The 67,845-nt window shown below is 55.0% G+C and overlaps 6 protein-coding genes across 6 annotated transcripts in view; 2 read left to right on the plus strand and 4 right to left on the minus strand.

Annotated features, from left to right (window-relative positions):
- Positions 1-1,002: 1,002 nt before the first annotated feature.
- IFI30 (IFI30 lysosomal thiol reductase) lies at positions 1,003-4,476 on the plus strand. Its single transcript, XM_060092171.1, has 7 exons — positions 1,003-1,204; positions 2,231-2,413; positions 2,500-2,574; positions 2,813-2,905; positions 3,720-3,872; positions 4,053-4,106; positions 4,191-4,476. The coding sequence occupies exons 1-7, from the start codon at positions 1,088-1,090 to the stop codon at positions 4,251-4,253; spliced, it is 738 nt and encodes a 245-aa protein (XP_059948154.1). The 5' UTR covers positions 1,003-1,087; the 3' UTR covers positions 4,254-4,476.
- Positions 4,477-13,587: 9,111 nt separating this feature from the next.
- Positions 13,588-16,498, plus strand: MPV17L2 (MPV17 mitochondrial inner membrane protein like 2). Its single transcript, XM_060093870.1, has 5 exons — positions 13,588-13,829; positions 14,465-14,635; positions 15,297-15,373; positions 15,544-15,672; positions 15,991-16,498. Exons 1-5 carry the CDS (start codon positions 13,643-13,645, stop codon positions 16,087-16,089), a joined length of 663 nt encoding a protein of 220 aa, XP_059949853.1. The 5' UTR covers positions 13,588-13,642; the 3' UTR covers positions 16,090-16,498.
- A 53-nt stretch (positions 16,499-16,551) lies between these two features.
- On the minus strand, positions 16,552-22,156 carry RAB3A (RAB3A, member RAS oncogene family). The gene is made up of 5 exons (XM_060093871.1): positions 22,014-22,156; positions 20,641-20,868; positions 19,392-19,510; positions 18,641-18,765; positions 16,552-17,389 (listed from the first exon to the last, which is right to left on the minus strand). The coding sequence occupies exons 2-5, from the start codon at positions 20,866-20,868 to the stop codon at positions 17,199-17,201; spliced, it is 663 nt and encodes a 220-aa protein (XP_059949854.1). The 5' UTR covers positions 22,014-22,156; the 3' UTR covers positions 16,552-17,198.
- A 5,788-nt stretch (positions 22,157-27,944) lies between these two features.
- PDE4C (phosphodiesterase 4C) lies at positions 27,945-38,738 on the minus strand. The gene is made up of 15 exons (XM_060092172.1): positions 38,578-38,738; positions 35,390-35,581; positions 34,654-34,690; positions 34,494-34,567; positions 34,209-34,261; positions 33,802-33,914; positions 33,628-33,721; positions 32,927-33,090; positions 32,629-32,727; positions 32,033-32,197; positions 31,847-31,946; positions 31,059-31,213; positions 29,300-29,422; positions 28,861-29,043; positions 27,945-28,334 (listed from the first exon to the last, which is right to left on the minus strand). Exons 1-15 carry the CDS (start codon positions 38,721-38,723, stop codon positions 27,945-27,947), a joined length of 2,088 nt encoding a protein of 695 aa, XP_059948155.1. The 5' UTR covers positions 38,724-38,738.
- Positions 38,739-54,355: 15,617 nt separating this feature from the next.
- CIST1 (colon, intestine and stomach enriched 1) lies at positions 54,356-58,276 on the minus strand. Its single transcript, XM_060094458.1, has 4 exons — positions 58,177-58,276; positions 55,730-55,909; positions 54,472-54,628; positions 54,356-54,365 (listed from the first exon to the last, which is right to left on the minus strand). The coding sequence occupies exons 1-4, from the start codon at positions 58,274-58,276 to the stop codon at positions 54,356-54,358; spliced, it is 447 nt and encodes a 148-aa protein (XP_059950441.1).
- A 957-nt stretch (positions 58,277-59,233) lies between these two features.
- IQCN (IQ motif containing N) overlaps positions 59,234-67,845 on the minus strand; it is a 24,505-nt gene continuing 15,893 nt past the window's right edge. The window contains exons 4-6 of the mRNA XM_060094459.1: positions 66,914-67,732; positions 65,708-66,781; positions 59,234-60,121 (exon numbers count right to left, since the gene is read on the minus strand). Of these exons, the coding sequence (XP_059950442.1) occupies positions 59,234-60,121; positions 65,708-66,781; positions 66,914-67,732 (2,781 nt within the window). The remainder of the gene's footprint in view (positions 60,122-65,707; positions 66,782-66,913; positions 67,733-67,845) is intronic.

The raw sequence follows: 67,845 nt of genomic DNA on the forward strand, positions 1-67,845 counted from the left end.
CTCCCCAGGCTCACCTGTGTCACCTCCACACCCAGCCTGGGGCGACTGTCCCTCTGCTCTGAGCCCTCTATGGTAGCTTTATGCCCCAAACCTCACTTCTCCCGTTTTACAGAATGAGTTGAGGCTTCATCTCTTGAGATCCCCACACTGTCCCAGAGCAAACGTGGGTTTGGCTGATTCCTGTGGGTTTGGGTCCTATGGGGCCAATCCCCCACCCCTGATCCATGTACAGAGTACAGGCTTCAGGTAATGACTGCTCCAACCCGGGCCTCTCTTCTGACAAGGGCGCTGGCTGAGGACAGGGATGCCCCCCTCCTCAAGCCTTTGGATGGTGGAAAGAAGGAACACCAGCTTTTTTCTCTCCCCACCCCCCAGCCAGGGGTGAGGGAGCCAAGAGAAGTGAGCCCCTCCCTGCTCTGGCTTCTGCTTTCTGGCCCAGCTGTGGCCAAGCCTGAGTCAGCCCCACGGGACCACGCTGGTGGATCTGGAGCGTCTGGGCTCTGGAGCCTGAGAGGAGGAGGTTGAGAATGAGGGGGGTCCGGGCCAGGCTAGGGGAAAGGGCCCGGCCTGCTCAGCTGCTGCCTGCCCCCAGGCCGGGGATCACCTCTCATCGGAGCATGGGGTGGGGAGGCGGGGTCCCCGGGCTAGGACCAGGGGCCTGGAGCACCCTGGCGGCACCCAGAGGGATCCGTGGACCCATAGAGATCCTCCTATCTCTTGGTCTCTCCGTGTCTCTGTCTCTAAGCCCCCGCTTATCCTCCGCTCAAGGTGCTCAAGCCCCAGCCTCACAGGACTGGACGGGGCTGATTACGGGGAAGTGTCGGGGAAGATCGAAAGGCAGCCCGTTGTCCAGGTGATTGGGGGCCCAGCACCTGGCGGGCGGTGGGATGCGGGTGGGGTCGGTGTGGAAAGAAAGACCCAGAGAGAGAGAGAAAAAAGTAGAGATCTCTGGAGACGTCAGCCCCGGCCCCCGAGAGGCGTGTGCACCGGGAGGCGGGTCCGACCTGGGGGCTGGGCCACCGCCTGGTTAAAGGCGGCTTCTTCCCCGGGAGGCTGCTCCCGCCGTCGCACTTTCGCGCCCACTGTGATGGCCTCGTCGCCTCTCCTGCCGTTCCTGCCTCTCCTGCTTCTGCTGCTGGAGGTCGCCGCTGCGGCGCGGGCGTCCCCGCTGGAAATACTCCCCGAGGGGGCGGCCCCCTGCGAGGTAGAGAAGGCGACGCGGCGGGCGGGCCGGCGGGGACCAGCGCCCAGGCGAGGTGCGCGCGGCTCCTTCCGCACCCCAGACTTCGACGGGGACGACCGGGGTCCGGAGGGGACGCTGCCCGGGTCGGTGCCGGCCGCCGCCCCGCCCCCACCCCCGCTTCAATCCTGACACTTTGGCCATACTTTCCTCTCCCTTTCGCTTTCCTAACTGGAGTCTGAGTCGCTCAGCTGTCCCCCCCACCCCATCCCCCCGCAACTCCCCCCGCCCCCCCAGGGTGCATTGAGCACCTACTGTGTACATCTGGAGCAGGAATCAGAGTCTCCGCTTTTAGGCCAAGGGAAGCCCAGACTAGCTAAGCGGCCTGCGCGTGGCCACCGCATTCATTAGGGGCTCCTTATCGGGTGCATTTCGGCCGGGGAAGAGCTCGCGTGCTCCTGGTGCGGAGTAAGCAGATGCCCTGGAGGCTGAACGACTCGCTCACAGACGCGACCGCCCGCCGCCCCTCAGCTGTAGTCGGAAGTCAACACCTATTAGGCGCCGCCTCTGCAGTGCCTTGGGAGGGGTTCAGTAGGCCCGTTGAGAGGAAGAATAAATGAGTCAAGCGGCTATGTAGGGCCTTGCTCAGCTCAGGGCCAAGGCTCTAGGGATGAAGTGGAAACGAATGAGCCTCCCTTAGTGGTGTGCCTCACGAGAAGGCAGGATTGGCAGCAGATACCAGAAATGTGCATGCCTTGAATTCTTACTGCATGGCGTCCCCCTGGGTGAGGAGTTTCACCTCACCTGGAGGAAGAAAGCAAGACTTGTGCATTCATTAACTGCCTACTGTTTGCAAATCTTTGTCACATCCATTCTGCAGACAGACTGATATTTAGGAATATTTAGGAATGCTGTAAAGCCTCAGAGTCAGGATTCCACCTGGCAAGGTCTGGAAGGAGTGTGAGATGGAGCACCTACTGTTTGCAGCTCCCTTCCTGCAAGAGAACCAAGCAGAGCTGCATTTGAATCACATCCCTTACTTCCATGCAGGCCGGTGAGCTGTGCCGGCAGGCGCCCCTCCGGAAGTCTGACCCTCCGCCCATCAACGTGATCCTCTACTATGAGTCACTGTGCCCCGGCTGCCGGTACTTCTTGATCCGAGAGCTCTTCCCGACGTGGCTGATGGTCCAGGAAATCCTCAATGTCACGCTGGTGCCCTACGGAAACGCTCAGGTGCGTGGGTACAGGTGAAACTGAGGCCCGTGGCCAGGGTAAGGGGGTCGGGGGGGGCAGCCAGCACTCACCCCACTGCTTTTCAGGAACAGAACATCAGCGGCAGGTGGGAGTTCACGTGCCAGCACGGCGAGCAGGAGTGCAAGCTTAACAAGGTGGAGGTGAGCAGCACCCAGAGTTCCCGAGTAGGGGGCACGAGGCTGGGGAAACTGCCCGCCATAAGGAAAATGAAATCAAGGTTCACAAAGGATGGACTGTAACCAGCTCCGTCCCTTGCCTGTGTGCCTCCATTTAATCACGTCTTCATTCTCCGCTTTATTAGTGGACACTCGTGGTTATTCCCGGAGTGGTCTTGGGGTGCTCTGGGCCACCCTCACATCCTTGCCTGCTCCCCCCCAGGCCTGCCTGTTGGACCAGCTAGAGAGGAGCGCGGCCTTCCTGACCATTGTCTGCCTAGAGGAAATGGATGACATGGAGAAAAATCTGAAGCCGGTGAGCAATGCCCCTCACTCAGCCTGGGTTGGAGGGCCCTGGCCTTCCTGCATCCAGACAGACCCAGGTTCAAGTGCTGGCCATGACTACCACTCTCCGTGCAGCCCCAGGAAAACAGCCTCCCCTCTCGAAGCCTCGATCTCTGAATCGAGAGAACGAAGATCTTCTGGGGAAGTGGGTAGATCAGGGAGGGCTTCCTGGACAAGATGCCTCCGAGCTGGGCTCGGACGAACAGGAATGTGCAGGGACACAGATGGTGATCCTTCTCTGGGGTAAGGAGATGACAGGACAGGCCCACTTAACTCCCTGGGGGGTTATGAAAAAGAACTAAAGGAGTGACTCATCTGCCCTGATTGTTTATTCATTCATCAAACATCTGGGCCACCCAAGAGACCTGAGCCACCCTGAGACACCTCCAGGCCCTGCAGAGTCGTAGTATGGAGTGCAAAGGATGAGGGGAGACTCAGGAGACTCAGGGGAAGGGGAAGGAAAAGTGCTCCTGGCAGAGGGAAGAGCGAGTACGGATGCTCTCAGGAAGGTAAAACACTATAGGGGTCGGGCTGCGGGTCTGGTCTTATGGGAGACAGGAGCAGCCTGAGCCCCTGCCTTGGGGGCCTCCACTCAGGCATGTATTAAGCACCCGTTGTTTATGGGCATTGCTGCATCTCTGTGAACCCAACTGTCTCCTGTTGCTAGTGAGGAAACAGAAGCTTGGCTTGGGTTGGGGCTGGTGCTAGCGGGAGGACCGTTGGGGAGATAACAGGGAGGAAGCTGAGACAACACCCCAGCTGGCCAGCTCCCCCTCTGCCCTCAGTGCCTGCAGATCTATGCTCCAAAGGTGTCCCCTGACTCCATCATGGAGTGTGCCACAGGAGACCGTGGCATGCAGCTCTTACACATCAATGCCCAGCTCACGGACGCTCTGCAGCCACCCCACCAGTATGTGCCCTGGGTCGTCGTCAATGGGGTAAGAACTCATGCAGCCCTCGGGTCATCCCCCAGGCAGGGACCGGGTTGATGGATGTGACCACTGGGCTGGGAGGCAGGAGGCAGGGGCCAGACTTGGGGCCATCTGCAGCCCCTTCTGGGCCGAGCACGGGTTGGTTGGGGCAGGTGGGACTTATGACCTCCTGTCTTGCTTGTGCAGAAACCCATGAAAGAGGAGGACCAGCTCTTACGCCTCGTCTGCCAGTTGTACCAGGTAAGCTAGACAGGGAACAGAGGGACTCAGCTGGTGGGGGCAGGGTCTCCTTTCAGGACCCCAACTCGTGGCCATCTCCTCCAGGGCAAGAAGCCGGATGTCTGCCAACTCATAGCCAGTTCCCACAAGGAAGTCTGCTTCAAGTGATGGCCGGTGCCCTGGGAGGGAACTGATACAGGAAGAACAAGATCCCACCTGCCCTCATTTTTTGATCCCTGACTCAGCAGCCACTACTTATCATCCAGATAACTTCTACACATTCCACGAAGCCGAGACTCAAAATTCTGCCCTGAGATCAAGAATCTTGCCCCACTGAGAACGGTGCTACACTGAAACTAGTTCAATAAACGCTTCTGCATGTTGTGATTCATTTGATAAGTCAGCAAATCCCCTTTTCCTGGATCTGCACAATGTTGGAACCCCTGAGAAGCCCCCTGTCCAGGAGATGCAGAGCCAGACAGACATTCCTAGTCCCATGGGGGCAGGGCTGGGCTAGAGGGGGAGGCACCAGCACTAGAGAACCCAGAGGAAGAGTGAACGTTCTGCATAGGGAGGAGGGACATTGGGACTGGGGTTTTGAAGGGTGACTAGGAGTTCATTGGGCAGAAAATATATTTATTAATTCAACAAACATCCCTAGCTACCCCTTTTTGTTGCCTCACATTGGGTGTTATGGGTCAAGCCAGAGAATGGTAACTGGAGCCAGGCAAGGCCAGAGGATGGGGCAGGGACCTTGTCTGGGGAGTTTGAAAGAATATGTTCACTGGGGGGAAATCATGGCGTTTCAGGGAAGGGGAACCAGTGTAAAAAGGCCCAGACAGCAGCAAAATCAGGATTTAGAATGGCAGGCTGAGGCACTTCCCTGGTGGCACAGTGGGAATCTGCCTGCCAATGCAGGGGACAAAGGTTCGATCCCTGGTCCGGGAAGATCCCACATGCCGCGGAGCAACTAAGCCCGTGCGCCACAACTACTGAGCCTGCGCTCTAGAGCTTGCGAGCCACAACTACTGAGCCCTCAGGCCACAACTACTGAAGCCTACATGCCCTAGAGCCTGTGATCCTCAACAAGAGAAGCCACCACAATGAGAAGGTGGCGTACCGCAGCGAAGAGTAGCCCCCGCTCTCCACAACTAGAGAAACCCCACGCGCAGCAACAAAGACCCAACTCAGCCAAAAAAATAAAAATAAATAAATAAATAAAATCTCAAAGAAAGTCCTTCCTTGACAGGTCTCATGGGATTTGCCCTGATTATTTTACACAGGTGCAGCAGGAGTTCAGTTTGCTTTACTGGAAGTTTCTGTAAGGAATCTCAGGGTGGACTTCTAGAAGCCTCTATCATTTGTTAACTGGAGATGACAACTCGAGTTTCACCTGCAGTTTCATCTGTGCCTTTTGGTGAATTTCTTTCTTCTTTGATGTCCCCAAAGTATGGCAAGGATCTTGGTTGGCCAGGCTGGACCTGTAGGGCTGACCCTCAAGCCAGGGACAAGCCAGGTTTCCTGTGAGGGTTTTGTAAGCACTGGCTCCCAAAAGTTCAACTTAGTTTCTTGAAACTGGCTGGTGAAATTGTATCTGGAAACAGTCTGTCTTCCAGGAGGTGGAGCTTAATTCCACCACCACCACCCCACTCTAGCCCTGAGAGTGGACTGGATTTGGGAACTCAATTCCAAAGAGTAGGGAAAGGGAGAAATTGTAACCTGACAGTGGAGTAGAAACACCTGGCAGACGTCCCTTAATCACGTGATGCTGGTTAACATCATGTGATCCGAGTTAGCGTCACTGGGGTAAATCATGCGATATCACACGCACCATCTGACACAAGGAGGACACCACCTCTGTGGGATTCTCCCCAAAGACCCAGAACCCCAGCCTAACCACAAGAAAACAGCACCCGAACCAAGATAGAGGGACATTCTACAAAATGTCCCACCTGTCCTCTTCAAAAGTGTCAAGGTCATGAAAAACAAGAAAAAACCCAGAATCACAGACCAGAGGAGCCTAAAGAAAGGGGATGACTAAATGCAATGTGGTGGGATCGTGGCCAAGTTCACATCTGAACGAATAACTGGAATTAGGATTGATAATGCTGTCCTGTGGTTCCCTAACATCAGCCAATGCACCTTCAGGAATCTGCCAAATAGAATTGTATCACAGGGACTTCCCTGGTGGTCCAGTGCTTAAGAATCTGCCTTCCAGTTCAGGGGATGGGCGTTGGATCCCTGGTCAGGGAACTGAGATCCCACATGCTGCAGGGCAACTAAGCCCGCACGCCACAACTACTGAGCCCACGCCCTCTGGAGCCCACACACCACAACGAAAGATCCCACGAGTTGCAACTAAGACCCAAACGCAGCCAAAAGTAAAATAAATAAATAAATAAATACTTAAAAAAAATTTTTTTTAAAGAAAATGTATCACAGAGCTAAACAATACAACCAACTAGTGAATGTAACAAAAAAGAAGCAGAGTGGCATGGACATATATACACTACCAAATGTAAAATAGATAGCTAGTGGGAAGCAGCCGCATAGCACAGGGAGATCAGCTCGGTGCTTTGTGACCACCTAGAGGGGTGGGATAGGGAGGGTCGGAGGGAGACGCAAGAGGGAGGAGATATGGGGATATATGTATATGTATAACTGATTCACCTTGTTATGAAGCAGAAACTGACATACAATTGTAAAGCAATTATTCTCCAATAAAGATGTTAAAAAAAAAAAAAGAAGCAGACCTCACAGATATAGAGAAGAAGCTAGTGTTTCCAGTGGGGAGGGGGAGGGGAGAGGGGCAATATAGGGGTAGGGGATTAAGAGGTAGAGACTATTAGGTATAAAATAAGCTACAAGGATATATTCTACAACACGGGGACTATAGCCAATATTCTTTTAAATTTAATTTTATTTATTTTATTTTTGGCTGCGTTGGGTCTTTGTTGCTGCACGTGGGCTTTTCTCTGGTTGTGGCGAGCGGGGGCTACTCTTCGTTGCGGTGCGCGGGCTTCTCATTGCGGTGGCTTCCCTTGTTGCAGAGCACGGGCTCTAGGCGCATGGGCTTCAGTAGTTGTGGCATGCAGGCTCAGTAGTTGTGGCTCACGGGCTCTAGAGCACAGGCTCAGTAGTTGTGGCGCATCGGCTTAGCTGTTTCGTGGCATGTGGGATCTTCTCGGACCAGGGCTCAAACTCGTGTCACCTGCATTGGCAGGCGGATTCTTAACCACTGTGCCACCAGGGAAGCCCAATCTTTTTAAAAAATATTTATTTATATATTTGGTTGCACCAGGTCTTAGTTGTGGCAGGCGGGCTCCTTAGTTGTGGCACACAAACTCTTAGTTGTGGCATGCATGTGGGATCTAGTTCCCTGACCAAGGATCGAACCCAGGCCCCCTGCATTGTGAGCGGGGAGTCTTATCCACTGAGCTGCCAGGGAAGTCCCACCAACATTGTATAATAACTACAAATGGAGTATAACCTTTAATTAAAAGTTGTGAATCACTATATTGTATACCTATAACCTATATAATATTATACAACTATACTACAATTAAAAAAAAAGAAATGTATCACGGTGAGGGCACTAACCAAGCTCCTTTCCTCTCCCGTTGCGGAGCACAGGCTCCAGACGCGCAGGCTCAGCGGCCGTGGCTCACGGGCCCAGCCGCTCCGCGGCATGTGGGATCCTCCCGGACCAGGGCACAAACCCATGTCCCCTGCATCGGCAGGCAGACTCTCAACCACTGCGCCACCAGGGGAGCCCCCAAGCTCCTTTTTAATTAACGGACTAGGGTACTTATGCCTACAAAATCCCTTCTAAAAATTAACACAACACTGTAAATCAACTATACTTCAGTAAAATAAGTTTTTAAAAAATCCCTTCTAAAATACAACATAATGTCATATTTGCATTTTATCATATTCACAAGTTCTACCTACACTTGAGGAGGATGTACTGATGTACAACTGAGGCAGAAATCTTGGGGCCATATCTTAGAATTCTGCCTCTCACACCTCTTGGTGTAGAAAAATACAACATACATAATGAGAAGTAAAGGCCTCTCTGAATTACAGACCAATAGGTGTGCAGACAGAGTTTAGTGGCTCCAATTCTAAAATGTCAACCATGGTTCAAGAGGAAACACAGTGTAGGGGAAATAAAATTTAGAATTTGATTTTGGGAAGTTTGTCCAAAATGTCAAAGATTTGAACACTAGGTTAAATAAGCTCACAAATTATTATGAAACAATACTTAGTTACCTATTTAACCAAAGTGGCAACAGAAGATTTTATAGGCAAATACAGTAACATAATAAAAGAAAAAGCTCCAGCTCTTTTAATTTTGAGACGACTCAGTTTTCCTAATTAGAGACTTGATAAAGACAACATTTTGATAAAACAGAATCTTTGTTTTCTATATGAATTACTTAACAGGTAAAGAAAAATCTTTTACAATAATCCAAGAAAATGTTATTCTTTTAACAGAGAAAGAAAGTCAAATTCTAGTTTTGCATAGTCACATTATTGATATTAAAGCTCATTGTTGATAACCAACAAGGACCTACTGTATAGCACAGGGAACTATACTCAATATCTTGTAATAACCTATAATGAAAAAGAATCTAAAAAAGAATAGATAGGTATATATGTATGCATAACTGAATCACTTTGCTGTGCACCTGCAACTAAGGCAACATTGTAAATCAACTATATTTCAATAAAAAAAATTTTTAAAACAAAGCTCATTTTAAAAATTCTTATAATAATCCATTTAATTTTCGACAACTTGACCACACAAGATAAGATTTCCTCTTTCTCCCTCTCCAACTTTCTAAATCCATTTAGGTTTTTCTCCTTTATTTTCCTCTTTTGTATTTTGAAACAATCACTAAATACCCTTAAACAAGGACAAAATTACTCTTCTTTTTCCTTCCTAAGAACGCATCCTTGGACTTCCCTGGTGGCTCAGTGGTTAAGAATCTGCCTGCCAATGCAGGGGACAAGGGCTCAATCACTGGTCCAGGAAGATATCACATGCCGTGGAGCAACTAAGCCAGAGTGCCACAACTACTGAGCCTGTGTGCCACAGCTACTGAAGCCCACGCGCCTAGAGCCTGTGCTCCACAACGAGAAGCCACCGCAATGCGAAGCCCGCGCACCGCAACGAAGAGTAGTCCCCGCTCACCGCAACTAGAGAAAGCCCATGCACAGCAACGAAGACCCAACGCAGCCAAAAATAAATAAATTACATTAAATACTTGCTAATTAAAAAAAAAAACACATCTTATTTTCCTTGCACACTTCACATACAGTTTTTTTTCTGTACCTTTATTATTCCTAGCAGTTTCATTTACTTACATTGATTATAATTCATAACCCTAAGTTCCAGTGAAAACTAGGAAGCAAGCAATTGTAAACTGCCTATGGCCATACCAACATTCTATAGTAGATTAGCAAATTTATGAATACATCATTTCATAATTTCTAGAGGCATATGCTTTCTTATAATACAATTTTTTGATGTGGCAAAGGACGTGTTTACTAATGGAAACATCACTAGTCCCTTTGTAAAAATTAAGAAGCCAACGAGATAAACTTATATTTAGTGATTAATATTTTAGTATTTTCTCATATTTGAAAATTATTTACATATTCAATGAATATCCACCATTTCACTTAACTTAGTATAAGGTTTCAAGTTTCCAAAATGATTCTGGAAACTATTTTTAAGGAGACATTATAAAACAAAATTATTGTTGAGACGTTCACTTATAAACTTTTATCCCATTTACGTTTATTACTTAACTTGTTTTTAACAATTATGCTTAAATTATTCATGAAAATTTCATGAATCATTAAATAGCTAGCCATAATCTTGTTATTTTTCTTGTTGATAAATCAAGCAAGTATCAAAAATCACAGAAGCAAAGAATGTAAAAAGTTAAATATATGACCTCCTTTATTTTAAAATTTACTGTTGTGCAATTCACTTTTATTGTCTGTTTTGTTCTTAGTTTGAATTTACAGTTTTATGATCTAAGCATCTAGTAGAGACAATTAGTTTGTTTGACTAATCAACTTACATAAGCACTTTTTTTTAAGCCAATTAAATAGAGCTCTTTTACAAGAGCTCTATTACACGGGCCCAGCCGCTCCGCGGCACATGGGATCTTCCCGGACCGGGGCACGAACCCGTGTCCCCTGCATCGGCAGGCGGACTCCCAACCACTGCGCCACCCGGGAAGCCCTCCCTTTTTTTTTTTTTTTTAACTTCTTTTTTTAACCAAAAGCATACCTATTCCAAGTGATTCAAAACCAAAACCAATCAGCCTTCTATGACTAAACCATGGATGCATGAGGGGTCCCCAAAGAGGGTGGAAAAAATGCAGCTCTCTCAAGATCCAGAGCCACTCCCAAAGATGGCCAAAAGAGAGAAAGACTTAGACAATTCCCCTCAGAGGCTGGCAACAGTGGTCCCGTGGTTGGTAGGACCCTAGCCACAAATGGGGTGCAACCCACATTTCTTTCTGGCAATCTACATATTCTCAGGGCTCTCACCTGATGGTTGGACATGTAGGACCAAAACCAGCATGCCCTAGCAGACAGAAAGCCAAGCCAAGCTCTCGGCAAACAAGTCTCTGGCTGAGACTGACACACAAGACAGATTAACAGGGGAAAAGCATAAAAAATTTATTTACATGTACGTGGGAGTCGTCGCAAGAAAAATGAAGACCCAAAGACTTGCTTTTTACTAGGTTGAACAGAGCGTCAACTGCAGAAAAGCAACCAAAATACACGGGGAGACTAAAGGAAGATAAGAGTTATTTCAACAAGACCTGTTTGTACAGATTTCTCTCAGCTTTGACTCCCTGTCTCTGGGGATAAGAGGGTTTCTTCCTCCCAGTAGAGGGAGGGCACCTTTGCCATGGGAATTTTATTTCCTGCTTTCAGTAAGAAAAAGGAAAGACCAAGAGTCCTTCTTGCATCTTGCAGTCTTACTAATGCCTTTAACTCAAAATAATCAATCTGCCAGAGCAGCATATTTTGGGGTGGCATGTTCTGAAAACTCCTTCAACAGAAACACCCAAAATCACAGGTCTAGCCATCAAAAGCTGTTCCTCCTGGTGGGCACTAAATTCTTAATGGATCCTCCACTGCTTTTCAGCCAGTAATCCATTGATAGAGATTGCCAAATGGTCAGACCATAAAGCCAAATTCCCAGTCCCTGATGCCTCTAATGCTGGTGACATTATCCATCATAAAAGCATCAAAAACAAGGCACCTATCTAGAGAGAGGAAAACACAGATGAGAAAAATAGAGAATCAGCAAGATTCTCTCACCTCTTGGAGTTGCCAGGGCTTCAGCCACCATGAAATGCACTTCTCTGTTGAAAAAGTTTACCTGACTCTGTTTCGTGAATCATAATTTGACTTTCCCCCCTCTTTTAACCATTTTGGAGGTTTTCCACCAAAATGCAGTAAAATCTGGAACCTGGAATACTAGGCTGAGTTACTTGACAGCAATAGGAAGTGTTGAAGGATAATTTTCCCAAAAAAGGTAAAAATCACGACTCTCATACAGAAATAGAAATGAGCATGTGTTAAAAATTGTTAACTCGTTGTTAATAAAGGGAACTGGTCAGGCGTTAAACCCATTTCAAAGAAGAACCAAACAACAGACAAAACAAGCACAGTAAAATGAATGTGCAAATGAAGGCAAAAAAATTGGGGGTGGTGGGCATCTCTCCACTCGGCAGAATTCATTTGCATGCCTATAGGGAAGAATTATTTTCCTCTGTTATCAGTTATAACCACAGGGTTTATAAAATATCTCCCATAGAATCAAAATCAGAAAACCCTGAAGGGTGTCCTCTAACAAAGAGGAAAAAAAATTTTTTGTAAAGAGTCAAATAGTTTAGTTTTTGCAGACCATATAATCTTTGTTGCAACTGCTCATTGTAATGAGAGTAGACAATAAAGAAACAAATGGGGGCCTCCCTGGTGGCGCAAGTGGTTGAGAGTCCGCCTGCCGATGCAGGGGATACGGGTTCGTGCCCCGGTCTGGGAGGATCCCATATGCCGCGGAGCGGCTGGGCCCGTGGGCCATGGCCGCTGAGCCTGCGCGTCCGGAGCCTGTGCTCCGCAACGGGAGAGGCCACAACAGTGAGAGGCCCGCATACCGCAAAAAAAAAAAAAAAAGAAAAGAAAGAAACAAATGGGCATGACTGTGTTCCAACATAGCTTTATTTATGGATTCGGAAATTTGAATTTCATATAATTTTCACATGTCCCAGAATATTATTTGGACTTTTTCACCGACCAATTAAAAAAGGTAAGAGAATTCTTAGCTCGCGAGCCTCATCAAAACCGGCGCCGAGGGCCTCCCTGGTGGCGCAGTGGTTAAGAGTCCGCCTGCCGATGCAGGGGATACGGGTTCGTGCCCCGGTCTGGGAGGATCCCATATGCCGCGGAGCGGCTGGGCCCGTGAGCCATGGCCGCTGGGCCTGCGCATCCGGAGCCTGTGCTCCGCAACGGGAGAGGCCACAACAGTGAGAGGCCCGCATATCGCAAAAAGAAAAAAAAAAAAAAAAAAAAAACCGGCGCCGACAGGATTTGGCCCACAGGCGACAGTTCGCGACACCCTGCTCCTGTAGGTAACGCATAGATTTCCATTGAAACTCACATTTTCCCCTCCAGGAACACAGGAAATAACATGGTGATAAAACTGTCCCTGCAGCAACACAAAGTTGCTGTGAAATGTCTTAATGCACATCATGTGCCCAGAACAGTGCCTAACGTTTTAATTATATTATTCTTGAACTGAGGTCAGATACCCAGCAGTAGTCAGGACCAAGGTCAACGTCTACACAAGAATCCCAGCGGCCTGCGCGCGCCGCAGAACTGTAGCCCCGCCCCCACTTTCTCGAGTCTCTGCGGGATTGGACTTCCGTCCCGGTAGTCATGGCCACAGTCCGATCCCCTTTTCAGGAATTCCGGGAGAATCTGGAAATCTGGAGGGCAACTACAAGAGAGAATTCGGTAGAATTGTTCAAGATTGGCCATCTCAATGCGGGAGGCAGGACGACAGTGATTTGCCAGCCTAACGATAGTCAGTGAGGGTCTCCGATTGGCCAGTGCAGTACTGGGCAGGCAAATAAGGGTGTGGCGACGGTTACCCATAGGCCAGAGCAGATAGGGGCGGGAAAACGAGGTTAGAACGACAGCAATTGGCATGCGCGGTGTGACGCGAAACCTATTTGCGATTGGCCTGTAAGGCGAGGAAGGCGGTGTGCGGCTTCGTTCGGCAATTAGCCTCTAGACGGGATGCCGACTTTTGATTGGCTAATACCTCTTGGGGCGGGCAAAGTGAAGAGGCAAGCGGTCGACGATTGGCTGCAGCGACTTGGAGCAGGCCTGCAAATCACGAAGGCAGCGTGTGATTGGGTAGCACGGCGCGAGGCGGGCATCCGGGACGCGGGGTGACTGGAGATTGGCCGGCATGAGCAGGGCGGCGGGGGGTGCCAGTTCCTAGGTCGCGGCAGGCGATGGTGTCCGGCGGCTGGTGCTGGCTGCGCGGCCTTTGGGCCGCGGGGCAGCCCCTGTTCCAAGGCCGTGCGTTGCTCGTCACCAACACGCTGGGCTGCGGCGCTCTCATGGCGGCCGGGGATGGAGCGCGCCAGTCCTGGGAGATCCGCGCTCGGCCCGGCCAGAAGTTTGACCCGCGGCGCTCAGGTGAGGGGGCGAGTGCTGCTGGCGTTTGACCCTAGAGGATCTTTGGCCCCAACCTTAATTTGGAGACCTGTGACCCGGACCCGCGTGCCGTGACCCATGACCCGTGACTTCAGTCCCTGGCAAGACCCTTGACCTCAGAGTGCACCCTAGACAACCCCTCCCCGATCTCTGTCCCCTCCCCCCTCGGAGGTCTTCATCCCCTACCATACGTGGGGTTTCTGTTCGCTCCCATCCTGAGGGTCAGGTCCCCGCCCAACCCCTGGTCCGCTTCCCTCTCTCTTGCACTGAGAGGCCTAGCGTTGAGCACAGGATGCTGCACCCGGGGTAGTCAAGGGCGCAGCGTCTGGCCCCAGCCAGCCTAGGATCGCGCCCTGGTCCCACAGTTCCCTACCCGCTGTGCCTCTGTTTCCTCCTCTGGAAAGCGGGGCGATGGTAGAACCCTCTGCCACGGTGGTGAGGGAATGAGGGAGGAAAATGCAAACGCAGCTCTTGGAATGGTACGTGGCAGTGGGGTTAGTAATGGGTTGGGCTCTGGAAGGGTGTCAGGCTTACCCAGGTCTTAGACAGGGAGGGAGTGAATTGGGGGCTTTGCTGGCCTAATAACATGCACCCCCTGACTCTTGGACCGCCCACAGCGAGCATGTTTGCTGTGGGCTGCAGCATGGGCCCTTTCCTGCACTACTGGTACCTCTGGCTGGACCGCCTGCTCCCTGCATCTGGCTTCCGTGGCCTCCCAAACGTCCTCAGGAAGGTCCTCGTCGACCAACTGGTGGCCTCTCCCATGCTGGGCGTCTGGTACTTCTTGGGTAAGGAGCCCCGTGAGCTTGGGCTTTGCCCCTCATAGGTCGGGAGGGACAGAGCCAGCTTTGTGTTAAGGATGTGGAGACCCATTACTGATACACCTCCTGAAGGCTGGGGTACAGTGGTGATAGGACAGACCCAGTGGAGGCAAGTGGGAATGGCAGAATCACAGAGAATGATGCTAAATGTAGGAAGGATGAAGACAGTGTCTGATGGGGCTGCCCTGGACAGTGGTTGGGAGAACCACTTCTCAAAGGAGAAGACACTCAGCTGAGACTTGAAGGAGGAGCCAGCAGGCAGGGGGAACAGCCCATGCAAAGGCTCTGAGGCTGGAGGAAGGGGAGCTGAGACTGACGTTGACAGGGCACAAGCATCCTAGGACCGGTAATAAAATAGCCTCAGCCTCAACAAGGGTGTGTGGCGTACGCATCCCTCAGGGTACGCAATTATTCACGACCCACCTCTCTCCTCTCACCTCTCTCCGACTTGACCTGTTCTGTTGTTTACCCACCCTAGCCACCCTGCTGTGCTGCCCTTCCCACTGCAAGGCTTTTAAGTGTCCTGTTTCCTCTGCCTGAGACACTGTTCCTCAGGGGTCCTACCCCACCCGCTCTACCGTCGTACTCCCCAGCCTCTGACACTCTCATTTCTTGGTTTCCTTCCTAGGCCTCGGCTGCCTGGAGGGCCAGACCCTGGGCGAGAGCTGCCAGGAGCTGCGGGACAAGTTCTGGGAATTCTACAAGGTGGGCGTGCCTGCCCAGGCCCCGCCTATCCTTCATCTCCGCCCCTTGCATCTGTCCCTCCTCTCCCTTTCACAGGCACCCCCTTTCAAAGCCCCACCTCTCACAGCCACCCGGCCCCACCCAGGTCCCTCCCGGCCCCGCCTCTCACTGCATTCCACCCCTCCCCGTAGGCTGACTGGTGCGTGTGGCCCGCTGCGCAGCTGGTGAATTTCCTCTTCGTGCCCCCCCAGTTCCGAGTCACCTACATCAACGGCCTGACGCTGGGCTGGGACACATACCTCTCCTATCTGAAATACCGGGTAAGCGCAGTGGGCAGACCAAGTACCCAGGGGACACCTGGGGGGCCACATGTGTGAGCCCCAAATGGCAGTACAACTACGCTCCAGGGTGCGGGCCTCCTGTGCCCGCGACAACCTGCACCCCATGGTGGGTAGGTGGGTTGCTGATCACCAGCGGGGTGAAGACCAGCCCATGTCTTCTGTCTGATGTGACCTCGGCCAGGTCCCTGCCGCATCTGTCCGGCAAGGCTGACCCCAGCCCTGACGGGTGGAGGAGGGTTCGGTGAGGAGCCCAGAGGGATGAACAGTGCCTGTAACCCGATCCTCTTGCATGGACAGATCCCAGGCCCCCCAGCGCCCCCCGGCTGTGTGGCCCTGGGCGCTGTGCAGACTGAGCTGCCACACACTGCCACCACATGCCAGCCAGGGCAAGACTGACCCTCAGCTGACCAGCCACCTGGGCAGGAAGGGGAACGGACTGCTGGGGCCAGTCCTAGGCCCACCCTGATTCCTAGGCCCCTTCCAAGCCCACTGCCGGGCCTCTGTTTCTCCATCTGGAACACAACCATGAAGATGGACCGTCATCCCCCAACCCTTCTGGGAGAGCCTCAAGTGACTGGTGACAGATGTTCCATCCTCAGCACTGGGCCCCAGCCAACCAGCTAGTACCAAGCCCTCAACACTCCTGCGGGCTGGGCTCTGGGACCAAGGTGGGGACATCGCCCATACCCTTGGAGCAGGGCCCCCAGAATTTGGAGCCTTGGGTGGGGCTGGGTAGCCTCCAGTCTCATCCTCTGTTCGTGGACTATGGAAGTACAGAGAATTAAATTCTCTTTGTAATTGAAAATCTCGTGGATGAGCAAAGCCAGCACTGGCAGGCCGGCGCTCATAGGGACACTGTGTCGTCCATTCACTTTATTGGGTGTGTGTAGTGTTGTCATGACATCTCCTGGGGGGACTGGGGGGCATGTTTGACACTCATGACATCAGAACGGGTCTGGTGGGAGGTGGTGTCCCAGGGTGGTGAATATCCACAGCAGCCCCCACCCCCCTCCAAAAAAAGGTACAACCTTGGGGGCAAAGAGCCAGGCGGGCCATTTCCTGGCTCTGACCTACCCCGTGGTCCACATTGAGATGCCTGCAGCCACCTGGACCTACCGTGTCACAGCCAGGGGGCTGGCAGGTCTGGCTACCTTGCATCACGCAACCAGACTGCCCTGGGGTGTCATCCGGCCCCCTCTTCAAAACTGATAACTGTTAATGGGGGGTGAATTTATAAAAAGGTGGGGTCTGGAGAGAAGGGTGAGTGGTGAGTTCACGGGGCCACGACACGCCACTGCAGAGCAGGAACAGGGCTGTATGTACAGGGTGGGGCACGGAGCAGGTGGGGTGCCCAAGCCCTTGGGGGACATCTCCAATAAATAAATAAATAGCTACGATAATAAATAGGGTGATGGGCTAAATCAGGGCAGGGGACTCACGCCCATGGCCAGTAGGGGCCCTGGCTCAGGCCCAGGGGGCGGGGCCAGGATGGGGCAGGGCAGCTCTCAGCAGGCGCAGTCCTGGTGGGGGGGCGCCTGCTGGTCCGTGAGCTGTGGGCCCTGCTTGGTGCCCGTGACTGCAGGATCGGCTGTGTCCAGTGATTCGGACATCTTCTCGCAGATGACATCCACCAGTCGCTCAAAGGTCTGCTTGACATTAATGTTGTCCTTGGCGCTTGCCTCAAAGAACTCGAACCCTGTGGTCGGGGAAGGGAGGGGTGAGGACCCTGGTCCCCCGACGCCCAGAGACACTTTAAGGAGGGCAGGTAACACCTGGAGATTCCCAGTGCTAACTGCATGTTAAAGGCACTGACAGGTCCCTTGGGCAAGCAACACAGGACTGAGTCAGCCTTTTATTTCCTGCACTCCTTTCTTCACCCTAAAACTGTCCCCTCTCATTGTCCCCAGAGCCCTGGTAAGACCCACTTCCCTGCTTCCACCATCTAGCCTAGCCCTGGCCCTGGCGGCATTTGACATTCAGACCCAGGCCTTCCCCTGCTGACACACTCTCCATGGCTCCCTATTGCCCTCTGAAAAGTCTGACTCCTCAGCTCGTGCTTCAGGCCCTGCAAGATCAGCCATTATTTCCTCCAAGTGACCCTCATGTTGCAGTCACATAAAACTGTTTGCCAAAAGGATCTTTCCCGCGTCTGGCCTTTGCCCACACTGTTTCTTCTGTCTGAAAGACCACCCTTTTTCTTTAAGCACCAGGTCCAAGGCCCACTTCCAGGAAGACTTACCTATGCCAGGCAGAGCCTGGCTCCCCAAGCTGAGGTCTTTCCTTCTCTCACAAAGCTGGAGGCCTCTCAGGGGCCCAGCAACACCCAGCACAAGGCTGGGCAGTGTGAGTATCAGAATGAATCAAACTTCCTGCAGAGTGAACTCCTAAGCATCCATCAAGACACCTCAAGGGGCTTCCCTGGTGGTGCAGTGGTTAAGAATCCGCCTGCTAACGCAGGGGACACGGGTTCGAGCCCTGATCAGGGAAGATCCCACATGCCGCGGAGCAACTAAGCCCGTGTGCCGCCACTACTGAGCCTGTGCTTTAGAGCCCTCAAGCCACCACTACTGAGCCTGCGTGCTACAACTACTGAAGCCTGCGTGCCTAGAGCCCGTGCTCCGCAGCAAGAGAAGCCACCGCAAAGAGAAGCCCGTGCACCGCAACGAAGAGTAACCCCCACTCGCCGCAACTGGAGAAAGCCCGCACACAGCAGTGAAGACCCAATGCAGCCAAAAATAAATAAATAAAATTAATTAATTAAAAAAAAAAAGACTCACCTCAAATGGCCCCTGGATCAAGGCTAGTTTGCAGAAAGTATGAATCATCTGGATTCGAATCCAGGCCCCATCCTGGCTTTGCTGTGAGACTTTGGGTGTATCTCCTCCCCTTTCAGGGCCTCAGTGTCCCTTTCCTAGCCTGTGGGTGTCCAGCCTCACTGGGTACTCACCCAGGTGGTCAGCCAGCTGCCGACCGCGTTCCGACGACACCACCCGCTCATCCTCCATGTCACACTTGTTCCCCACCAGCAGCACCTGGGCATTGTCCCATGAGTAGGTCTTGATCTGGGTTGACCTGGAGGAGGTGGCGACAGAGGAAGGTTAGGGCTTGGAGAATCTGAGCTCCGCCCCCCTCTCCCCCTTCTCCCTGTCCTCACCCCACTCCAGCCCCCACCTCCCATTAATTCTTTAATTCTTGAGGGAGGCAGCCTCGATCCTCCTCCCTGTCTTTGTCCTGCCAGGAACACTCTGCAGGTGTCTGCTCCCACAGTTCACTGCTCTTGGGAGTCCCTCTTTCAAGCAGCCTTTCCCATCCTTCCCAGATCCCCCCACCCCCAGAGAAGAATTCTCGCTCTTAAACAAATTCAAACATTTTCTCAAATTTTATCATTACTCTAGTCAGAAAATGTAAATATTTATATCCTCTAACCTATGCAAACTGTCTTCTTATTTTCTGTCCCTCCCAGATTTTTTTTCCTGTATGTTTAGTTTCATTTTTCCACCTGAAACCCTGTTTCCCATTATTTTGAGCTGATGCCACACTGTTTTCATGATTATAGATTGATAGCAGGGCTGGGACCCCAATATTGTTATTTACATTTCTGCCAAGCGGCTGGGGTTCCCTGTTCTCTGCCTGTATCCCAGGCTTTACACCAAGCCTAGCTCAGAAGACCACCTGCGAGCGGGTGGGGGCACGCTCACCAGTCCTGCACCGCATTGAAGGACTCCTCGTTGGTGATGTCGTACATGAGGATGAAGCCCATGGCGCCCCGGTAGTAGGCTGTCGTGATGGTCCGGTACCGCTCTTGCCCCGCCGTGTCCTGGGGAAGAAGAGACAGGGTGTCAGAGAGGACACACACGGAAACTCCTCAGAGTGGGTATGAACTCTGAGATGGTCAAGGCCCAGAGGAGCAGGGGCTTGCCCAGAGGCACAGTGGGTCAGGGAGAGTGAGCTGGCTGCCTGCACTGGGAATGTGGTACCCAGTCATCCTAAGGTACCTACAGGATCGTTCCCTCATTCATTCAACACACGTGTACCTGTGCCACACCCTATGCTGGGCACTGGGGACACAGCTGTAAACAAAATGGACCAAAATCACTGCCCTTGTGAAACTGACAATCCAGTGCAGGAAACAGACAATAAACCTGTGAAAAGGTAGAAAATGTATCGTCAGAGGGTGGTGAGGACTGAGGAGAAAAAAGCCTGACAAGGATGGGCAGCGTGGGCTGCCTTCAATTTTAAACTTGCAGGATGAGGGAGGGAGCCATGTGGGGATCAGAGGAAGGACAGTCCAGGCAGAAGGCACAGCCCGGGCAAATGCCCTGAAGTGGGACTGCATTTGGTACATTTGAGGAACAATGAAGAGGCTGAGACAGAGATGGAAGGAGACAGATGCGATGGGGTAACAAGGGGGGCAGACCAGGCAGGGTCTGGCTGCAGGGAGGGGTGAAGGTTTTACCCGGAGTGAGGTGGGAGCCATGGAAGGACTGTGGGCAGGGAACGAGCAGTTCTGACTTAGGATTTAGCAGGCTTCCTCAGGCCTCGGGGGCATTGAGGGAAGTGGCCAGAAGACCCTGATGGAGGAGCCTGCTCCTGTCCCAGGGAATGAGGTTGGGGGTCAAGATGCCTCTGAAACTTGATACAGACACACATGGAGGAACTTGAACATGGGGAAACTGAGGCACCAAGCAAATGATGCATCTGGTGATGTCAGGGTCAGGAGACGACCCAGCATTTGCTCCTTTCCCACCCCTGAAGAGCACTGATTAGGCACTGATGGAAGAACAGGGGCACTCTCTTCAGTGCCTCTAGCCCCTTGTACACAGTAAGTGCTTGATAAATGCCCAGTGTGTAATGAATGAATCTAGACAGGAAAGAAATAGGCAAAGCTGGGGCTGCTATTCTCGGGAGGGAGAGTGATGAAGCCAGAAGCCCCCCAGCTGGACCCACCCAGATTTGCAGCTTGATCCTCTTATCATTTCGGTAGATGGTCTTGACCTTGAAGTCGATGCCTACAGTGCTGACAAAGGCAGGCGTGAAGGAGTCGTCTGCGTAGCGGAAGAGGAAAGACGTCTTGCCCACGCTGCTATTTCCGATGATGAGGATCTTGAACATATAGTCGAAGTTCTGGTCCGAGGACTCCTTCTGCCCATAGCGAGAGTCTGTGGCGGATGCCATCTGAGGGTGCGGAGCGTAGGCGAGCGTGAGGGGTCTCCCTCCATCCCCAAACAGCCAAGCCCAGGCTCAGGATGGAGAGCTCCCAGAGAGGGACGGAGATTACCCTTATCCCATCAGGAGCCCCAGTACTAACGGTGCGGCCCACGGCAGAGGGCGGGCCATGACCTTGAAAGGCCCGAGGTTTCAGGGAAGAACCTCAGAACGAAGGGGATGGAGACACCCCTGCAGCCCCCTCCATCAGGCCTGCTCCCCAGGTCCGGCTGTAACCTGAGCACTACAGCTGCGCCTGGAGGGGTGACAACGGCCGGCCCCGCCCCCCATCAATCATTCATCTTCCTCAGAACTGAGCCACGCGGGCGCACGTGCACACGCGTGTACGGTACCATGGGGACGCGTGTCCGCAGTCCTCCTCCCAGACTCCCAGGCTGGGAGAGCTCGGGCTGAGACAGTTACATCATGTGACAGGAGCGGGGCGTGCACACGCTCACGTGCACACAGCAGGGCACACACTCGGACACGCTCGTGCATATCTGAGCGTCGAACACACTCGGTGCACGGGACAGAGCCTGTCTGCACACCGATATGCATATACAAATGTGCAAACCCACCCGTGCGCACTGCGTCCTCCACCCATGCAGCCGAGTACACGTAACCCACACGGGCACGCATCTCCGTGCACATATGCACATTGCTGTGCACGCACACGCACAGTCCACGCGTCTCCTTCCACATGCCTGAAACACGCACAAACTTGGATCGGGACCTCCAAGGGGTCACACGAGAATACCCTGGTACACAAGCAAGGGTACACACAGATCCGCCCGCACAGGCGGGCGCGCACACGCGTGTGCACACCACGCGCACGCGCACGCACGGAGCCTCCCGCGCGCACAGCTTCCCGCAAGGCACTCGTCTCGTCTCCCTTCCCCCTCCGCCGCAGAGCCGGGGGTGGAGGGATGGGGGTGGGGGTGAGGATAGGGCAGGTAGAGGGAGCCGGGGCCCTACCCCTCCCCAGGCTCGCGACCGCCGCATCCTTCCCCTCATTTAACGCCGGCCAACTTCGTCCCCCTACCCCAGCCCATCAGTCAAATGAAGGTTATGTAGGTGCTCCGAGAGGGAGCGCACCGGACCGTCCAGGAGCTCACCTTGCCCTACACTGATGCGGCGGCGACCCTAGCGGCAGCGACTTTTTTGGCAGCGGCGGTGACAGGGCCCCCAGTGCGCTGATGTGGGGCTGCGTGGCAACGGAGGCGACGGCAGCGGCTCAGGCCCCTGCAGTCCGCGGTGACGTCCTGCAAAGAGGGGGGCGGGGCTTCACATGCAGATGCGGTCGTGACGCCATTCTGGGGAGGAGCCACAGATAGGGATGTGGTCCACGGTCGCACGCAGAGCCGGGAGGGGCGGGGCTCTCACGCAGATTGACGCGAGAATGGGGCGGGGCACAGCGAGCGCATCCAGTAGCTAGCAGAAGCGGTGCGGGAGGGGTGGAATCGCCTGCCGGCTCCGCCTCTCTTCAGCGTTAGGGAGGCGGGGCTGCGCAGCGCCTTCTCATTGGCTTAAATCCTCGAGCGACGGGCTAAGTAGCCAATCAAAGATTGTCACGCCCTCCTCCTGTCCCACGGCGGTTCCCGGGCGGTTGAAGGGACGAGAGCCGCCCCCATGCACCCAGGTCGGAGACTCAGGAGGTCCCCTTTCAGTCCAGGGTGCTGTGACCTCTCCTTAAACGCTCCCTATTCCCAATTTCAGAAAAGAGGAACAGAGGTTCGAGAAGATGCTCCATGTCTCCTATTTATTGGGTTCAACATAAGTAGAAAAGAAGAAAAAGCGGAAATAGGGGTCAAGATAGACTCCGTCTAATTGCAGCTGTAAGACCCCCAAAAGGGGCCGGGCTAGTAGATGCTCCACCCTGTTTCTGAGATGAAGAAAGAAGAAATTGGGATCAAGAGAGTCACCCTTCCCCACCAATTTCCAGAAAAAAGGAAGGGGCTAACGAAAGCTCCAGGAACCCCTTTCCTTCCTGCTCCCCATTTTTTTTTTTTTTTTTTTTTTTTTTTTTGCTATACGCGGGCCTCTCACTGTTGTGGCCTCTCCCGTTGCGGAGCACAGGTTCCGGATGCTCAGGCCTAGCGGCCATGGCTCACGGGCCCAGCCGCTCCGCGGCATGTGGGATCTTACCGGACTGGGGCACGAACCCGTGTCCCCTGCATCGGCAGGCGGACTCTCAACCACTGCGCCACCAGGGGAGCCCACCTGCTCCCCATTTTCCAGAGAAAAATTCAACGAAATGGAAGTAGGGCAGAAAAACGGCCTGTCCCTTAAACTCGCAAAGTCTGCGGTAAAAATACCTGGGAAACAGGGAGGATACGAGCGGTTCAAAGACCCAACAATAAAGACAAGGGGTGGGAGATGCTTTACTCCTCCCTGGTTCCTGAGTTTAAAAAGACAGGGACAGAGAGTCCTCCCTCCTCCATCCTAGCAAAATGAGACTCAGAGATGGAGACTTTGGGGTCCAAGGTGACCCGTCACATCCATCTTCGTGTGAAAAAGTCAGAATTGGAGGAAGGGAGGAAGAACGAGACCTTGGCCTCCACTCCAGGTCTCTGCCCTCCGCCCCAACTCCTGTCCCCACACCCGGCAGGGGGCGTGTGGCCCCAGGAAAATTCTGATCTCCCTGATTCCTCCTCAGGAGACGAGGGGCGGGGCTTGTCTTTTTTATAAAAAGCTCGCCAGCTGCAGAGGCGCCTAGAAACCAGAATAATTTAGCGCCTGCAGGCCGCCCACTCCCCCCACCCCCGCCCCCAGCGCCCCGGAAGTGCGGAGACGTCCCTCCAGCTCTTCTTGCAGTTGGGAAATCTATTTTTTTCTAAGGATAACATTTTTGTCCCTCCTCTTCACTCAGACTATAAAAGTATCACAAACCCACTGCGGAGAACTGGGAAGATTCAGAAAAAGATAATGAATAAATATAAATCCACCTCCAATCTCTCCCCAAGGGAAGACCAGCAGTCGAGTTCCCGCTTTGGGGTGGGGGTTTGGGGGGAGGGCTCCAGGCGCCGCCCAGGTGGAGGGGAGGGCGTGCGAGGCAGCTAGGCTCCCTGACCTCCCAAATGCATGCTTCCGGCTTTGTACGTGGGTGTCGATCGGAAATACCCACTTATTTTTTTCCCAAAGGGTAAAAGCCCACACCAATGTATACCAGCTTCTGCACAAAAGATTTTGTATTTTATTTTATTTATGTATTTATTCATTTATTTATTTGGCTGCGTTGGGTCTTCGTTGCTACACACGGGCTTTCTCTAGTTCCAGCGAGCAGGGGCTACTCTTCGTTGCGGTGCACGGGCTTCTCATTGCGGTGGCTTCTCTTGTTGCGGAGCATGGGCTCTAGGCGCGCGGGCTTCAGTAGTTGTGGCACACAGGCTCAGTAGTTGTGGCTCGCGGGCTCTAGAGCACAGGCTCAGTAGTTGTGGCGCACGGGCTTAGTTGCTCCACGACATGTGGGATCTTCCCGGACCAGGGCTCGAACCCGTATCCCCTGTATTAGCAGGCGGATTCTTTTTTTTTTTTTTCACATTTTATTTTATTTTATTTTATTTTATTTTATTTTTTTTTATTTTTTGCTTTATAACAAATTTAATCAGTTATACATATACATATGTTCCCATATCCCCTCCCTTTTGTGTCTCCCTCCCACCCTCCCTATCCCACCCCTCCAGGCGGTCACAAAGTACCGAGCTGATCCCTGTAGCAGGCGGATTCTTAACCACTGCGCCACCAGGGAAGTCCCAGGATTTTGTATTTTAAAATAAGAATAATGGAAGGATTTATTGTTAAGAATCAGCATCAGGCTCTGGAATTAGGGATGGTTGAATTGGAGGTGGGGACTACAGACTTGAGGGGAGGTGTTCTGTGTGGTCCGAGCAACAGAGCTGCGTAGGAGAAGGGCCCAAAACCCTCTCAGATCCCATCCCACTACCTCATCTTTCTCCTGCAGTGAGTCATTCCCTCTTCGAGGTTCCAGGTGCAACCTTGCCTCAGGGCCTTTGCACCTGCTGTGTACTCTTCCCCAGGTATTTCCCCAGCTCTTTCTGTGCCTGGCTCTCTCATCCCCTTCAGATCTCCAATCAACATCCACCTCCCTCCAAAAGTTCTGATTTCACCATGTCACCTCCTATCATGCCACCATAGTTCTCCTTCCTGACACATCCCCATTAGAAATGATCATGTTGACTTATTTATCCAATAGCCAGCTGTGAGCTTTGAAAGGCAGAGATCGGTGTCCCCAGCACCTACACCTTTGGACACAGTAGGTGCCCTGTGATGGTATGACATGAATGAATGAACAAATGAATGATTGGAAGGAGCGTGACTTTGGCCACTGAGGTTAGGGAAGACCTCTCTGAGGAAGTGACATTTGAGCAGGAATCTGAAGGAGGAGAATGAGCTGGCCACTGGGAGAAGTGGGGGAACAGTGCTCCAGACAGCAGGAACAGCAACTTCAAAGGCCCTGAGGCTGGAACTCACTAAACAAGCTCGAGGGACAACCCCTCTCCAGCTCCATGAGGAAGGGGGGCCAGGCAACATTTTCTCCCTCAACAGAGGGCAAAGTGAGGCCCTACGAGTCACCCTAGGAGTTCACAAGGGCTGAAAGTTCCCAGGGGCCCTAAAGATCTTCTCCCACCCTCCTCTTTGGGTCTAGAGTGGGCCACAAAGGTAAGGACTATGTCCCTCAGGAAGGACCCTAAACAGGAGGAAATGGGAGACCTGGAGCATGTGAGTGACTTCTTCGTCATCCCCTCTGTGAGCCTCAGTTTCTATACCTGTGAAGAAAGAGCTCAGGACATGCTTTCCTCAAACAATATCTGTTGTTACAATTCTGTGAACCTCACAAAGAGCACATTTTACCCGCGAAATGACAAAGGCTCGGGGAGGTTAAGAGATTTGTTGACGTTGTCAAAGTCCATCTCTGGGGAACTCTGAAGATCATAGTCTGGAGAGGGTGGTAGACACGAAGCAAAGACTCCCAGAGAGCTTCCACCAGTGCCAGCCTGGGGTGGGAGGGGGAGGGTCAGGAAGGACTTCCTGGAGAAGAGGATGCTGAGCTGAGACCCAAAGGGGGAGGTTGAGGGAGAGAAGTATTCCAGGTAGGGGGCACAGCATGTGCCAAGGGCCTGAGGTGGGACTGTGCTTGGGGTGTTAAAAAACTAGTGTGGGTAGTGTGCAGTCAGTAAGGGGAAGAGGGAGGAATACCTGTGGCCCAAAATGAAGGGGGACATATGAGTGTTCTTATGAATGGGTAGAGAAAAAAACAGAGGGAAATAAGGTGAAATGCTGAAGGCAGATGATCTGTGGGTGAGGTTACAGCAGAATTTTATTTTCGTCTTTACATGTTTCCATTATTTTTGGATTCTCTACAGTGACATGTATTACTTGCAAGGTGGAAAGGATAAAATATATATATCAGTAAAAATCCCATAAATCTCTGCCTTTTAAAAACCCCATAAATCTCTGCCTTTTAAAAGTGTGGAAGGAAATGCACCAAGTTCATGATCCAGATGCCCTTTAATTCTCCCTCTGTGGAATTTGATCATTAATTGTGATGATGATGAATCATCAATGGAATGAAATTATTAATGAAATTATTTAGGAATGAAGCCTGCTGTTCTTGAAGCCAGGGGCTGCTGTGATGACTTGTGCCATGTATAAATCATCAGACACGCGGGGAGGGAGGCTAGGGGGTGGGGGGTGGGGTGGGAATGGGGGGATACTGAGGCCTCCGGAAGCGGGAATTGAATCTGAGACTTGAGCACAGAGCCGCCTCACCTGCTCTGCGCCAGGCCGGCACCCTCAGGGTGAACTCAACCAAGCTGGGTGCGGGAGAGACTTCTGGTAAAGCGAGGAAGGGCCCCGAATTCGCCCCGCCTCCCCGCTGCGCCTCCAGCCACCAGGGGGCGCCGCTGGCTAACGTCTGCCCCCCCCCAGCTACAGGGCCTTGAGCCCTCAGGCCACAGGACCTCTCCGCTCCTATTTCCCCATCCGTGAAATGGGCACGGTACTAATTATGGGTGATAGAGTTTATTTAAACCCAGAGAATGCCCCATATTTCTAAGATATTTCAGGGAGGTCACAAACACCACCCTCCAACCAAAGTTTACCCAAGTACTAAGGATCGGGCCATGGAGGGGAAACTGAGGCCCAGAAGGGTCTGTGACTCGCAAGAAAGCATCAGAGGCTTCCTTTTCCCTACGGGGAATCTGAAGCAGCCTCAGAATCAGAAGATGGAGAGACCTTCCGTGGGGGAGAAGTCTGTGCTTTTGTTGCTGCTCTAGAGAGGGAGAAAGTATAAGGGAGCCAGCACTGGGTCCTGGGACCAGGGAGAACTAGGATCCTTAGACTGAAGACAGAAACCACAGCAACTTAAAGCAACAGCCAGTGCACAAGCAATGAAGGCTAAATCAGTCTTCAGAGACAGTTCCTGACACACAGCCCTCTCTTTCATGGCCCCTATCGCTCCCCCCCAGAGCTCCAGAGCCAGAACTGGGCCTGGATGAAGCTTTGGTGCTGAGAATTCTCCCATTCAAGTTCTTGTTCTCTTGTAATGAGCTGCCTTGCAGATGAAGGGGAGGTGTCTAGGGGAGGGGGCATCTCCTTGAGGCTGACTCCCCAGCTCCTTGTGCAGGGCTACCCCAGAGGCACATAAGAGGCACAGGCCTGGCACACAGTAGGTGCCCGGTAATTATTGGATAAAGAATGAAAGAATAAAGTGATTGACGTGGCTGAAGAGTGGCCACTGGAGAAGATGCACAAAAGGCCTGGCAGATACTCCCTTTCTACACCAGGGGTTGAAGTCCAGGAGGGAGAACTCAAGGGCCCTGGAAGAGGCTGCCCCCAGCCCAGCTCCTTGGAGAGCTCTCTCAGCTGAGCTCAGGGTCAGAATGGATCCCGCCTGGTGCCTCCAATTCAACACTGAGACCTGTCTGTAGCTAAAAGCCTGATTGTCTCCCTCAGTGGGTGGGGAAGGCGAAGCAGGGGCCACCTGGGACCTCTTCCTGGAAAGTCCACCCACCCATCAGGGGCCACTAGGTTCCCAAAGGCTCAGCCATCACATTGCCCTCATGGTCCACACAGGGCTTGCCCACGGTCCTCTGGTTTTCCAGGTATAGGGCCCCAGGGTCTGGGCTGGCCTCAGGGAACAGGAGCTCAGTGTCAGGTGACTCTGAGGCCTCCCCACCCAGGGCTCCCTCCTCCTCTCCCTCCTCCTCTTCTGCCTCCTGCAGAGTCCGCTGAAACTGGAATCTGTCCAGACCACCCTGCTTGGGGCTGGTGGGGTCCACAGGGCTGCGGGGGATCTTGCTCTGGTACCACTCGCGGTTGTCCTCCAGAGTGTCCAGCAGGTCCTGTGCATCTGGGTGTACCAGGTCAGCCCACGTCTCCCACAGTGGGTGGGCAATGTAGTCAATGAAACCCACCTGTGGGGTGATACAGAGTTGGGGGATAGAGGTTGCTGGGTGGTGAGTTACCATGGAACCTAGACCCAGTCCAGCCCCCAGACCTTTGCCCAGGTTGTTCCCTCTGCCTGGAATGCCATTTCCCTACTCCTACACATCCTTCGAAACCCTCTTCAAATAACCCCTCCTCTTGGAAGACTCCTCTGCCCCTTTTGAGCTCCCCCAACCCCTAAGTCTCTCCCTCTACCTCAGCCCTGGCTCCTCAGAGCTGGATGAATGTGTCCCCCAGACTGGGAGCGCCTCAAGAATCTCCTATGTCACTCAGAACAGATACTTCCGAACTCCACAAATGAGTGAAGATCTCTCTTCTGGCAGCCCAGAGGGAATACACACCAGGCCTGACTCTGCACAGCCCAGTGCAGACCCTTAGGCCACATCCCCTCATTTGCCAGCCAGGGGTCAAGCCAGGACTCGTGGGGTCAGCTCAGCCACTCCTTTCCCTCCCACCTCCCCAGTGCCCACCAGCTCGGCTCAGTCACCCTCAGACCTGGGACTTCTCCACTGAGGCCGTGTGCTTATCGCACATAGGGCTGATGTCCAGGCCTGATTCGCGCTCACGGTCGCCCTGCTGGAAGAACTCAGCCATGATGCGGTCTGTCCACTGGCGGTAGAGCGGCAACGGCTTGGTGGGGTTGCTGAGGTCGGCACAGTGCACCAGGCTCTGCAAGACCTGGTGAGACCGAGGCTCGGGAGGGCTCAGGCCAGGCCACCCCAGGCCTGGTACCTGCCCCAGAGGCTGGCGCCATGGACATACCCATCTTACAGGTGGGGAAACTGAGGCTGGGCAGGGGAAAGGGTGGCTAAGGCACAGCCACGTGACCGTATGTGCCTCCATTTCTTCAAGTTGGGCACGCAGTTGGCACTTCATAAATGCAGCTGAATGAGAGTGTGGAAACCAAGACCTTAGGGCTGGCCCAGCCACACACCTGGATGTGGTCGGAGTAATTGTCTAGCAGCAAGACTCCAAGGCTTGTCACCTTCTTGGTCTCCACCATGGTCTTGAGGTCAGCCAGGATGTTCATGTGTTTGGACATGTCTGTGGCCAGCACCTGGGGGAAGGTGAAGGAGGATGGCAGGTATGAGGATAGCGCCTGCCCCACCCCCACTCCCCACCTCCCAGATGCCACACCCACTTGGATCCTCAGCCCTCTGAGCCTCAGTGTCCTCATCTGTCAAATGGGGGCATGTATCAAGATTTGCTGTAAACCCAGCTCACAAGAGAAGCTGAGTCAATAGTCCCTTCTCCAAGGTTGCTGGGCTTGTGGGGTGCATCCCACATGTGAGACAGGGCATGAGGGAGGGAGATTAGACCTGGGGGTTGACATGAAACATGCCTGAAGCCCAGCAGATGACTTGGCCAGTGCAAAGGTCCTGAGGCTGAATAAGCTGAGGAACATAGAGGAGAGAGTTGTGGCTAGAACAAACGAGTGCAGGAGCAACATGGGATCAAGTGAGGGTGACAAGAGTGGGGAGGGCCTCAGGGAGGAGCAGGGGATTTATCCAGAGGGCCGTGGGAGCCACAGGTGGACTGAGTGCTCCCCAAACCTTCCTGTGGCTGCTGCGCGGCTGGGAGGGCTGTTTTCAGCCACCAGAAGGGAAGTTCAGCTCTGAGCACAGCTGCTTAAAAATCATTTAGCTGGACCCATGCGGACCCAGCCCAGGAATGACCCACGGGCTTCTCTGAGAATCAGACAGAAGTCTCAAAACTTCTCCCCAGGGGACTTCCCCGGTGGTCCAGCAGTTAAGACTCCATGTTCCCAATGCAGGGGGTCCTGGTTCGATCCCTGGTCAGGGAACTAGATCCCTCATGCCGCAACTAAGAGCCCGCATGCCACAACTAAAGATCCCGTATGCCACAACTAAAGATCCTGCACGCTGCAATGAAGATCCCTTGTGCGGCAACTAAGACCCAGCACAGCTAAATGAATAAATAAATATTAAAAAAAAAACTTCTCCCCAAACCTCCCATCTGGACCAAATGATGCTTCCACTGGGAGTGCCCACTGCCCAGAGCCCCCACTCTCCCTCAGCAAACTTTTAGTTCCTCTTCACTTGGAGCCTGGTTTCCTCTGAGCCCTCCCCACATGCTGTTCCCTCTGCTGGGAACACTCCTCCCCACCCCGTGGTCCTCTACACTCTTCAGGCCCTGACTTCAATGTTCCCTCCTGGGGAAGCCCTCCTCAACCTTGAGCATCTCTCCATCACAGCTCTGTCTACAGGTCCCCCATCATGGCTCTGCTTGTGGGTCCCCCATCATGGTTCCCACCTGTGTGTCCATCTCCCCCACAGACTGTGAGTTTCATAAAGGCCAGAATTCTAATGGTCACTGTCACAGGACAAGCACAATGGATGCTCAATAAATGCTTGTTAAATAAATTAATTGATGCATAAGACCCCAAAATGTACTGGTGTCTCCCAACTTGAAAAACATCAAATGCACAGACTTAAGGGTCAGAAAAGTTGCACCTGAAACCCCAGAAAGTTTCCACATCATTTGCACGTGAATCACATCCAAAACCTGATTAGCCTGACCAAGGGCCTAGTCACCCCTACCCAAGCCTTGGACAGTCATTGCCCCGTTTTAAAGACCAGGAAGCTCGGACTCAGAATGGGGACATGCCCTGGTCCAACTGAACCCCCAGCCATACCAAGGTCGCCCCACCCCATCCATCGCTGTTGTCTCACCATGTCGATGACCATCCTGCGCAGACTCAGCCGCTGCTTGGTGGTGAGGTTCTGGAAGATGTCACAGTTCTCTGCCTGCAGCAGCTTGAAGCCCACAGCCAGGTGGTGGTTCTCCAGCATGGAGGTATCATTGTACATAAGTGCAAGCTCTGAGTCTGTAGGGGAGGTGGAGCACCTCAAGACCTGCCCATCCAACCCACTCCACCCAAAGGCCGGTGCTGTAAATTCCCAGTAAACTCCTACTCATGCATTGAAGCCCCAACTCCAATGCCCCCTCCTCCAGGAAGCCTTCTAGGACCCTGTCTCTCCCCATGGCCCTGCCCTGACTCTGCGGGGCTGGGGGCATCTGTGTTCAGCTCTACCTCCTCAAGACTGGTGACTCCTTGGGGACTTGACATGGCAGGAGACAGTGCTGTGTGCTGGTTGAATGAACTACCAAGTCTTTGTCTTATTAGACCCTGGGATCCTCAAGTGAGAGGGCTCCACTCTTATCTCCAGCTCTCCAGGGATGTATATAAGAGGTACCCAATAATTGCTTGTTGACTGAGTTTTTCTGACACCACAAAGGATCCTAAACTTTAAAATCTCAGTGGGCCCAAATCAGCTCTGCCACATTTGTTATTCTCTCATTTATTGAGTATCTACTATATATCTGGGTCTGCTCTCAGCACCTAAGGGAGGGAAGATTGTGGCAGTCATTTCACAAACAGGGAGACTCCGAGCAGGAATGGGACCACCTAACATCACTTGATTGACAGGTGGTGGCAGGGCCCAGCCCCCTAACTCACTGGTGTTAATGAGAAACTGATTGGAGACCCCAGGATGATCCACATCATGTATGGCGCTTGCAAAGATGGCAGCCAGGACTTCCAGGTCAGTGAACACGGCCTGAGTGGGCACGGAGCATAAGAGGTGAGGGGCAGGCTCTCCGTGCCCTGCACGCACCAGGGCTGCCTGCAGCTGTAGGGCCCTACCTCAAGCGCAGGTGTGGCCAGCAGCACATGTGTAGACTGGGCCACGTCAGCGGCGTGTAGGCTATTGTGGTAGGCCACATCGTTGTGGTAGTGACCCTCCAGTGTCAGTAGGTAGGTGGCAAGCGTGTCTGCTGGGATCCGAAATGTCTTGAGCAGGTCCCGTTCCTGGTCCATCACAGGGCCCCAGTCAGGGCCTCGGCCTCTGGGTGGCAGCACACACTATTCCTATGCCTTCTCTCCTTCTGAATCCCTATCCATCTCTCAAGTTTCCCCTCTTCCAGGATGCCCTCCCTGCTCTCCCTCTGAACTCCCCTGGTCTCTGTCCTTCCCCTCTGGCTCATCTCTGACCCCACAGTTGTTCCCTACAGACTGGGTCTCTTCAGGCCTGGCCCAAGGCTGAGGCTTGAGTCTTGTTGCCAATCAGCAGTGAACTTTTAAACCTAACAAATGCCTATCCATCCTTCAATGCCCCTGCTCAAATGACCCCACTCAGGGATGTTAGGGAGGATTTGAAGAATATGTGTCCCCTGAGGTCCTGAGGTAGGAAGGAGTGAAGGAAACACAAGGGTATTAGAAGCCAAGGGCAGGGGAGGTACCTGAAAGATGCTGAACATGATAGCTGTGAGGGGCCGGTTCCCACTTAGCTCTGCCACTTTGAACACATCAAGTCCCCACTTCTTGGTGTCTTCCAGCTCCTAAAATGTGAAGGACTGGAGCTTAACTGCAGCCCAACTTCCCCAGACTCTGGAGCCTCAACCCCCATCCCCAGGCCTCAGGTCCTACACTGAGCCCCACCTGGTCAGTATATAGGTGGGCAAACTGAGGCCCAAAATAGGGTAGCCACACAGAGCCAGGATTCAAACCTGGGTCTCAGCATTCCTATTGTAAACCCACCTTGGCCAGTTGCCCCTCCTGATCAGTCTGGACCCCAAAGCGTGGGACAGTGGCTGCAGAAAGGCTGGTACTGTGGGGGAGTCCACGCAGGCCGCTGATCTGGGACATGGGCCTTGGGGGCTCCGTGGGGGTCACCCTGGGCAACTCCACCTCAGTCTGCTGGTCTGTAGATGGGGCAGGGTAGGGCTCAGAGAAGTCAATTCACCTGCTAGGGTTAGCCTGCTTGGCCTCAAGTACTGGACCTTGCCAAGCCTCAAGATCAACCTATTTCCTTTTTACCTGGACCAAAGTAATCTCAGAGTAAACTCCTTTCTGGCCTGTAGATACCCTTCTCCTCTGTTCAAGGCTGATCTCAGTGACCTCTTCTGCTGGACATGGCCCCTGGGCACCTGGAGCTTAGTATTTTTCCCAAAACAGTCAAATGTCCTGTCCGTCTCCCAAGCTGGAGACCCAGCTCTGTCGTTTCCTCTATCTCCTCCTTGGCAAACTTCTACTCATGCTTCAAAACCCTAACTTTAATGTCCCCCTCCTCCTGGAAGATCCTCCTGCCCCTCCCTCTGGTCCAGCCCTGCCTCATGGGGCTGGGGGTATCCGTGTCTGGTTCTATCTTCCTCAGTTGAGGTCTGTAGCAGAAGTCTTTCTTTCCCTTCCCTCTTCCTACCTCTGTAAAGTGGCCTAGTCAGTGACCCACCATAGCTCACCCAGGAAGGTTCGGGATATGTACTCAGACACTTGGTTCCCAGAGCTGCTGGCTTCAGACAGGTGAGTCAACTCCCGGTTCAGCATCCACTTGAACTGCAGAGGAAGGTGATGTCAGTGATGATGGGGGCACTGTGGACATAGGCAAGTGATCTCAGTTATCTGGCTCTACTAACCTTGTTGGAGGCCATCTCCCCCACCGAGTGCCGCGCCTGCAGTGTCTCCAGCTGATCCAAACACCAATCCAGCTCGTCCAGTGTCTCCAAAGCCAGCTTCTGCCCAGTGTCCTCTGGGGGCCAAGCTGGTCAGGGGCCTGCCCCACCCCCACTTGGGAACCCTGTGCCCCTCCTGCTCCCATCTCTGCCTCTGGACCCTGGATCCCTTCCCAATGAGAATGAGGCCACTCAGGACCCCAGGATCTCCACATCCCCAAGGGTGTTTGGGCGGGGGGGTGGCGGCGTGGGGTGGGGGAGAGGTTTACAATTAGCACAGCCCAAGGATTCATGGGCTGGGGAGGTCCCCATAGAGAGGAAGTTCACAGCTGTCCCACAGTGGAAGGAGGGGATAGGAGCAGGCGCATTACCTGTTGGTGGAGGGGGCTGACTGCCAGATGGGGTGTTCCCGATGCATGCCTGCCTGCAGTACAATCGGCTCAGGAGCGGCCTGCCCCACCCATAGGGGCCCCGCCCCCAAGACCTCCTGGCCCCGGCCCCTCCTCCTCTTCCCCCCATCCCCGAATTGCCAGCCGCGCCCTTTCCGCCCGTGCCCCGCCTCTGCTTCGCCCACCTTGTCTTCTGATCCCGCCCCTCTCCGCCAGGCCCTGCCCTTCTCTCCGCAAGGCCCCGCCCCCGCCCCGCCCCCTGCGTACTTGGCTGCCCCGCGGCCTTGCAGGTGGGCAAGGGCCGCAACGTTGCTCCGAACTGTCCTCAGACTGGCCAGGACCTGCGAGGGGGGGGTGGCCAGCGTTGGGAAGGAGGGGTCGGCTCTACCTACCCGGCACACGGGAGAAGGAAGAGGTGGGCACCCACCTGGGCAAAGGGTGTCACAATCACGTCTTCTCCGTGTCTGCGGGGAGACCAGACATGGAAGGGCGGTCAGAAGGAGCCCTCCCACACGTTCCCATCTTCCAGTTTTTTCTGGGGTTTTTGTTGTTGTTGTTGTTGTTTTTCCTTTTTGCGCCACGCGGCATGCGGGATCTTAGTTATTGAACCCGTGCCCCCTGCAGTGGAAGCGCGGAGTCTTAAGCACTGAACCGCCAGGCAAGTCCCCCATCTTTCAGCTTTTCCCCACACTGTGCCCTCAGCTGAGTGCATCCTCCTGTCCCGAATCCCTCCTTTGGGTGTCTTCCTAGTAGTTCCTGGACTCCCCTCACCTGACTCTTCTCTGAAAGCAGCCACAGCCCCTCTGACCAATCACTCGCTTTATCCCCATCTCACAAATGGAGAATCTGAGTCCCAGGGGCAACAGGGGTCTTAGTAGAGGCAGGAAATTATGGCTACCAGAAAGCTCAAATCAAAGTGTTCGTTCAGTTGCTGTTAATTGGCCTTAATGTCACTGGATTGCCACCCAACCCCAGCCTAAAGTGAAGCACAGAGGATCACTGGATATCATTCTCCGCATGTCTGACTGAACAAGCAAATAGGCAAACTCCTACATAAACTTTAAGGCCCACCTCAAACGGCCATTTGAAGGAGGCGTGCCGAATGGAGGAATAAAGGAAGGAAGGAAGGAGAAAGCGGTATTATCCCCCAGCCTCAGACTCACAGGTCGCTAGCCACAGAGGAGTTCCGGGACATGGTCTTGGACGAGAGTTCGTAGTCACTGTCTGAGCGGTACAGGAAGGACTCCCGCCTCTGGCTGTGCTGGGCAGGTGCTTGGATGACCCGGCCAAGGCCAGACCCGGCCTGAGGGTCCAGGGCGCTTCTTCTGCACGATAGCCCATTTTCCAGGTCCAAGCTGAAGGAAAAGGAGTCATAGTCAGAGCTGAGGGTCCTGGCATATGGATGCTGGGTCAAGGCCTATATCAGTTTTGTCACATCCTCCCTGGGGCCACGTGGTGGGCTGGGCAGGAGTGGCCTGCAGTTTGTCCATCTGTCCCACGGTCACACCCCCACTCAGGGACACTGCACCCCTCACGCCTCCATCTCCACCTCTGTACCCCAAAGTCTTTTCCACTGGGACTAATCTGGACTCCAGGACATGAGCTTCATATCTGCCTCCAAGTGGCTGTTGTGACCATGGGTCGCAGCTTTTCTATGGACATCAACAACTTTGTTTCTAATATGGGTGTGGTAGACTTCATCCCCAGGGTGCTTTCAGGGAGTTACAACTGAGCACCTGAGGAGAGCGACAGGGCTCCCGTATTACTAAGGAGTAAACTGAGGTCCAGGTCGCAGGGTAAGTTCATGGGGATTGGAAACGACTTCCTGGGCTTTCCTCTCTGGAGGGGACCTGGGTCCCGCCTAGACGGGGCACACTCGAAGGCTCCTCACAGCCAGGAGAGGCCCCACCCCCAGCCAGCTTTGGCTATGCCCTGGACCACCTGTCCCCTTTCCCCAGCTCCAGGTCCCCACCCTCAGCCTATATGGCCCCACCCCAATCTCACCAACCACGCCTCCAGCTAGCTCTGGCCCTATCCTTAGCTCCCCAGTTCTTCTGCTTTATTTTTGGCCTGAACACTCTGCCTGTTCTCTTCCACCTCTGGGCCTTTGCACAGGATGTGTCCTCACCCCAGAGCACCGTCCTCCTCCTGTTCCAGGCAATCCCCAATCGCCCCTCCCATCTCTCAGTCCCGTCTCTCCCTCCAGCCACACCCTGACGGAATAAGGGGGATCTACGACTCTCCCCCTTGGAGTCAGAGAAAGAGTGGCAGGGGGCATGGGGCTAGAACAGAGGTGTGGGCGGGGGAGTTAGCAACCAGGGAGAGGGGCTGCAAGTGGGTCACAGGTTTCTGAGAAGGGAGCGGGCAGGAAAGACGGAGACAGGAAGGCCCCAGGGGCCGCCCCTAGACACGCCCCTCCTGGCCGAGGGCCAGTGTCCACCTGGTCCCCCTCGAGGTCACCCCATCCCAGTCCACGGATGGGATAGGCTCCTGCCGGAAGACTCCGAGCAAGGAATTCGGCTCAGACCGGGTTGGGAGTGGGAAATTCGGCAGGATTCTGTCAGGTTCAGCTGGATTCGGTCCGGCTCGGTCAAGTACGGCCAGGTTGGACTAAGCTGGGTCTGATCATACAGGATTCGACCTCTTCCCGTGTTCTGTCGGGTGAGTTCGGTAGAATTCGGCTACAACCGACCGCATTCGGGTAGGTTCGGATGCGTTCGGGCGTGTTCGGCTACGTCCCGTCGCGCCAAGTTTTCGAGCAAGTCCGGGTGGCACTCGGGCCAGGTCGGGCATATTCGGCTTAGTCCGGCCTCACTCGGATGTTCGGCTATGTCCGTCCGCTCTCGGTCTGTTCGGGTTCTGGGGCTCCTGGAGAAGCCCCTCAAGTCCAGCGTTTCTGAGTTCCCGCTTCGTGACGTCACCCGGAGGGGCGGGACTTCTTAGCTCTTACCCGGCCTCCAAGTGTGCCGGGTGACTGGAGGAGAGGATTCTTGGGGGCGGGTTAGTGGCGGTGGGTACCCTAAACCTGTGCTCAGAGTGGGAGGCCTGGGAGTGGCTACCACCTACCCCTCCCTCTCAACTCCCCAGAAGTTCTGGGAAAAGCACACCTATGGATGAATACGGAAACTGAGGCCGGGAGAGGCCACAGCGTGGTGGGTTCGAATCCAAGTAGCGAGCACGGAGAGTTAAGGGCTGACCCGGGGTTTTGTCGCTACGGGGGAAGCTGTTTTTCCTTCTGCTCTAAACTTAGCCGAGAGCTGCTGGGTCAGGCCGTGGTTCCATGACGCGGGCAGCGGGGAGGAGCTCGCACCGACTGTGGGAACGGCGCGTCTGTCCCAGACAGGTAAACTGAAGCACAGGGGCCTCGGAGAGACCTGCCCTCGCCCAGCCTCACGCCCTTGACGTCCTCGACGCCCCTGTCCGCACTCCGGAGCCCTCGGCGGGGACCCCTCTTCGCAAGCTTCTGGTGCCCTGGGGGCGCTCTCCCGGACCCGGGACCCCAGTCTCGGCCTGAAATGGCGCCATCAGGGACCACAGTCACAACTGCCCCCGTCTCCACCAGCTGCCACTGGCCGTGTGACCTTGGAGAAGGGACCTTTAGTCCGTGAGCCGCAAGATGCCAAATTACCAAGTGAGAAAACCGCACGAGCCAAGCGCAAGGTACGAGACCCAGTCGGCGCCCGCCAGCCCCACCTCCAACCCCAGCCTCTGCCCTGCGACCCACGATGTGACAGTCGCTTCCTGAAGGGCCGGAATTCAAACCTAAAGCGGTGGAACGAGTCCTTGGAGAACGCAACCGAGTGGGGCTGCGCAGAGGCGGCGCTCTGCGCGGGTGCGCAACAAGCTCTCTTAACACCGCGAACACCCTGCCTCAAAGGCCTCCATCAAATCACTTCTTCCTCCGCGGAGATCGAGGGCTTACTGTGAGGCCACCAGGCCATCCCGTTGCTGGCGCCAGAACGGATGGCGGGGGCAGACCAAGGGGAGGAGTGACCCTCTTCCCTCCACCTCCAGGACTCTCAGCCCCCCTGCCCCGGGTTGGCGAGGGTCAGAAGGAGACGTGAGCCTCAGCCCGTCCTGCTCCAGGCCGCACAACTGGAGAGGGACAGACGGCTGGTCCCCTGGGCGTGTGTCCAGGCGGTGGGTGGAGGGAAACAGAGATGGAGAGAGACAGTCATCAACTAAAAGAGACAGAGATAGGGCAGAGGGAGAGAGATACCGAGAAAGGGCAAAGGGGCAGAGCCTTCATGCCCTGACCCCCCACCTGGCCCCAGCTGTCCTTGACTCTGCCCTTCCCACCTCCAGCCCGGCGGTTCCCATGACCCCTGCGAGGCCCACTGTCTCGCCTCACCACAGCGGATGGGCCACGGTGAAGCGCCGCTGCAGGCGGATGCTCTGGTTCACCAGGAGCTTCCTGAAGAGCCCGGGGGAGCCGCGCGGGGAGCCCCGGGGGGAGCTGGGCACAGGGGCCGGGGCGGGCGCAGGGGGGCCCTGCATTGCCAAGACCGCGTGCAGGCTGGACGGAGTACAGGCTGCGCGGGACCTTTTCTGGACAACCACGGGGGCGGGGCCCGGCGGGGAGAGGGCAGGAGGCACACCCGCCCCGCCTTCGCCGCAGGACCGCTCAGGGACGCCCTCACCGGGACAAATGGGGAAACCGAGGCACTGAGCTAGACGGGACACTCTCTGCTTCCCCTTTGGGGGAGCCCAGAAGCTGCATCTTATACCACTTCCCTCTGCCACCTTGTCCCCCAGTAGTGCAGCTTGCTCAGCTGATAACTCGGCTGAAAAGAGAGATACAGAAGTTCAAAAAAGGAAGTGCTCTCCATTATCAGGGAGTCACCGAGACACAGAGTTTGCCGAGGGGCTGCCCAGATCCCACACAGTGCTTGCAACACCCCTCTACCCATTTTCCAGATGGAGAAACTGAGGACTGAGCCACCAAGGGGCTGCTCAGAAACTACAAACCCTTAATCCTTTGTCAGGTGGGGAACTGAGGCTTGGAGAAGTGGTAACAGACGCAAGTCTTCACTGCAAGGCAGCTCCCCCTCTTCCTGTCCCCCTCCACAAGTCCCCACATGACCTCCACCTGCTCTGACATTCCCCAGGCCCTGTCTCTGGGTCGTTTCCCCTCTCCTGCTGTCTCTACTGGACAAACATCCGCACTCCACTCCTGCCAGGCCTTCCGGTCCTGTGAAGCTTCAGCTGCCACCACCCACCCCAGGAAGGACTCTTGGAAAGGGAAGCCTTGCCCCTGGTATCAGGGGGGCTGTTCAGGGGTCTGTACCAGCTGGCCTACCCTCAGAATGCTGGGGTTGGGTGGTCTTGCCCCATTCTTCAGAAAAGGAAACCAAGTCTTGGAGAATGTCACACTTGGAGACAAGACCCAGAACACCCACCTCTCAGGCAGAAGCAACCAAGGCCCAGCTGAGGCCACACAGAATCTATGGGCCTGACTGTGTCCTGCTGTGGGATAACAAGCCCCCTGCCTGGGCCTTGCCCCAGGGGACTGCACTAGTTTTGGGAGTCCCAGACAAATGCCACCCAGGTTTCTGGCAATCCTGGGGGGATGTGAGATACTATTTCAGGAGACCAGGGCTTCAGTGGTGAGACCCTGACCCTCCCCCGACATCTCACTCATACTGTGGTCCCCGCTGTATAGATGAGAAAATGGAGGCTCACAGAGGAGTCACACTGGGGCTCAGGAGGACAGAGAGTCTCAAGGGTCTGGCTGGGAACCCCCTTCTGTCCCCATGGCCCTGCAACCGGACACCTGGTGGGAATCAGACTCTCTGTCCCCAAGACAAAAATACCATCTGTAGCTGCTGTGGCTATACCTAATTATAGCTTGTCCCCAGGGGATAGAGGCCGCCAGGATCAGTCTAGTGGAGAGACTGGGGCTGGGTCCAAGGAGCCTTGACACCATCTCAGCCCCATGGGGGAGACTCACAGTGTTCTCATATCCCCAAGGAGAGACTGAGACACAGAGAGATGCAGTCCTCCTGAATTCACAAACATAAAATGGAAGGTTAAGGCTAAACACATGGGTACGAACTGAGCACTCCTTGCTCTCCCGGTGCTGAGCCAAGGGCTGTGCATGTAAAAGTCATTTTATTTTCAGAGCAACTCTATAAAGTGGGGACTATTATTCCCATTTTGTGGATGGGGAAACCGAGGCACAGAGACGTGTGCTCATTGCCTGAGGTCATTCAAGCCTAGGTTGGCAGCCTCCCCAGCCTCTTCCACTTAATGCTTAAATGGCTCCATCTCCTCTGCAGTCCCAGGTGCTACTCTGACATTAATGCTTTATCAGTAGTTTTAATATTAATGTTTCATTAATAGATTCAACTTTAAATACTTTATAACCAGTTTTAACGGTAATGTATTATCAATAGCTTTTTGGGTGGAGAAACTGAGCCACAGAGCCGAGATTCAGCATTCAAAACCTGGCCTGCCTGACGCTGGGACATGACCCCAAGCTTCACTCAGGAAGGGGCAGAGGCCAAAGGAGGGGTTGACATGACTTTGTCTCACCCTAACTTTGTCCCTGCATGCTATGTGACCTGAGGAGGTGCCCAGCAGTCTCTAGTGCCCTTAACACTTCGGTGTCTCAATTTCCCCTATTTGAGCTTCTTCCCTGGGCAAGCACTTGTCTCCTCTGCCACCAGGTGGCGCCCGTGAGAGAGGAGGTGGGTGCTGTTACACCCATTTTATGGACAAGTATACCGGGGTCTGGAGAGGAGAGATGACTTGCCCAAGTCCGCCTGAAGAATCTAGTTATCTTTTTTTTTTCTAATTAAAAAAAAAAGTTTTGGCCACACTCCAGGGCATGTGGGATCTTAGCTTCCTGACCACGTATCAAACCCGCACCCACTGCATTGGAAGCGTGGAGTCTTAACCATTGGACAACCAGGAAAGTCTCCCTTGGAAGAATCTAGGGCTTCCCTAGTGGTGCAGTGGTTGAGAGTCTGCCTGCTGATGCAGGGGACACGGGTTCGTGCCCCGGTCCGGGAAGATCCCACATGCCGCGGAGTGGCTAGGCCCGTGAGCCATGGCCTCTGAGCCTGCGGGTCCGGAGCCTGTGCTCCACAACGGGAGAGGCCACACAGTGAGAGGCCCGTGTACCGCAAAAAAAAATAAAAATAAAAATAAATAAGAGAATCTAGATAGAGAGAGGAGGGTGGAGGCTGAGTCACATGTGCAGATGATCACATGGGTCAGATCTCACCCTCCTCTGCTCCAGATCCTCCTGCGGCTCCCCATTGCCCTCACTTCTGAATCCATACCTCCCTGGACGCCTGTGTGGCCTCACTCCTGCCTGCCTCCCCAGCACACGCCTCTTGGCTCACTCTGCTTCAGCTTCATCATCCCCTCCCCGCTTGCTGTTTTTCAAAGCATCCAGGCTCATTCTTATCCCATGCCCTTGCCTGAAGGCTCTTCCCCTCCTAACTTTTATTTATTTATTTATTTATTTGGTTGCACCGGGTCCTTAGTTGCGGTTCACGGGCTCCTTAGTTGTGGCATGCGAACTCTGAGTTGTGGCATGCATGTGGGATCTAGTTCCCTGACCCAGGATCGAACTCAGGCTCCCTGCACTGGGAGTGCGGAGTCTTAACCACCGCGCCACCAGGGAAGTCCCCCCTGCTAACTTTTTTGTCTTTCAGGTCACAGTTGAAGCATCACCCCCTGCAGGAAGCCCTCCATGACCAGCCAAGTAAATAAATATTCTCAGAGCACCCTCCTCTCATTGGTACAATTTCACATTTACTGTCCTGATTATTTGATCTGTGTCTGCCTCACCTGCCAGCCCCTTGAGGGCAGGACCAGGTCTGCCTTGCTCCCAGTTGTGCCCTCAGTGCCCAGCACTCAGTAGGTGCTCAGTAAATGTTTGTGAGATGAATAAGAGCCTCCCCTCCCACCCTCCAGCCACACTGATCTGTGTTCATGTCCTCATATATCTGATCCTCTTGAGTCTGACGCTTTGCACATTCTGTTCCTTCTGCTTGGCATACCCTTCCCTGCACTCCTCCCGGCTGACTTCTCTTTACCCTTCAGGCTAAGCTTAGATGTCACTTCTTCCGAGCAGTCCTTCCTCACCCCCTACCTCCAAAAGCTGGGTCAGAAGCCTCCTCTGGGCCCCACAGCACCCTGATCTCTCTCCATCACAGCACAGATCACTCTGTGTTGTCTCCAGCTGGTATGAGTCTGTCTCTACCTTTAGCCTATGAGCACCTGCTTGCCCTTGGGCTGTGGCCCCAGTACAGGGCCTGGCACATGGTAGCTGCTAAATAAATGCTTGCTGAACAAGATGCTCAGACCCTCCCAGACCCATGTGATCCACCTGGGGTAGTGGGGAGGAGGGCCACAGCTGAGGACTATGCTCTGGCACAGAACGTTCATGACAAAATGCAGAAATTATGAGTTTGTGTTTGTATCTCACTGATGACACAGGCTCAGGGAAGCACCACTGCTTGCTTGGCAGTGCACAGAACATTGGCCTTGAAGCTAGCTTCCCTGAAGCCTGAGCCTCTCCCACCACATCAGCACGTATATGCATGGGCAGGACACACACACACACTCACAGGAACACAACCCACCACTCCTGCCTTCCAGAGCCATGCGGTTCTCCCCCGAGATGGGCCCAAACCTAGTCTCTGTTCTTTCTTGAAGATGGAACATCATGAGTCACCGGGAGAGAGGGGAGGAGAAGCTGAGGGCTGGAGGGTGGAGGCAAGGGGCCTGCTGGGTCACCTGGGAAAGCTCCAACCCTTCTGGGCTGTGGGGTCCTTCTGCCCCAGACACCAGCTAGGGCTGCTGGAGGGCCAGGCTGGGGTGTTAGGCCAGGCTTGATCAAGAAGCCTGTGGCCCCGGGAGGTCCAGGGACCAAGGCAAGAGAAAAGTCCAGAGAGGAAAGCGACTCACCCAAGGTCACTCAGCCTGGCCTCAAACCCAGGGCTCTAGGTCTGGCCTGATTTAGCTCCCCCTCCCATCCAAGGAGGGCCTGGGACTCCTGGACCCTGCTCTTTGGTGGCACTGAGGCCCCTCTGACCCCACTGAGGCCCCTGTTTTTCTGTGTTTCTATTCTGACTTTATCTTATTCTGCCCCCTCCCTCAGTTTATATGAAATGGGAGCAGCCCCTCCCCCACCTCTACTCCCCTCTTCTCCACCTCATTCTTGTGTGGAAGAAACATCCTGTGCTCAGGCCCCCCAAGAGGCTTCCCTCTGACAGCAGGGGACACGTGAGTGTGTGCGTGTGTGTGTGGACACGCCACAGAGGAGGATCCTCCCCCAGCACAGCAGACAGCCTGCCCTGGGCCTCTCATATACCCAACCCAAGCTCCCCTGAAATGCTTGCCGTGGCCACAAACCCACAAACACCCGAGGACACTCCAGGGTCTGGAGGGCCCTTGGACACCGAACTGGATCAGAGCGAGGACAGTCGTGCCCAGCCACACACACGGGCACCACAAGGGGAAACACCCAAGCACGTAGGTAACTGGTATACACACACCTGAACACATCCCATCACCCACAGAGACACAGCCAGCTGTGGACACTCACACAACAGATAGGAGCACACACGGGGTCGCAACTACTCAGACTCACACGCATTCGGATGCAACGGCACTTGGGCACACCAGGTCACACAGACCCATAAGCAATCATGGCACTACCACCCCCCAACTCCACCCTCCTCTAAAGCGCCAGCCTCAGCCAAGAGGCAGAGACCCCCGCCCCTGGAAGAGCAAAGACCCTCCCCTATTCCCGCCAGGCCCTGCGCGCCCCTCTCCCACTCCGCGGGAGGGCCCTGCCCCCGCCCACCTACAGCCTGCGGAAGGAGGAGGGCCAGGAGCGCCGCGACTTCGCGATCGCCGGCCGCGGGCTCAGGTCCCGCTCCCCGCGGCGCACAGACTTGTCCGGGTCTGAGTGGAAGCGCCGCTGGATGCGGATGGGGTGCCGGGGCTGCCGCCACAGGTGCTTCGGAGCCCTGGCTGTGCCTTGGCGGCTGCGAGCGCGGTTCAGCTCGCGGGATGCCTCTACCCCTTCTTGGACCCCCGGGGTCTCCATGCGACCAAGCGGGGGAGCAGGCAGAGAGCAGGGCGCGGGGAGCGGTCCCCGGGAGCGAAGTGTCTGAGCCCGGGTCCGGCCAGAGCCGGGGGGTGAAGACAGAGAGGAGCTGTCCGCGCCGGAGGTGCTGAGGCGGGAGAAGGTAGACACAGGGGCTCAAGGTGGGGCTGACACCGAGGAGCTGTCCTTGTTGAGAGGGTGCTGAAGGATAGATAGGAGGGGAAGAAGAACTTGGGGGTGAGGGTTGAAGACAGGATCTGGGGAGATCCCCAGAGCCAAGAATGGCCTGAGGTCCCTTCTAGTGCTGAACGAAATAGGGTCAAGACATGGACTTGGAGTGAAGACAGAAATTGTCCTCCCGGTTGCTGCTGAATGGACAGCGGGAAAACAGGGGCTCTGGAGACCCCCCACACCAAGGCACTGCCCCGACTCCTGATGCCGAAAGGAAAGAAGGTAGTAGATTCAGGAGCTCCGGGTGGCTGAGACAGAGAGGAGCTGTCCGCGACCTGTCGGTTCTGAAAGGCAAGGCAGGAGGACAGACAGGGGTTCAGAAGAACCTTCAGACAAGGAGGTGCTGAAAGCAGTGGTGGGTCCTCAACCCTCCCCCATGACTGTAGCAAAGACGAGTCTGGAAGCAGAATCAAGGGCTCTGGTCTTCAGTGGTAGGCGCAGATGGCAGTCTCTGCTCAGGAAGGTAGGCTGAGCGGTTCAGCCCCAGATGGGGTCTCTTTGGGACCTTAAAACCCCCATACGCGCAGGGCAGGAATCCGGGAAGTAAAGAGAGACGGGGGAGGGCTGTGGCAGGGCTCTCCAATGCCTGGGATGGGCACACAGAAGCTGCCTCTGGTTGGGATTGCCAACAGTGGGGGTGGGTAGAGAGGGGCACTCTTTTCTAGCCGCACCGACACCCAGATCCTCAGCAGAAATGGCAGGGTCTCATTCGCCCCGTGACGCCCTGAGCCCCACCTCGCAGTCACAATTGCTGCCCTCAAATCCCAGGCCTGCCCCTCCCTTCCACAGTTCTAGAAACTCAAGGCCCTGCCCACAAGGCATTCTAATCTCAGGGGTAATTTCCTGGGAAGTGGCAAAGGGAGGGCGAGAATATTTTCTATCACGGTTAACAGAAGTAGACATGGACAAGAGCAGGGCTGAGAAGGTGGGTGTGGCTGGGGAAGGGAAGCATTTGCAGCCATTTGGTGCAGCAGATTTGGGAGCAGAGAGCTCACAGGACATCTCAAGGATATTCCCACGAAGACTGTCTACCCTCTACCCCAGTTATGTCCCCAAGTTGGAGGAATGGAAAATGCTTGGGCCAGGGATTCAAGCAGACTGAGCTCCGGCCCCGTACTACCACATCTTGCTGGGTGATGCAAAACAAATTGCTTCTCTCTGTCCATTACATATAGCTCAGTTCCCTACCCTCCAAAGCTGACAGTGGGAGACAACCTGGTCCCGTGGTGGGAGATGTGGGCTCTGTCACTGGCTGGCTGTCACTTTCCCTCCACAAACCTCTTTTCTATTCCAGAAAATGGGGATAATGATGGTGTTCCCACCTCTTGGCATTGTTGCAAGGATGAAAAGAAATGTCACGTGTGAAGGGTCAAAGACCAGGAGCTGCCCATACCAGTCCCCCCTCTCTCTTACCCCCTGCTGGTGTCCACCAATCCCTGATGTGTCTACTTCAAAAATAACCTACTTCTCTCTAGCCCATGGCTCCTGTCCTGGTCCAGGCACCACTTTCTCCCGCCCAGAACTGCCCAGGCCTCTTCGTTGGGCTCCAGCTATTTCCACTCCTGTTCCTGACAGTTTTCCTTCAGCAGTCACAGGGAATTTTTAAAAATGCCAATCTCACTCCCCTGAAAACCCACCCATGTCTCTCCATTACACCCCACAAAGTCTTGTGTGGTCAAGCCCCTGCCCACCTCCCCAGGCTCCCCTCCTACCCTCCAGCCACAGTGCGCCTGATCCTCTTGAGTCCAAGACTTTGCACTTTCTGTTTCTTCTAATTGGCACACACTTCCCTGTGCTCCTCCTGGCTGACTTCTCTTCATCCTTTAGGCTAAGCCTAGACGTCACTTCTTCCAACCAGTCTTTCCTCCCCCGCTCCACCCCCCAGCGCTGGGTCAGAAGCCTCCTCTGGGTTTCCATATTGCCCTGATCTCTCCAGCTAGTATGAGTCTATCTCCACCATCTCCCTGTGAACACCTACTTGCCCATGGCTGTGTTCCCAGTACAGAGCCTGGCTCACAGTAGGTGCTTAATAAATGCTTGCTGAACAAGTTAAAGAAAGGTTCAGCTAGACAAAGTACTCTCCCTCTCCTGGGACAGGCCCTCTTGATCCCCACATGCCTCCTCACCTGCCTGGGGCCAGGCTGTGGCTTTGCTCATTCACTCCAGCCTCGATGTTGAACACCACACAGGCACTGGGCTCCACGTCTCCAGTGGTCCCGAGACGGCTCGACAGTGGTGGCAGCAATGGGGTCCCTGAGAAGCACCTCCGGATGACACCACTGCCAGGGGGGTTCATGGGGGCCAAGCCAGAATCCGCTGACTCCCAGACTGACTGGGGAGAGAGTGACAAAATATGAGCAAGTTCCCAGGCATGGGGCCTCTCTGGGACCCTGGGGACCATGAGACTCTGAGACGCCCTCACCGAGATTCCTGGACTGACCCAGAGAGTTGTATCTCAGTATTCCCTGAGTGAATTTCCTTCTCTGAGCTGCAGTTTCCTCATCTATGAAATGGGGAGGTGGATGTCAACTTTGCAGGATATGAATAGCGCCTGGCCCGCAGTAGGCTTTGCAAAAATACTTATTTATCAATCAATTAATACACAGTATATTCATTGTTATAACATTATATAATATATTGCTATTTATTATAATAATATGCACTGTAATTGTATTCTAGCATAGTATATTATTTATTAAAATATAAAAATAAGATATGCAATAAGTAAACAAGTGAATAATGGCAGTACCAATAGCTAATCTTTGTTGTACACTCACTCCACATAGGTGGTGTTCTAAGGATCCCTCATGGGTTAGCTCACAAGAACACAATGAGGCCATTTTATACAATTATCCTCATTGTACAAACAAGAAAAACCGAGGCTCAGAAGTTAAGTAACTTGCTCAAGGTTGCAGTTGGTAAGTAAATGGTGGAGGTGGGATTCTGGATTCTGAGCTTTGGTGACTCATTTCTTGAAGGAAGGACTTAACAGGAAAAATGAAATGAGATAGTGTTTGCAAGCATGCGCTGGGTAAACACTTGGGACATTTAAAAATCAAACAGAATCGGGATGAGTTGATGAGCCAGGAGTGTGCGCTCTCCAGCCCAACAGATCTGGATTCAATCCATGCCATGTGGTCTAGACCAAGAATGCCTCAGTTTCCCCATCTGTGAACCAGTGATGAAATCCAAACAGATTCCTTGGGGTTGTTGATAATAAAAGGATTCGGCCGGCATGTGCCAGTTGTAGGCTGGGAGCTGTCCGCAGTGCTGACCCCAAGAAGTAGCACCAAAACTGGAACCCACAGCCATGGGGGTAGGAACGGGAGCCAAAGGAACAAACATGGGAGACGCAGAGCTCAGAGCCAGCCGTCTCCTGCTCTGCCCCTGCACCTCACGAGTGAGTCTGTCTCCACAATCAGACTCAACATTCAGATGGGGAAACTGAGGTCCAAGACCACAAGGCTAAGCAGGGAAGAGCCAGGGTAGGGGGGTGGGGAAGAAGATGAGAGAAGGGGTCATCAGCTGAACCTCTGCTATGTTTATTTCCTTCCTTATGAGGTGGATCTTCTTATTCCCATATCACAGAGGAGGATGTTAAAGCTCAGAGAGGAAATGACCTGCTGAGGGTCACACAGCTGGGGGCGGCTCATTTTCCCCCTCTCCCTTCAAATCTTTGCAAGAATCTGCTCCTCCTAGAACCTAGGATGCCTGACTGTTCCCTGACACACACTCCATTTGAGCACTACCATCACCACCTTCTCCTAAGGGCGCCTGAATTCTAATGCAGAAATCGAAGTGTTCCATCCTAGGCCTCCCCAGGGAGGATTCCTGGCAGCTGGGAGCATGCGCAGGGAAAGCTGAGGGTGGGGTGTATGGAGACAGTGGGCCCCTCCCAGAACAGGAGGCTCACTGAGATGTCAGCTGTCTGTTTTCTTCTTGAGGAAACTGAGTTCCAGATGGAAAAACCACTTGCCCACATCTATATTCATTCATTTATTCATTCAGTACAAAAAGATAGTTCATATGGTGCTAGAAAGAAAATTAAACTATGTTAGGGCCTGGAGAGTGATTGAGGGAGGGGCCAGTAATATTGCTCAGGTGTAGTTAGGGGCCATTCTGAGGAGATGACTTTGAGCTGAGACTGGAAAGAGGAGAAGGAGCTGGCCAGGAGAGAACTAGGAAAATAGCATACCTGGCAGAGGGAACAGAATGTGCAAAGGCCCCGAAGTGGGAACAAGCTGGTGTGGTTTGATGAACAGTGAGGGGAGGCCGGAGTGGAGTGCGGGGAGGTGGGTTGGTGGGGAATTGATGTGGGGCCTCAGGGGTGGTTCTGGGAGTGGATTGAGAGCTTTCAAGAGATGCCACTTGCGGGACTTCCCTGGTGGCACAGAGGTTAAGAATCCGCCTGCCAATGCAAGGGACATGGGTTCGAGCCCTGGTCCGGGAAGATCCCACATGCTGCGGAGCAACTAAGCCCGTGCACCACATGAACCGCCACTCTAGAGCCCGAGAGCCACAACTACTGAGCCCGTGTGCCACAACTACTGAAGCCCATGCGCCTAGAGCCCGTGCTCAACAAGAGAACAAGAGGAGCCACCGCAGTGAGAAGCCCGTGCACCATAACGAAGAGTAACCCCCAGTCTCTGCAACTAGAGAAAGTCCGCACGCAGCAACGAAGACCCAACGCAACCACAAATAAGTAAGTAAATAAATAAACACCGATGAGTTTTGTTTTGTTTTGTTTTTTATAAATTTATTTATTTTTTGGCTGTGTTGGGTCTTCATTGCTGCACCTGGGCTTTCTCTAGTTGCAGCGAGCTGGGACTACTCTTCATTGCAGTGAGTGGGCTTCTACTTGCAGTGGCTTCTTTTGCTGCAGAGCAGGGGCTCTAGGTGCGCGGGCTTCAGTAGTTGTGGCTCGCGGGCTCTAGAGCGCAGGCTCAGTAGTTGTGGTGCACAGGCTTAGCTGCTCCACAGCATGTGGGATCTTCCCGGACCAGGGCTCGAACCCGTGTGCCCTGCATTGGCAGGTGGATTCTTAACCACTGAGCCACCCTCAATGAGTTTTTAAAAATTAAAAAAAAAAAGAGATTCCACTTGCTTTATGATTTTAAGAAGCCTTCTGTGTCTGCATCAGGGACCATTGGGGGAGGATAGAGGCTGGGGCAGCATCTGGGTGGACGTGGGTGGGGCCCATGAGTGGATGCGGGACATGTTTTGGTGGCTGAGAGATGGGCCATGGCCATAGGGTGTTCAAGGAGATTCAAGGGTAACTCGTGATTATGATGGGTGACTTGTCACACAGTTCTCTGGATGGGTGGGGCCACCATGACCTAGATGGGGAAGATTTGGGATGAAGCGCCACGATCTGGTGAATTCAGGTTCCACATGGCCCCCAGGGGGAGCGAGAGGAGGCAGCTTGATGTTTGGGTCTGGGCTTGTGGGGGGCCTGGCTGGTTTTGGGGTGAAACAGACAAGACAGGCCCTGGGGGGAGCAGTCGACAGCATCTGCAGGGGCTTGGGTGGTGGATTCTTCAGCAAGCCCCGACTCCCAGGATCTAGCCCGGCTGCTCCCTGCCGGGGTAGTGTAAGGTAAGGATGGGGGCTCTCAGAGCTGCAGGTTGAGGAGGGGAGGGTCCTCCAGACCTCTCAGCTGCAGCTTTAATCAACCTGCCACTCCAGACTAATTGCTTTCCTCGTTGAGAGTCTGGAGTGGGGACAGAAGGCCTGGCAGGAGGCCCTGGGTGGGGAAGGGATTGCGGGGAGGCTGAGAAGCTGTCTTTTGATTTGTCCATCTCTCCTGTCTCTGAGATCCTGATACGAGCTAGCTCTGGCTGCGACCCCAAGTCCTGCCTCTAAGACAAACCCTAAATCTGTCCCTTGACTGATCCTAACCCTCCCGTGGCCTCCAGCACCCCTAGATCACAATCCACACCCCTCACCGCAGCCCCCAAGACCCCACGTGCCCTAGTCCCTGCCCTTCATCACCTCTCACCTTCCTCTTCTCCCCTCACTCAACCTGCCTCAGCCTCACCAACCTTGTCGTAGCTGCTCCTTAAACCTGCCTCAGGGCCTTTGCACAGGCTGTGCCTTCTGTAGGAAATTCCCTTCCCCCAGCTCTCCCCATGGCTGGCTGCTTGTTTTTATCCATTCTTCAGCTCAAAAGTCACCTCCTCAGAGAAGCCCTCCCTGCCCAGCCTGGGCAGCCTCACTCACATTCACCCACCTCCAGAGGTTATCCTTTTTCTTGGTTTAATTTCTGTCTGCCCAGCCTGTGAGCCTCCATGTTCCCAGGCCCAGCACAGTAGGCACTCCACGTGCAAGTGGAATGACTGATGCTGTAAACTGAGTGTTTGGAGGAGCATAATGTGGTCCCCACTTTGCAGAGGAAGAAGGTGCGACTTGGAGAGGGAGCCAGCTGCCAGGGTTCACTGGAGCTGCCTGATCACACAACACATTAAAGAGGAGGGTCAGGGATTGTCCTGGGCGGTTGGAGTAGTTGGGGGTTCAGCTCAATGGCAGGGGTTCAGAGCACAGACAAGGGTCCCAAAGACTCAGGTTCAAATCTTGCTCAACCATTCACCTAAAGGGAGAGGTAGCCTCTCTGGGCCTCAGTTTCCTCTTCTGTAAACTGAGACTACCCTTATCTTTCTCCTCCTCCCACAGACAGCTGGGGCGTGGCTAAATGAGTTAAAGCGTGTAGGACCTTGCCTGTTGCCGGGGCCCACCTCATCCTGACTTCTCTCCAGCCACAAAATTTTAGCCCCCCACCCTTTTTTTTACATAAGCATATAGAGTCCCAGAGAAGTTACCAGCCACTCAGGCATCAGCCTGGGATTCAAATCCAGCTCCTGCCCAGTTCCCCACTCACTACTGTCTTTTTCTCCTGCCTCAGTTTCCCTGCCCCGAATGTCTGGCCTCACACCCTCCGCACCCTGGACTGAGGGCATCCAGGCCCCGTTTCCTTGGGCAATCAAAAACCTTGCATCCAGACCCAAGGGGTCCCTAGTGCCCTCCCTCCCCAATGCCCCCCACCCCAGTCCCCTGCTCCCAAAAGCAATGGCTGCAGCCTGGGGCTGGATACTTGGATCTGGTCTTAGTGGCCTTTATGGGCCTCAGTTCCCCCATCTGTAAGTGGGTTTCCAGGCAGCTCTGGGTGTTTCCAAGTACTGGGACCCCCCCTCTCCCCCATGGCCTGGACAAGGGCACCCCACTTCAGTCACAGCCCGCTCCCCACTGCTCACCTCGTGTAGCGGGAAGGAGAGCGCTGTTCTGCTGCGCCTCATGGCAGCATGAGGTGTCTCTGAACCTGGGGAGATGGACGTGAGACCTCTGGGCTCTGAGAGCCCTGCTATACTCCTGTGAGAGCCCCCCCTAGACAGGGAGCCCACTCCCATACCCTGCCTCCTCTCTTGGAGCCTGCAGATACTCAGTCAAGGTAACCTGGGCCAGACCACAGGCACCAGTGTGGGGCAACCCCCCGGCCCTCTGCAGGGGCCTCCGTCTAAGGGCAGTGGGCTCGACGCCCAGACATACTCCCCAAGCCCTCTCCCAACTCCCTGCCCAAGTCAGCAGCTTTGGAGCATCAGGACCCTCAGGAGGAAGTCCCCTGGCCCCATGGGAGATCCATTTAGCTCCCAGCCAAGCTCTGGAGGGTGCAGGGACCCCAGCCCACTACTTGAGAACCCCCCAAACTCATACCAGCTCTGCGAGGCCTGGGTAGGCCTGACGCTCACTGCCGCCACTGAGTCCTGCCTGAGTCCTGTGACCTCGCAGGGAGTGGGGGAGGGGAGGACTTAGCCTGCCCGAGAGGTGGCCCAGGGTCCCCGCCCAAGTGGAGCCCCTTAACTGTCTGAGCGCCAGGCCTGAGCAGGATACACCCACATACTACCCTCAGGACCCAGCCGGGAGGTGGGGGGCAGAGCGACTGGGAGGGTGTGAGGGTGTCACCAAGAAGGTGTGAGAGAGAGCGGCCAGGAGCAAGTGACCACGTGTGTTTGTGGGGGGAGTGAGGGTGCGGGGGGGGCGGGCCCAGAGTGGGCAGGTGTTAAGTTGAATTGTTCTTGTGTTTGCTTATGAAAGAGGGAGGGAGCCAGAGAGAGAAGAGGAGACAGAAAGATGGAGACAGAGACAGAGAAGCAGAGAGACGGAGAGGCAGAGAGAGGTGCAGTTTTGAGGTCAGAATAGAAGGATTTTACCAGCTTGGGGTCTGGGACATGGGCTTCACAGCCAGAGCCCATGAGGTATGTCTTCAGGAGTTTGAAGATGGCTCTCAGGAGGTCCCTGGAGGCTCCGGGAAAGTTGCCCACCATGCTCTGCTGCCCCAGGCAGATTGATGACCCTCTCTGGTCCTCTGGTCAACACTCTCTACAAACAGATGGGGCTGGAGCTGCAGCAGGAGCCTGGGGCCCCCAGGAGGGGCTGTGGGGTGAGGAGGGCTGTGGTCAGGGGAAAAGGGTTCATGTGACATTGCCACCTCCCAAGCCACCATGAGTTAATGTTTCACCAGAACTGCTGCCTGCCTGGGAGGCCCTGCTGTCCCCTCTGCCCCCAAGAATCATCAGAGCATGACCCTCCCCTGGGCGGGCTTCCCCTCGATGTGCTGGGTCACTTTGACCCCCAGCCTCTCTGACCACCCATCTCACTGTGGGTCAAACTCAGCCCTGAGGGGGCAGCTCCAGGCCTGAGTCATGGCCAAGGCACACGGTCGAGACCCAGCCTGGAGCCTCGGCGTCCCAATCTGCTAGAGAAGCCTGGAAAGTCCCTGAGGGTGGAGTGAGTAGAAGGAAGAACCCACAGACCCACCAGGGTCCCCAGTCCCAGGCCTGCACCTCCCCTAACTCAGTTTTCCATCCTGTACAATGGGAGGGAAGAGAGTGGACGCCCATGCTCAGACCCTGGGAAACAGGACTTGAGACAATGGGAGTCGAGGAGGGGAGGGCATTTTGACTCCCTGTTCTCTGCATGCTTCTGGCCCTTTCCAGTGTCTAAGCGTTTGCACGGGCTGTCCCTGCCTCCTGGTTACCCCTGCTGATCTGCCCTCCTAAAGACTTGAAAGAAGACCGGTTGGATTCTGGAACTTGCTGGCTGGAGACTCCCCCATGGTGTTCTGGCTAAAACTCACACTTCTTCCCATAGCCCACCTGGTGCCCCACAGATCCCTCCCTCACCCAGCTCTGACCCTGCTCACCTCTTTGTTGTTTCCCAAACACCCCTAGTTTTTCCTACCACAGGGCCTTTGTACTTGCTGTGTCTGCTTCCTGGGACACCTTCCCTGGTGTCCCCCAGGGTGGCTCCTTCGCCCTTTCAGATCTTGGCACAAATATCACCTTCCAGGGACTTCACTGGGTGGTCCAGTGGTTAGGACTCTGCGTTCTCACTGCCGAAGGCCCTGGTTCAATCCCTGGTCAGGGAACTAAGATCCCACAAGCCACGTGGTGCACCTTCCAGAGAGACCTCCCTACCCTCTCTGAAAATCTGGACACATGGGACCCTGGGATCCAGCCACAACCCCAATCTGTGACTTTCTGGTCCTCAGCCATCTGAAATCGTGTCACTTGATCTCCTGGCTGTTGTCAGTCTTTCCCCTTGAGACTGTTGGCTCCGTAAGGGTGGAGAAATGGTCCCCACTGTGACCTCAGCACATAGTACGCACTCAAGAATGTTTGTCAAATGAATCCATGATTCAAGATGCCTCAGAGGAACAGCAGGGGCTTTATTCCCACAAGCCTTGCCCCTCTCCAGACACCCCAACCCCATCCAAGCCCCCCATCCCAGCCTCTTGAGGATCACTCCAGTGTGTGATAGGCAGAGGATGACCTTCAGCTCACAAGCCCCTGAAGGAGGAACACGCACAAGAGGTTATTCAGGCACCAGTGGGCTTTTCAGCAGGGGCCTGCCCTGCTTGGGAGGGCAATCTCCCCAGCCTAGCCTCCCCCCAACCCCATGGATACCTCATCCAGCTTCTGGAACTCAGACACACCTTTGTGGCAGCACCTCACAGCCATTATCACACATCCGATGAGCAAAACAGACACCAGCAGACACACGGCCACCACCACACCTGGGTTCCCGTGCAACTCGGGGGCCCCAGTGTCACCTGGAGGGGAGCTCTGTGTCAGCCCTAGACCCCATCCCTTCTAAGCCTGAGACACCCACCAGGGCCCAGTGCCTTTTAAGTCCCCTCTCAGGAAGCTGTGCTTAATTCCCTCTCCAGTCTCTGCTGTAACCATTTCTTCAAGCACATTTTTATCCTTTTACTTTTGTTTTTCTTTTCTTTTCTTTTTTCTTTTTATTTTGAATATATTTGTCTACAAGCAACCAATTTTGTTCACTCTGTTTCCACAGCCATTGTTGGCCACTTCTGGGAGTTCTTGCAAAGTGAAAAAAATAATCCAACCTAGAACTCTGTTCCCAAATGCAGCGACTTTCTGAGGATACGTGCAAAATTTGACACCTCGTGAAGATGGTTTATATCCTGTGACTTTAAGCAAAATGTTATTACGCTTCGTGTTTGCACTCTTCTTTGCATGTTTTGGAGACAATGTATTATTTTGAATGACAGATTTTTCTAGACCCTCTGAAAATGCTTGGCCTCTATTGGACCCCTGGGGCCCTGTATGATCACACCCTGCAACTTCCCCACCCTCACTGCCCCCGACTAGTGCCCCCACTCGCCCCATTCCAGCCATCTCACTCTTCTTCAGATGCACCAGGCGCAGTCCTACCTCAGGGCCTTTGCACTTGCTGTGCTCACTGCCTGGGCTGTTCTCCCCCTAGCTACCTGCGGGGTTCCCTCCTTCGCCTCCTTCAAACCAAGACCTTGGCTGAATAATCTTTAAAAATTTCAAAACCTTTGCACTCACATTCTAACCCCTTATCCTGCTCTACTTTGTTCTTTTATAAACAAATATGTAATTTACTTATAACCTGTCTCCCAACATAACTGTGTCTCACAGGGCCCGACACAGGATAGGTGCTTAATAAAACGTGCTTGGAATGAAGAAGGTCTGAAGAGGTTTAGGAGATGCTGGGGTGGGAGAAGAGGCCCTTCCCAGCATATTCTTAGGACTGTGTCTCCCCCTGGTGGCCTATCTCAGAACTGCACCCTGGTATCCGCAACCATCCCCCATCTGCCCAAATGTCCCAATATTCACCAAGGTCAGAGGCCACGGATGTCCTGTCAGTGGTGGCCGAGGACACGGAGGAAGGCACCGTGCTGAGATTGGGGTGAGTGGGGCCCTATGCAGGGTGGTCAAGGAGATGGAACTCAGGGGGCTAGAGTGGGAGGTGAGGGTGTGCTCTGAACTGGGAGAGCCGGAGTTGGAGTGGGTGACTGTCTCTGCTTGTGAGGAGGTGGGCTGCATGGTGGAGGTTGCCCCTGAATTTGAGGGGATTATGGAACCTGCCTCTGAACTAGGGGTGCTAGGGTGCGGGGTGGAGCCTGTCTCTGGGCTCTCTTGTCTGTTGTGGTTTTCCAGTGAAGTAGGGGAGGGGTGGCTGGAGGGAGAAGTCAGAGATTAGGAAGTCAAGTTCTCCATCTCTGAGACTGTAACACCTGAAAAGAAAATACCATTGGGGTGCAGGGAGAAGATGACTAGGAACAAAGGCTTGTGACCCTGGCCCAGACTCCCCTCTGGATGCCTCTTTCCCTATTATGTCAGATAGACGACACCCACCACTTAGGGAGACTTGGAGGATTTAGTGCACCACGTGAGTGCTTAGTGGCAAACTGAGGTGCCCTTGTCTGAATTTCCTTATCTGAACTCCCACAGCCAGGGTTCCAGTTCAGGGTGGACCCTCCCTGCCCTTTATTCTTGCTTCAGGGGGTCTAGAAATCTCTGGATGTAGGGAATGGCTGCAACCCAAGCAGCATGCTGAGCAACTCTTTTAAACCTTCTGGGACTCAGATTCCTTGTCTGTAAAATGGACATCACAGGAAGTCAGAGTCTCTGAGAGCTCACGCAGGTCCGGTACAAGGTGATGTTTGACGGCAGAGATCCACCTCTGAGCTCCCAAGGAGGATCAGCCCTAATCTGCTTCCCCGGGTACCTGGAAGGTCCCCATGGCTAAACTCAGAGTTTTATTGGGGGCACAGAGGCCTGGGCTCTAAGACTCTGGAACCCCCACTACCTTGCTCCAGCTGCTCCCTAGCTTCTACCCCATCCTAGACACGGAGCCCAGAGGCCAGGCTGAGGGTGGGTAAAGATTTCATGGGCTGCCCCCCACAATTACTTCCTTCCCAGTTCCAGGCTGCTGGGCACCTTAACTGCTTGCAAGTTCATTCATCAACCACTCCCTGCCCCCCCTCCCCATCCACTCTGCCCTGGACCAATCTTTGTGCTTCCTCCCCTGCCTCACCCCAAGCAGCAGAAATGCGGAAATAATATCTGGCACTGGCCCCAGGAGGGGGCAGGGTCCACATGCAGACCCTGTTTCTCTGTCCAGTTTCCCAGGCTCTGCGGGGATGACAGATGAGTCTAGAAGAGGCATGGTGCGCTGGCCTGACTTCATCCCCATTTTACTGGTGGGGAACTGAGGCTCAGAATGGTAGAGCGTCTGGTCCCAGGTGACTGGAAAGTGGGAGGAAGGCCCCTCAAAGACCTCCACGGAGTCAAGGACTAAGAGTTCAGCCTCCCCAGAATGCCTCCCACCATTATTTGAGGAAGAATACAAATGAGAAGAGTTATCTGCTGAAATGAAGATGACTCAGGGGCCACAGTGGACCCCAAGCCAAGCTAGACCTCTGAGGAGTTGAACTTCTAAAGCAAACTGAGGAAAACTAGTGGGCCTGCAAGGAGTAGGTTGTTGAGGACATAAACTCTACTGGGTGCCTGGCACAGAGCAGGCACTCACGAGCTGCTGGAGAGTTGACCAGAAGGTAAAATGGGGCTGTTTCTATGCACTGTGTCAGGAGTTTGCTTTGCCCAGAGACTCCTAGACCAGGAGACTGGCATGAGCCAAGTCAGCTGGTTCTAATCTGGGTCTGGCACAGGAAGGGAGACTCGGCTTGCCTGAGCCTCAGTTTCCAGAGCTATGAAATGGGGATAAATGTGGTGCCTTCTAAGTGAAGCCCTTGTCTGCTATAAGAGTCTCACGTGCGGTGGCCTCCACTCTGATATTCCAGGTTTGGGGCTGGGACATGGGTCAGAGAGAGCGATGACTTCTCCACCCTGGGAACTGTCTTATAAGGGAGCAGAAAGAAATTAAGTCAGGCGCCAAGAACTTCTCCTGGGAGCCATAGATGCTCAGTGACCAGGAAGTGAGCCCTTCTCCCGCCCACACCCCCATGGTCCTGGGGACCTCACACTTCTCCCTTTGGGTTCTGGCTAAGAAAAATTGAGTTTTGAAACGGAACCTCAAACTGGGTATGAAGCATTCACCAGCCTCTCGCTGGCTCAGGTTATGCTGGGGTGGCGGAAATGGCAGCCTCAGGGCTGGGGCAGGGGGTGGAAGGGTGGTGGTGCTCCCACTGTTCTCACGACCTCCCCACCTTGCTTCTGGGAGAAGGAGCAGCCCTTTTGGGGGGAGGGATGGAGTGCCAGAGCAGCGTGGCCTAAGGGAGGAGTCCAGATGCCAGGTGTGTGGCTAGGCCATATGCCCCCTCCAGCTTCCTGGAAGCTGGATCTCCTTCTTACCTGTTCTTACCTGTAGAGGTGACACTGGCAGTTCCTGAACTCCCACCAGGTTTCAGCAGCAGCACCAGAGCCAGCAACAAAAGCGGCTGCGGCAGCTGGGAGCCCGCCATTCCTGCGTGGGGAGGGGGGACTGCGGGCTCCGCACAGGTGTGTGGCCAGGTGCCTGCTCTTTACACCTGTGCACCCCCTGCTGGCGGCGCGCGGAGCTGCTCAGGGGCGAGGCGGAGGCAGGGCTTCCGGACGCAGGGCCTCTGGGGGGCGCTACGGTTCACCAGGGGCGACCTTCCTGACCCCCTCTCCACTTGGACCCCTCCACCTCTCCTAACAAGCCCTCCTGACTCATGACCCTGAAGCTTTTACACTCTGCCTATCCCCTCAGGACACCCCCTGCCCCTTCTAGTTCCCCCTGGAACCCCCATCTCTCTGTGCCCCCTCTATGGCTGCCCCAAACCCAAGCTGTCACCCCCCCCCACCCCTCCTCTTGGCCAGGCTGGCCCTCTCTCCCTCTCTGCCCTGTCCCTGATCCCACTGGCTGGGGATGTCTGTGTACGGCTCTCTCTCACCCAGATCGGGGCCCCTTGGGGGTGGGCCCAGCATCCTCTCAAATCTGGATGTGGCTGGAACCCTCTAGTATTTCCTGAATGAGGCACCCATGCATGCACCTGTAGGATTTTCCAGGGCCAAGGGACTCATGGTGGCCATTCTAGGCCAGGTCCCCAGACACTGGCTTCTGGAGTACCTCCATCTGGAACCGACTGGATGCTGCCCTGCTAGCCGTGGATGAATATGATGGTACATATGAGGCCATGCTGGCAGCCCTAACCTCCGGGAAAGGCTTGGGGTCCCCATCCCAGCCACAGACCCTAGGTGCCAACTGCATGGTTGGAAGTTTTGGGCCCCTCCTGTCCAGGATGTTCCAGATCCCTCTCATTTTCCCTCGCACCATGCCCGAGACACCCCCGTAAGCACAGGTAGACCAAGACCCAGACTGTGGAGGGCTTTATTCATTAGACCCAGAGAGCCACATGGCTCCTCCCTTGGTGTTCCCCCCCTGGTAAGCCAAGGTCCTAGACACCACTGCATGTGCTGTGAACGTTGTCCCACGCCGCTGGTCCCAAGAGCGCATCCGTGGTGAGAGAGGCCCGGGTGCAATGGCTGCGCCAGGTGGCTTGAAGTATCTTGGCTGCTAACTGCTGCTGCTTCAGCCGGTTGCGTACAGTGAAGCCCCTCCAGGCTGACTGGATGGCTGTGGCTGCCTTGTTCTGGTGATGGGGTTGCCAGGGGCTCCGGGGGTTTGACTGGGTGATGCAGCCCCGTGGCATGCTGGCCTGGCCTGCAGCACCCTGGCCCGTGCCATGTAGCACCCGGGTGGGCAGGGTATGGCCGCATATGTGACATTTGCGGGAGCTGGAACCCACAAACATTACCACGCTGGGTGGGCTCCCCAGCTCGGAGCTCAGTGACTGGCAGAGACTACAGACACGTGGCTGGCAGGACTGGAAGCAGCGGTGGTCAGACGTTGTCCTGGCCCCACTGCCCATCTCAGCCCACATGCCTGGGAACAGCATTTGCTGGGTGCAGCTCCAGCGGATGCAGAAGCCTCGCCACGCAGCCTGGATGATTGTGGCGGCTCTGCAGAGCCGGGTCAGGTCCCACCGTACACGGTAGCCACGCCAGGCAGCCTGGATGGTGACGGCCCACTGATGCCACAGCTTGATGGTATGGCGCACCAGGAAGCCACGTGTACACGCCTGGATAATGACCACCGCATGGATGATTATCTCCTCCACAGCCTGCACCGACGCCACCAGCTCCCCCGGCTGTCTGGGATCCACCGCCGCCATGACATCCCACGCGCCGCCAGGGACCGCAGTGCTGTTCCTGGGCCCGACCGCTACACTGGGGATAGCAGAGTTCCACTCTTGGCTTCCAGACACGCCAGCATCCTCAGGACCCTGGAGAACAGCGGGAGTCAGGGATGCCCCGTGACTGTCTGCAGGAGCCACGGAGCTAAGGGAATTCTGAGACACCAGTGGAGACTCCTGGTTAAAAAGGGGCCACCGGGGGCTTCCCTGGTGGCGCAGTGGTTGAGAGTCCGCCTGCCGATGCAGGGGACACGGGTTTGTGCCCCGGTCCGGGAAGATCCCACATGCTGCGGAGCGGCTGGGCCCGTGAGCCACGGCTGCTGAGCCTGCGCGTCCGGAGCCTGTGCTCCGCAATGGGAGAGGCCACAACAATGAGAGGCCCGTGTACAGAAAAAAAAAAAAAAAAAAAAAAAGGTGGCTGTCGGGAACCACTTGGTGAAGACTCATAGCCCAGAGACACCCTGCGAACCCCTGGATTCAGCCTAGGGATGACCATCCGTTGTGCCACCTCACCAGTGTGGATTCTTGGTGCTACGGCCAGCGGTGCACCTGTGGAATGTTTAGGAACTTCCTGTGAGGACCTGGGGGCATCCTTCTGCTCCTGATGGGTGGGTCCAGTCCCAGCCACAAAATTGTCTGGCATTTGTGGGAAAGGGACATCATGCGTGGTCCTGAAGGATTTTCTAGGGCCAAGGGACTCATGGCCATCCTGAATCAGACCCCCAGACACTGGCTTCTGGAGCGCGCCAGGGATGGCTTCCTTCTGGAGCCCTCTGGATGCCACTCCTCTAACCAGGGGTGGATGAAGTGGCACGTGTGAGGCCATGCTGGTGGCCCCTGACTTCCGGGAAGTGCTTGGGGTCCCCATCCCAGCCACAGACCCTGGGTGTAAACCGGTTGCCATAGTACTGCCATGGGCCAGCTTGGGTGACCCTGAGATGACAGTAGAAGCCATCGTCCCATGGGAATGGCTCCGGGACATATGAGCCACCGAGGGGCTCTGGGGCATAATGTGAGCCCCCAAAGCCTTTTGATAAGCCGAGGGGCTCTGGGGCACAACATAAACCATGGAGGGGCTCCGGGGTACAGTGTGAGACACTGATGTCTGTTGATGAGCCAAAGTGCCCTTGACAGACCCTGTCTGCACACCGGGGACCCCACTAGCAGCCACAAGGTGGGAACTGGGGCTCCCCATTGCTGGCTGACCTCTGATGCAGAGTTGGGGTGCCACCACTGGCCATGGAGTGCTTGGCAAAACTTGGGGACTGTGGAGGGACAGAGGCCATGCCACTGGTCATAGACATAGCTTGGCTGGGAGCCACCTCCTCCAAGAGCGGCATTTGGTCTTTGGGAAGAGTCTCATCCTCTGCAGGGAATTCTTGACTGTGGTCGATGTCAGTTGCCAGGGGACTATGGGACATCCACAGGGTTGCCTCAAGGACCTCGGACTCCCAGTTGGATATGGAGCCCTGGGGCAAAGTCTGGTCCAGGTCCTCTGGCTTCATCACAGTCTGGTGGCCTGTGGTCTCAAACGGCATCATCCCAAGAGCTTGGCTCAAGTGTGAGGCTCTTTGCAGAACCGTAGGCACTTGGTACACTCCCTTGGCTGTGCCATTAGCTTCCTGGAGATGAGCTTGAGCCAGGCCAGGGGTACGGGATGCCTGGAAGGAGGCTGTGGACGCTTCTCCTGCCCGGGCTCCGTGATACGGACAAGGAGAGATCCCAGTCAGCATGGACCCTTGGGGAAGGCTCTGGACCACGCCTCCAACTGTGGAAGGTGGACCAGATGTACTAGCCATGGACTCCAGAACTAGGTTCTGATCCAGTCCCCTAGGCATAGATGCTGGGTCCACACAAGAGGCCACAGGACAAGGAGGGATACTTGAGCCCACGCCACTGGCCGCTGAACCTAGGAGTAGGCTTGGAGCAGTTAGACTAGCTGAGGGTCTTACAGAGAGACCTTGCCTATTCCCACCAGCACCGGATGCTGCAATCAGGCTGGGGGACACTGCAGTCATGACAGAACTCAGAGGCAGGGTTCTGGCCATGCCACTGGCCCCAGAACCTGGAGGAAGGCCCTGACCCATGCCACTGATCACGGACCCTGGGGGAAGGGTCTGAACCACACCACTGACCATATAACCTGGTGGAAGGCTGGGGGCCACACAACTCATCATGGACCCTTGAGGAAGGCTCTGGCCCACACCCTTGATCATGGACCCTGGGGAAAGACTAGGGGTCATGCCACCGGCCATAGTACCTGGGGCCACAGTTGTGGTCATCCTACTGGCTACAGAACCTGGCACCACACCACTGGCCATGCCCATCCCAGACTCCTGGCTGACAGCATCTGCTTGTTGGTAACTGGATTTGGAGATTGTAAACACAGAAGGACACTGTTGGTCCAAAGATATTGGGAGATCGACATTGACCTGAGATATGCCGGGGCCCACATTGGTGAGGGAAAACTTGGATGAACTCACATCCAATCCACCGGGCACTGAAGCCAGAGAGAAGCCAGGTCCCGCCTCTGAGGCTGGTTCATGAATCAAGGGGGCACCAGCCACAGAGGTCCAGGATGTAATGGGGGCCATGCCCCTGGTCACCTGAGATTGGCTTGGGCCCTTACCAGTCACCACACTTCTCCACCCCATACTCCCTGACTTGCCAGGGGACATAGGTACCCGAGACCTACTTAGGAACGTGCCAGCAGCCAAAGTCCCCTGAGGCACATTTAGGAGCGTGCCACAGCCATGGTCCCTGGGACATGCTTGTAGCCATGCCCCTGAACAGAATCCCCTGAGATATACTGGTTCCCTGGCCCAGACAAGAGTCCTCTCCACTGGCCACAGATGCCTGGTAGAGACTTGGAGCTGAAACAATGACAGCAGATTGTTCAGTTATGATTGGGTGCCTCCCACTGATACTGGATGGCTGATGAAACCCAAGGGCCACCTTGCTGAACTCAGGTGCCTGGGGATTTGGGGTCACCCCACTAACCATCAGAGGATCTTGACATGGGTCCACCCTAGTAGACACAGTTGGCTGGCTCAGACCCCGGCCCATGCTGTTAGCCACTGATGGATATGGTGCACATGAGGTGACTTCAATGGCAAAAGATGAATGAGGCTGACTGGAAGCCACTGCATTCACCCTTGATGACAGTAGATTTGAACCCACGCTACGGGCCCAACTCGGCTGACAGAGTGCACAACCCATACCACTGATCACAGGTGGTCGGGCCAGGCTGGGCATCCCCCTACTGGCCACAGATGGCTGGGTTAGGCTGGGGGCCACCACATAAGCCATAGGAGGTTGGCCTAAGCTAGGAGCCATCCCACTGGCGAAGGATGGCTGGGCTAGGCAGGGGTTTACTCCAATGGTCAAAGATGGCTAGCCTAGGCTAGGGGCCACCCCAATGGTCATAGGTGACTGGGCTAGACTGGGGGCCACCCCACCAACCCTACATGTCTGGCCTAGGCTGGGGGTCATCCCATCAGTCATAGGTGGCTGGCTTGGGCTAGGGGCCCTGCCACGAGTCACAGGCAGCTGGGCTAAGTAATGCCGGGTGCCACCCTGGTGGTCATAGATGGCTGGGCTAGGCTCAGGGCCACCCCACTGGTCACAGGTGTCTGGGTAAGGCTGGGGGCCACCCCACTGTTCACAGGTGGCTGGGCAAGGCTGGGGGCCACCCCAGTGGTCATAGATGGCTGGGCTAGGCCCAGGGCCACCCCACCGGTCACAGGTGGTTGGGCTAAGCTGGGGGCCACCACACCGGCCATGGATGGCTAAGCTAGGCTGAGGGCCACCCTACAGGCCATCAATGGCTGTGCAAAGCTGGGGACCACCCCATCAGTCACCAATGGCTGAGCTAGGCTAAGGGCCACCCTATTGGTCCTGGATGTCTGGCTTAGGCTGGGGGTTATCTTACTGGCCTTAGATGACAAGCTTAGGGTGGGAGTCATCTTACTGGCCACAGATGGCTCAGATAGGCTGGTGATCACTCTACTGGCCATAGAGAGCTGGTCTGGGTTTGGGGCGACCTTACTGGCTACTACGGGCTGGGATAGGCATGGGGTCAACCTACTGGCCACAGATGGCCACCAATAGACCGTAGGGACCACATTACTCAAAGACAGACTTCTGGTCAACCTAGTCCTATAGGGTTTCTGGGACAAGCTCTCCTTCAGATTCATGGAGCTTTGGTCTGAGGACATATCTCCCTCATCATCTGAGCCCCAGTGGACACTCAAGGTCATGCGACTGGCCACTGAACTGTGATGCAGAATGGGGATCAGTTCTGAGGCTGCAGAAGACTGGTCGTGGAGGTTTGGAGTCATGTGCCTATGGCCTGCTCTCAGTCTCTTCCATATTCCCAGGTCCCTGGGACCTCTCCACATGCGCCCCAGAGAGGAGAGGATCTAGATGAAGGTCCCTGTGCCCAGCGGTCATGCTGGCCACAGACTTGGTGGAAAGGCTGAGTGAACTGCAGCTGTGCAGTGAGCTCTGGGAATTGCTCATACTGGGGCCATAGTCTGTGGAGCCCTGGGAGAAGCTTCTGGCCAGGTCACTATCTGGACCCTGTGGCAAAGTGGACACCAGTTCATTAAGTACATGGCTAGTCATCGGCTCCTGTAGGCAGTGAACACTGGAAATGGTACCCCGTGTTTGATTTTTCTCCTGCCCAGGGATGGCTGTACGGGGAAGGGTGGGCACCAGCCTATTGCCTGGGGAGGCTTGGAACAGACTGGGATCAACCTGAGTTTTGAGTGCCCAGCAATGACCAGGAGCCATGGAGCCGGGCCGGAGATCTGGGGTTATGACACAGGCCTTGGGGGCCTGTGGTTGTGCTTTGTTCACCATGGAGGCATGTGGTGGACTTGGGGTCACCTTGTTGGTCATCTCCCTAGTGCCCATAGAGGCTCGTTTATGATTTGGGGACTGAGTTCTCTGCATGGTCTCCTCAGGGACCATAGATGGCTGTTGCGGACCTCTGGCCACTGAGGGTCGACACACACCAGGAGGTACCCTGCTGACCCCGGAGGGTTGACACCCGCAAGCCAACCCCACATAGGCGGCGGCACACTAGTGGGAGTGGGTGCCCCTCCCACGACCTGTAGTTCCGGGAAGCTTGCCCGGTGCCACCACCCTGCCCTCCCCCGACGACGCCCATGGATGTGGGGCCACCCTGCTGACCTCGTGTGGATTGTGGGCGCTTGGAGTCATGCTGCCACTGGCCAATGATAGCCAGCTCATGCTTGGGCCCACGCCATTGGCAATGAATGGCTGCCATAGCCAGGGGGGCGGCTGCTGGTGTGGCGAGTTGGGCAAATTGGGGTCCACATCACTCACCATGGGACTGAGATCTGATGCCAGTTCACTAGCCCTTGGGTGCAGGCACACATTTGCCTCACGGACCTTGGGGGTCAGGTACAAATTTAGGGTGTCTCTGCTGGGTCCCATCTCCTGTGACAGAGTGGGGTCCGGGGCAGCAATCAGGGGATACTGATGAATGGTCATGGGGTCAAGGAGTCCAGAAGTCAAGGAGGCGCCCACAGAGACCACCGATGAGCAGGGTGACCCCCCGAGCATGGTTCCATTCCCCACCTCTTCCAAGAGCCTGGAGGGCCAGCCTGTGATGAAACCCTCCCAGGCCCCACCCCAGTGAACACTGACCTTGCTGGGCTGTAGTCTCATGGGGCCCAGAGTGGGCCCCCATGCAGCCGACGGGCTCCCCTTGCAGTCCACCTCCACTGGGGTCAGCATCACAGTCACCCCGCTTCCCGCTGTTTTCGCGGCAGCCTTGGGGAGGGTGACTCCAGACCTCAGGGCCACCTGAGAAAAAGACTGGCTGAGGACTGTGCCCAGCTCACCCTGACACAGGGCCTGGTTCAAGATGGCCCGCTCCCACTCCGTCAGGGCCTTGCTGAGCACGTCCACCAGTCTGCCCTGAATGGCCTTAGTGAACTCTGCCAGCAGCTCGCCCCGGGACAGGGCGCAGAACAGGCTGGTGGCCAGCTTGCCCCAGGACAGCGCCTTCACCAGCGCCGTGCCCAGGATGCCCTGGGGCAGGGCCTTGGCCATCGTGGCTCCCAAGACCTCTTTGGACAGGGCCTGGTCCAGGGCCGCCCTCACTTCCCCCTGGGAGAGGGCTTTTGCCAGCAGGGCGCGAAGGTTCTCCTGGGAGCCCAGCAGGGCAGCCAGCTCAGCACATAGGGAAGCGAGCTGGGAGGCTGCCAGCTCCTCCTGGCAGGGCGGGGCTGGGCTGGTTGTTGACGGCTGGGCCCTGTCCCCCCAGGATTCGACATTGCATGTGGTGTGTCCAGCAGAGGCCAGCAGAGGCACCAGAGTGTTCTGGCCCTCAGAGACCCCCTGGCGTGGGCCCTGGGTGGCCTTGCCTTGCACGTAGCTGTGGGACAGGAGCTGGGTCAGTCTGTCCTCTGGCTTGGCTCGGGGCAGAGCGCCGACGTGCTGGCAGGGCTGGGTGGAGGCCTTGAACTCGACTAGGAGTGGTTGGGACTGGGTCTTGCTGCTGAGCTCAGCGGCCTGGCGGGCTGCATGGAGGCTCTTGGCTGTTTCTGTGGCCAGATGTGCCTGGGACTGTGCCTGGGTCAGCTTGGTGGGCAGATGTGCCTGGGACTGCACCTTGGACAGACACATGCCCAGATGTGATTGGGCTAGGGCTGTGGTCAGCCCAGGGGGTGGATGTCCTTGGGACGGGCCCTTGGTCAGCTTGGTAGAAACATGTGCCTGGGACAGGGGTTTGGTCGGCTCGGCCAGCAGATGTGCCTGGAGCGAGCCTGTGGTTGAACACGGGGCCGGTTGTACCTGAGGCAGACATGTACCCAGATGTGCCACAGCTGTTTCTATAGGCTCACATACCTGGGATAGGGCCTTCACGACATCCGTCCTCAGGTGTGTCTGCTTGTTCCTGTCTCCAGCCACTTTTGACCAGGACGAAACCACTGGCACTTCCATGGCCACACTGATGTTAGATGCTGTTTCCGTTTTCACCTGTTTCTGGGAGAAGGCCTTGATTTTCTCACCTTCCGAAGGAGGCCTGGCTGTAGCCTTGGGATCCCCAGCCCCCAGATGTGATGGGGCAAAGCATTTCACTTTTCTCTCAGTCAAGTATGAGTGGGGTGAGACCTTGGTCAGCCCTGCTGCCTGCCTCGCGTTCACCACAGCCTTGGCCTTTGGTCCACTTAGACATGTGTGGGATGAGGTGTCAGGAATTCCAGCTGCCGCCGCTGCTGAAGATGGACATTTGAGATTTCTAGCTGCTGGAGGGGGCAGGAACAGGGTCCTGAGGATGGTGGCTACCAAGCCTAACTGAGCTGGGGTCTTGGTTACCATGGCCGCCAGGCGTGTCTGGGCAGGAGGACCTTTGGTCACCGAGACGCCTTGGAGTGTCTGATGAGATGGGGTCTTGGTCATCGTGGCTGCCGGGCGCACCTGGGGTGGGGTCTTGGCCATCACGGGCACTGCACACATCTGGGGCGGGGCCTTGGTCATTGTGGCTGCAGGGCGTGTCTGCGTTGGAGACTTGATCATCGAGGGCAACAGGCATGACTGGGGTGGGATCTTGGCCATCATGGCTGCTGGTCGTGTCTGGGGTGAAGTGTTGGTCATCGAGGCTGATGGTCTCATTTGAACTAAGGTCTTGGTCACTGGGGTCGCTGGGCAGAGCTGGGGTGGGGTCTTGGTCATTGTGGTTGCTGGGTACATCTGGAGTGCGGTCTTGGTGGTTGTCATTGTGGGCACCGGCTGGGGTATGGTCTTGGTTATCACAAGTGCTGGGCCTGTCTGTGGTG

This window comes from Mesoplodon densirostris, chromosome 3 (assembly GCF_025265405.1).
Source record: "Mesoplodon densirostris isolate mMesDen1 chromosome 3, mMesDen1 primary haplotype, whole genome shotgun sequence".
In the NCBI taxonomy this organism is placed as follows: Eukaryota; Metazoa; Chordata; class Mammalia; order Artiodactyla; family Ziphiidae; genus Mesoplodon; species Mesoplodon densirostris.

Excerpts from the sequence above, each read along its gene's own strand:
- PDE4C (XM_060092172.1), bottom strand. The coding sequence starts at position 38,723 with ATGCAGGGCCCCCCTGCGCCCGCCCCGGCCCCTGTGCCCAGCTCCCCC. Across the intron at positions 32,728-32,926 it reads AGGAGGGGCAACTGGCCAAG|GAGCTGGAAGACACCAAGAA; the intron begins GTGGGTTTACAA and ends TTCACATTTTAG. Across the intron at positions 28,335-28,860 it reads CCTCAGTGGAGAAGTCCCAG|GTGGGTTTCATTGACTACAT; the intron begins GTCTGAGGGTGA and ends ATCACCCCACAG.
- CIST1 (XM_060094458.1), bottom strand. The coding sequence starts at position 58,276 with ATGGCGGGCTCCCAGCTGCCGCAGCCGCTTTTGTTGCTGGCTCTGGTG. Across the intron at positions 55,910-58,176 it reads TGCCAGTGTCACCTCTACAG|GGGCAACCTCCACCATGCAG; the intron begins GTAAGAACAGGT and ends CCTCAAATTCAG. Across the intron at positions 54,629-55,729 it reads AGCACGGTGCCTTCCTCCGT|GTGACACTGGGGCCCCCGAG; the intron begins GTCCTCGGCCAC and ends GCTCCCCTCCAG.
- RAB3A (XM_060093871.1), bottom strand. The coding sequence starts at position 20,868 with ATGGCATCCGCCACAGACTCTCGCTATGGGCAGAAGGAGTCCTCGGAC. Across the intron at positions 19,511-20,640 it reads GGATCAAGCTGCAAATCTGG|GACACGGCGGGGCAAGAGCG; the intron begins GTGGGTCCAGCT and ends CTTCTTCCCCAG. Across the intron at positions 17,390-18,640 it reads GCAGCTGGCTGACCACCTGG|GGTTCGAGTTCTTTGAGGCA; the intron begins GTGAGTACCCAG and ends CCCCGACCACAG.
- MPV17L2 (XM_060093870.1), top strand. The coding sequence starts at position 13,643 with ATGGTGTCCGGCGGCTGGTGCTGGCTGCGCGGCCTTTGGGCCGCGGGG. Across the intron at positions 15,374-15,543 it reads AGTTCTGGGAATTCTACAAG|GCTGACTGGTGCGTGTGGCC; the intron begins GTGGGCGTGCCT and ends CCCTCCCCGTAG. Across the intron at positions 15,673-15,990 it reads TCTCCTATCTGAAATACCGG|ATCCCAGGCCCCCCAGCGCC; the intron begins GTAAGCGCAGTG and ends TTGCATGGACAG.
- IFI30 (XM_060092171.1), top strand. The coding sequence starts at position 1,088 with ATGGCCTCGTCGCCTCTCCTGCCGTTCCTGCCTCTCCTGCTTCTGCTG. Across the intron at positions 2,906-3,719 it reads TGGAGAAAAATCTGAAGCCG|TGCCTGCAGATCTATGCTCC; the intron begins GTGAGCAATGCC and ends CTCTGCCCTCAG. Across the intron at positions 3,873-4,052 it reads CCTGGGTCGTCGTCAATGGG|AAACCCATGAAAGAGGAGGA; the intron begins GTAAGAACTCAT and ends TTGCTTGTGCAG.